Source organism: Aplidium turbinatum, chromosome 7 (genome assembly GCF_918807975.1).
Source record: "Aplidium turbinatum chromosome 7, kaAplTurb1.1, whole genome shotgun sequence".
Lineage (NCBI taxonomy): Eukaryota > Metazoa > Chordata > Ascidiacea > Aplousobranchia > Polyclinidae > Aplidium > Aplidium turbinatum.
In genome coordinates this window covers 33,853,287-33,925,375 of record NC_137478.1, presented here as the reverse complement: position 1 = coordinate 33,925,375, position 72,089 = coordinate 33,853,287, and the positions used below count along the sequence as shown (strand labels likewise).

At 37.6% G+C, this 72,089-nt stretch overlaps 4 protein-coding genes and 3 non-coding genes across 7 annotated transcripts; 5 read left to right on the top strand and 2 right to left on the bottom strand.

Annotated features, from left to right (window-relative positions):
* The first annotated feature begins 32,215 nt into the window (after positions 1 to 32,215).
* LOC145773961 (uncharacterized) lies at positions 32,216 to 34,243 on the top strand. Its single transcript, XM_082585086.1, has 5 exons — positions 32,216 to 32,309; positions 32,787 to 32,903; positions 33,083 to 33,166; positions 33,410 to 33,484; positions 34,017 to 34,243. The coding sequence occupies exons 1-5, from the start codon at positions 32,216 to 32,218 to the stop codon at positions 34,241 to 34,243; spliced, it is 597 nt and encodes a 198-aa protein (XP_082441212.1).
* Positions 34,244 to 37,092: 2,849 nt separating this feature from the next.
* On the top strand, positions 37,093 to 52,200 carry LOC145774051 (uncharacterized). The gene is made up of 4 exons (XM_082585189.1): positions 37,093 to 37,216; positions 37,753 to 37,964; positions 38,087 to 38,246; positions 52,049 to 52,200. Exons 1-4 carry the CDS (start codon positions 37,189 to 37,191, stop codon positions 52,180 to 52,182), a joined length of 534 nt encoding a protein of 177 aa, XP_082441315.1. The 5' UTR covers positions 37,093 to 37,188; the 3' UTR covers positions 52,183 to 52,200.
* Trnai-aau (transfer RNA isoleucine (anticodon AAU)) lies at positions 39,818 to 39,891 on the bottom strand. Its single transcript has one exon. It is a non-coding gene; the product is annotated as a tRNA-Ile (tRNA).
* Trnal-uaa (transfer RNA leucine (anticodon UAA)) lies at positions 46,690 to 46,772 on the bottom strand. The gene has a single exon. It is a non-coding gene; the product is annotated as a tRNA-Leu (tRNA).
* On the top strand, positions 49,672 to 49,745 carry Trnai-aau (transfer RNA isoleucine (anticodon AAU)). The gene has a single exon. It is a non-coding gene; the product is annotated as a tRNA-Ile (tRNA).
* A 9,362-nt stretch (positions 52,201 to 61,562) lies between the features above and the next one.
* Positions 61,563 to 66,074, top strand: LOC145773960 (uncharacterized). The gene has a single exon (XM_082585085.1). It carries the CDS (start codon positions 61,563 to 61,565, stop codon positions 66,072 to 66,074), a length of 4,512 nt encoding a protein of 1,503 aa, XP_082441211.1.
* Positions 66,075 to 70,512: 4,438 nt separating this feature from the next.
* On the top strand, positions 70,513 to 71,820 carry LOC145773959 (uncharacterized). Its single transcript, XM_082585084.1, has one exon. The coding sequence runs from the start codon at positions 70,513 to 70,515 to the stop codon at positions 71,818 to 71,820; it is 1,308 nt and encodes a 435-aa protein (XP_082441210.1).
* The last annotated feature ends 269 nt before the right edge of the window (positions 71,821 to 72,089 follow it).

Sequence of the window (72,089 nt, the reverse complement as noted above, 5' to 3'; positions counted from 1 at the left end):
GACAGACATAAAATGAAACCGCACGCTAATAGTAAACTGTCAATCAAGCTATTGAATATCAGCAAATTTCTTGCATTTTATAACTGGCTGTGACAAAAGGTTTATTGTGAACTTCACAATTATCCGATACCAACATAATCGGAATTAAAAGTTGGGGCAAGAAAATAAAGTAAAAGTCAAGAAATCTCAGGTTTCTAGCGTCACTGCTTCTATGTGAAATTGCTGAATTAGCAGAGGGCGAGACCATAAGGTCTACGCCAGTAACAGATACGGTTAAACTGTTACACAAACCGCCCAGAACCAGGTTGATTATTTATCTTACAGCTGTTGAGAGCCCGTTATTGTATGTGTGGAATTATTAGATATCTGACTAAATTCATGCCAAAGTCGAGCAAATTTTGCTTTCGGGGTCCCTGCCGTTATTTACGGTACTTTTTGTTGATAAGTTTAGGCAGCATTTTTCCAAGATAAATGAAGACATCGGTATTGTTCGTCACTTAGATTTAGTTTTCTCAGCATTGTTTATTCATTCTTTGATCCACTAGTTTGTCCCACTTGTGGTATAATCGGATCGTTTATAAATGGCGGGTCTTCACAATAGCCGGCCTCTTATACATTGGCGCAACGTATTCAGATGTTAAATCAATGATCAAGAAATCTGATTTGTTGTTTGTCTTATGTGACGCCTAGCTTTATGCCTCTTCTACATTACAAAATATTTTGTAATTTAGATGAGGCATTATCATCTTTATTTTGCGCTTTTTGGAACAACACACAGTGCACTGTGAAACAAAAATGCAGGACATATCAACAAGTAGGCGACATAAAGCAGGGAAGGGATATGTAGCCATCGAGTTAGCTGCTACGTGCAAATGGAGCCTATCTCATAATTTTGAGTGCATCTCGCAATTACTGTTTGCAAAAACGCTACTTCTCCGGCTTCTCCCAAAAGCATTTGCAGTGATACATTTCCTCAATTGCAAGTTTTGTCAATGAGAGCATTTCCATAGAACGTTTATTTCGAAACCAGGTTTTTCGTGTCTTTACCCAAGGGAAGATTCCTTATTGTAACGTTTTTTATTCGTCAATGAATATTATCTGCTTGAAACAACTGTTTTGAATAGTTTGTGGCCTACATAGCCTACTATTTTGATCGTGGATTGCTATTCTTCGTAAAGCTGATAACGCAAAAAACGTTTGCTATTATTGTTTCTAGTTAACAACTTTGTGATAACTGGCTTTTCTTTTGTAGCATAAGAAATAACGCGCTTTGTATTATTGAGGTCAAACCAAACAAAGGAAAACAAGAGGATATTTCTCTTTGCTCGCGCATATCGATGCACGAAGCAATTATGAGCTTATGGCTTGTTATCGCAATGTAATCCATTTCACGCTTTGCTGAAAGTTAGCTAGAAATAGCAAAAATTCACCAAAATCTTGAATTTACAAGAAAACTACACAACTTTTAGCATCAAATTTAATATCATCAGATCCGCCTGGCAATTTTAGGAAAAGTCAAGAAAAACCAAGTGCATGGCGTTACTGTGCTTCAAGTAATCAATGGAAATATGAAAGGGGGGCAAATCTGGCCTCTCTTTGAGGAGCAAAGTTAAGGATTCACATAGGCGTCGTGCAGTAGATAATAGTGCTTAAATCGAAAATGTTCACCACAGCGCCTACAATTACATGATTGGGTGCAGTTTTTTGCTTCACAATAGATACAGAGTATGTTCTCCTTCGTATCCTCAACGGAATGGCTACCAAACGTTTCCTCTCGGCTCCCAGAACTAGAGCCAGACCCGCGACTGTCATCTTGGGAAACATCTCTGACTGGCTGTGCTAAGGTTTGACGAATACGCATAATGTGGTTATCACTTGCAGACTGTTTGGTATCCTTTCTAGCAACGACTTCCTCCATTAAGCGTATGGCGAAGTCCGTAGAGCGACACGTCTCTTCGGAATTTACAAAATTCATTAGACTTTTGAAAGCTTGGTTCTTCGGTGCTACCACATTGCTCTTTCAGATAGTACAAAAAGTCTTTATTCGCATATCAAGGTAATCGACCGGCCAGGTCTAGTACGACCCAGCGACATATCAATCTTTTTCTTTTCGTTCTAACCAGAAGTGTCCGATGTTATGTTTGAAATGGTTTGAGCGGCGCTACGCACGCAGGCTGTCTACAGAAAAGCCAGCTGATTTCACTCAAATGGGAAACTCGCCATGTACGATTCAATACGGCTTTTTGAAAAATAAATGGCATGTTGTTGCAGTCATAGTTGATCAATGCGGCCCTGTCATAGAACGTGCGACAATCATGATATTTATAGAACCAGCTTTGTTGATCTTCATCACCTCTGTTCGCATCAAGCCCTGGCGAGGGTGTCATAAGATGTCTACTGTAGTTTATCGGCCATCATCTTCAACTAGTGGTGAATCACATCTCTTATTTTTATGGTTTTTCCTTACAGTTAAGGTACACGTTACTGACGGCTTCGCAACCCTCTCTCTATAAAAATCACGTTGATCAAAATGAGGTTCTCTTTCAGCGGCCCCATAGGTCTCCCCGGGTGGTTTTGTCAAAACATTATGTCTGGTCCACGTTCAATTCTTATTTGTGAGGGCGTTCCCTGAAAAGAGCTTTCTTAGAGGGATTTCTCTGTGCGGCGGTTCCATTAAATTCTCCTGTTTAGCCTTGCTCTGTTTAGGTTACGCATCTATGCCAAAGGCCCCACAAGTGTTTCGAGCTCCCCCAGGCGGGTTGACAATGAAAGCGTCTCACTTATGAACCTTTTGTATTGTGGTAGGATGAGATCGGCGACTCCGAGAGTACTGGCCGTTGTGGCCTGCGCTCAGGCCCTTGGTCCAATCCACATTGTGAAAACAGCTCACGTTTACTTAGCCTTGCATTTCAACTTCGGCTTCCTCAGCTTTGGTTCTGGCTTCGGCTTACCTGCTTCTGTCTTTCACACTGCAATTTCGCCATTTCGATCCTGATATTAATTACTTCTTCTTTTGAACGGCGGAGCGACTATACTCGAGACGCTGGATGTTGTTTTGCTATTGACATGACCATAGCTTCCAAATGGTTCCCCTTTTCATAGTACCTACAATCCTACATTGAAATCTACGCTGAAAATTTACTTTTGTTTTAAAGCCTATTTTAATTCTATAACTTCTGACCTGGCCTGTTTTTTATCTTCAGATATCATTGTAATATCTTTCAGTTTATTCGCGAGCTTACGTTGTCCTCTAAATTTAACATATTAGCCAGGGCCTGCGCCAACGACGCTCTATCTCTATAAAGGTGGGATCCTACCTTCATTTTTCAGCCCCCTTTTGTACCTCTCTTTTTTATGTCTAACGTCCCTTAAGATCACAACCACTGTACTGGACTCAACATGGGAAAGGGGTGCAAAAAACATCCTGAGAATACACCTGCCCAACGCATGAGTGTGGTTGGCCGTACCACCCTCCGACGCAGTGCCCCTGTCCTGCTTACACCGGGAAACATAAGAGACACCGGATGGTCACTGTTACCTTCTATTTATCAATTTAAGAAACAACCCTACACACTATAGCCTACAGTTATAGCGACACAAGTAATGAACAGCGTAACCAAACACTAATTAGAAACATACCGGTCGCTGAGTTACGGCGAAGCAAGCTTTAACCCTTTGCTTTTCAACGTTTTTTTGGAAGTTAACTGCTCAAGGGGGGGCCGTTTTTGGATCAAATTCAATCAGCTGTTACGTGTTATCCGCTGATGCTATTTGAACAGAAGTTGCACTGGTGTGAAAGCAAATCATTTGTATATAAGTTTGAAAAGTCATTATTTTAAAATTTTATATGTTAAACTTGATATTTCAATTTTTGCAAAGGTACCCAAAAACGACAATTTTGATTTAACTTGCCGCTATTTAATTACCGTGCTAATCCGATTTCATGCAAACTTCTGAATAACAAAGAGCTCGATCGAACGCACGAAGTGTGTGTGCGGTGTGCCGAATCATTGCATTGATTAGAATTTACGACTTGCGAGCAAATCTTATTGTAAGCTACTCACTGATTCTAAAATAGTTACAATCAAAGTAACATTGTTACACGAATTTGAAAAAAAAACAAAACTGCGTTTGTTGTCTTACATTTTTATCCTAAACTAATGCATTCCCAAACTCATGGCTAGCTTCTAGTTTTATGGAACCAAATTTCTCATAAGTAACACCTTAGCCTGCTTGAATAGCTGTTTACATCTTCGTTTGTGTATTTAGGTCTACAATTGAGTTTGTAGTATGAATATTTTTAGTAGAGAGAAGACAGTTGAACAAGTTGTTGAAATTATCTGAAATTTCTAAGTTCAAATTAGGTGCTTTTGAAATTGTGGATTTGTGTCAAGTCGCATCACAAATATCATGCAGGCCACATCATAAGTCATTTCGCTTACGGGTGTTTATAAACATGACTCATAAATTACATCCACAAAAAATACAGCATTTATATCAACAAAGCTAAGTTCGAAGCTCACTTTTTATTGAAGATTGTGTCAATCAATTCGAAATAATGCAACAGCGAATTGCCGCCAGCGTCGAAATAATGCAACAGCGAATTGAGGAACGTGCGTAAACAAAGGAAATGTGAAATAACCCACAGTCAGCAAATCTACATAAATTTAACGTTTACAAATGTTGAATCAATGTAAAAGGACTGGATTGCTGACTGGGTCCTTATTGTTTGAAGCACTAAAAATACGCGTAATATCGACAACATCAGCAAGGCAGTGATTATGTTTCTGGCCAAAAAAAAAAAAATAACTTTTGACTTCAAAGATAAAAATGATTATAACGAAGCTTCAAAGTTTGTCGTAAAACATTTTACAGAGATACAATAAACATAATCATTTTGTGCCAGATTGTGAGAAGACTTCCTAGATTCTTTCCAACCATTTGCATGATTGCAAATTATTTTCTATAACTCTATATTGCTAAAAAATGGCTTCTTTGTTGAAACAACGTGGCTACAATTCTATAAGAAATTCTTAGGCCTACTACATTGAAGTAATGAAATTTTTTTTGTGATTTTGCTGATGACGTTTTACAATATCCGAGAAGTAAAAAATAATAATGATGAATTATTTTATAAAACCGTGGTTTGCAAGTGCTTCACAAAAAATTGTTGAGGGAAAATTTACTATTAGACGTAAAACGTTTGTAAAAGAAAATTGTCGGTTTACGTATTTATAATGTTTATTGCGCTGTTATCGAATTATAAACTGCCTGTATTGTCTACCTTTGTGGTTGCCGGCCAGCTTAGAGCAGCATGCAAACCATGCGTTTTTGGTATTTGCATCGTGTTATGATTCTCGAAAATCTCCCACAAGGTCTTTATTTTTATCGTGATATTTTTGTGCCTTGTCTGTCCTGAACTTGAAGTCATTGTGCAGCACAATCCACATCGGTTTTTAGACTCAGTCTTCATTGAAAATCTTTTGTGTGGTGCATCATTTCAAGTAGTGTCTTCCCCTAAACTGTTACACAAATCGCCCAGAACCAGAACCATCGTGTTATCTTACAGCAGTTGAGAGCCCGTTATTGTATGTGTGGAATTATTACTGTAGATGTCTGACTAAATTCATGCCAAAGTTGAGCAAATTCTGCTTTCGGGATCCTTGCCGTTATTTACGGTATTTTTTGTTGATAAGTTTGGGCAGCATTTTTCCAAGATAAATGAAGACATCGGTATTGTTCGTCACTTAGATTTAGTTTTCTCAGCATTGTTTATTCATTCTTTGATCCACTAGTTTGTCCCACTTTTGGTATAATCGGATCGTTTATAGCCTAAATGGCGGGTCTTCACAATAGCCGGCCTCTTATACATTGGCGCAACGTATTCAGATGTTGAATCAATGATGAAGAAAGCTGATTTGTTGTTTGTCTTATGTGACGCCTAACTTTATGCCTCGTCTACAGTACAAAATATTTTGTAATGTACATTGTGTACATTGTACATTTTGTTTGTAGGCCTACATTACAAAATATTTTGTAATGTAGATGAAGCATTATCATCTTTATTTTGCGCTCTTTGGAACAAAACACAGTGCACTGTGAAACAAAAATACAGGACATAACAACAAGTAGGCGACATAAATCAGTGAAGGGACGCCATCGAGTTAGCTGCTACGTGTAAATGAAGCCTATCTCATAATTTTGAGTATCTCACAATTACTGTTTGCAAAAACGCTATTTCTCCGGCTTCTCCCAAAAGCATTTGCAGTGATACATTTCCTCAATTGCAAGTTTTGTCAATGAGAGCATTTCCATAGAACGTTTATTTCGAAACCAAGTTTTCGTGTCTTTATCCAAGAGAAGATTTCTTATTGTAACGTTTTTTATTCGTCAATGAATATTATCTGCTTGAAACAACTGTTTTGAATAGTTTGTGGCCTCCATAGTCTACTATTTTGATCGTGGATTGCTATTCTTCTTTGTAGAGCTGATAACGCAAAAAACGTTTGCTATTATTGTTTCTAATTAACAGCTTTGCGATCACTGGCTTTTCTTTGTAGCATAAGAAATAACGCGCTTTGTATTATTGAGGTCAAACCAAACAAAAGAAAGCAAGAGAATGCTTCTCTCTGCTCGCGCATATCGATGCACGAAGCAATTATGAGCTTATGGCTTGTCATCGCAATGTAATCCATTTCACGCTTTGCTGGAAGTTAGCTAGAAATAGCAAAAATTCACCAAAATCTTGAATTTACAAGAAAACTACACAACTTTTAGCATCAAATTTAATATCATCAGATCCGCCTGGCAATTTTAGGAAAAGTCAAGAAAAACCAAGTGCATGGCGTTACTGTGCTTCAAATAATTAAAGGAAATATGAGGGGGGGGCCAAATCCGGCCTCCCTTTGAGGAGCAAAGTGTTAATCTCGAGAAACAATGCAGTATTTTTAAACAAGTTATAATGCACAATTAGGCTTCAGAAAGTTCCACTTTACAACACAATGTTCTATTAAAGTCTTTTCGTTGCAGGAATGTGCTGACCACCCCTACTGATGTCTTCCTCGATTCGTTATTTCGATACTTTATAAGTTCTTTACCTTAGGTGTCCATAGTTTCAGGTTTTTAGGTTTGCTTACAAGAGTAGGAGCTTAATACTTGCCTTCCCTAATTCCTCTTGTCCCAACCATAACTTGCAATCGTTTATTTGTTTTGATTTATTGAGTCTAAAGTGGGGATAAAAACCTGATTTTTTGTACACACTTATGAACGTCCTAACCTACACATATCGTAAAGGCGTCCTGGCATCATCTCTCGCTTGTTTTACCAATACTGAATTTTAGCACAAAGTATAGTATCTTCACGCACAACGACTCCCGCCACGCGGTAGAAGCGATGACGTAAGAGTGAAACATCTGGGTCTGCAGGCAGGCCATGGCACGGTGAGCAAAGAAACAACGCAAATTCAACGTCATCACAATTAAAAATCACCACCGAAACATTGCACAAGGAAAACAGATTGTTGCGTCAATGGCAGCACTTCGAACTATTCTATTCCAAATAAAGTTTGCAACATAATTTTATATTGTTTCTTAGCAGGCGCTTATTCTGCTACAGCTCAACACTAAACCGGGTTAGATCTTATCTTGTTAACATCGGCTTGTAAGTTTATAGCTGCAAGGAAACATATGGAAAAATTAACTGCTTTTAATTGTTTCCTAAATGTTTTTCCAGTTTCGAAGTCATAAGTAGGCTATACTTATCGAAATATCTTTGCTTGACCTTAATAATCTAGATAAAAAATTGCAATTTGTTGGTTTAACAAGCTTATCCATCTCGAATGAACAGCTTTAGAAAAGAAATAATCGCCATACCAAGTTTGCAATATTGGAATAACAACCACACCAACCTTCCACCTAAAGCGTGTTTAAGCGTATGCTTTTGCTTGCACGTGATTTCCCGTGGAAATATCTACAGAATATTAGCAGAAACGGTTAACGCAGTATGTGGAACAGAACTGATACTTTGGCTGGCGACGCTGCATGCTGTCAATATGTTTGCAGCAATAATTTGAAGAGTTACCAAACCTCTTTTATTGCTGTTTGAACAGCATCAAGGTTCAAGCTTAGGGAGGCTTTCTTGAACCTTTTTTTTTTATAAAGCTCCGTAAGTTTTCTATCTGATGCAAATCCGGACTGCTACCTGACCACTCCAACATTTGGATAAATTTTGCTCCAAGATTTTCTTTACTGCCTTGCTTTGGTGGCATCAAGCATCACCATTCATGAAAATATTACAGCATGTGGACTCATATGAAGTTCAAGATTGCTCTACAAATTGACCTATTTTTTCCCATTCTTGGTGGTTCTTTGGCGGAAAAAATAAAGTCCAACTGTTCCCATGGAGAACATTGTTCCCCAAATCATTTAGCAAAGGGGTGTTTTGCAGTTGAGTAGCGTACTTTTTTGTAGTGTGCTCCAACAGGCCTTTAACCTTTGGATGACCATCAACTTTTGAGACATGTTTTATTGAAATAATGATAATTTTTATTACATGTTTGTCACTTCAAAGAGGCATTTGACAAAAAATATTTCAAATAGAGAAATAGTACCAGCACCCGTGGCTCAGTGGTTATCGCCTTCGGCTCTGGTGCTGGTAGCCCTGGGTTCGATTCCAGGTCGGGTCATACCAAAGACTTTAAAAAGGGAACATTGTGTTCTTTCTTGCATAACGCAGTGAGGATAAATCGGGTAATAATCTGGTGACATATCACCCTCTTCCAATCTGCCTTGATCCAGTATGGAAGCAGTACGGCTCATAAAATCACATGGAACCCTGTCAAGTAATCCATGTTGATGCGCAATCTGCTGCAAGCGGAGATAGCGAATGATTATTATTTCAAATAGAAGCTACGCTGTGGTACATATGTGTACCATTGGTCCGGGTAATGTTTTAGTATCATTGCTGGAATGGTTTTTGAGACTCTACTGTCTCTACAAACAAAGTAGCTCTTGCCCTAATAAACATGTCAGAAATCTAACAAACAAACAAACACCTCATTTTAAATGCCCTGTCATGATCTAGATCACTTTGTTTCCACAGTAATATTCTTGCAATGAAGGATACTGTAGACCAATAATCTCGCAAGCTTGGAACTTGGTGATAACCCATTACCAAATGCATGCCAAAAAGAGCTTACATTCCGTCAACATCTGTTGTAAGAATGTGTGCTTTTTGTTCTGAATATAGATGGGTTTGTGGAACCACAATGCCTTCAGAAAGCCCTCAAAACAAGCAACTTTTTTGAAGACATCGTATGGCGTTGGGGTATCATTAAAATCTATTAGCACCAAAACTATGATTGTTGCTAGAAAAGGAACTTGCATGTGGCTAAAGTTTATAACAATTCATCCAATTTCTTCCAGTGAAAAAGTAATGGCGAAAGTTGTTTTGGGGCCTTGAAGATTCAGATTACTTGAAGACCCATGTTTTATTCGATTTTTTCACATTTGGAACACATCTTGGGAAAGCCATAAGTTGACTAAAAATTGACCGAAAAAGCTAAAACTCTGGACAATGGTCTTCCATCAACTGAATAATGTGTGGTTGTAATTTAAAATAAATAGCTTTTCAATCAAAGTCACAATTAAAATTTTCATGGGTTATTTTAGACGTTTTTCAAAATGGCCGCCACCGCCATCTTAGAAAACTGATAAAGTTCAATTTCTTGACGTGGATGGCCAAAAATGACAATTTAGGTGTCAATTCCCACTAATTTTGGTTTATCTTCAAAAAGTCTATACTGTATAAAACAAAAACTTTAACCCAAGTAACTGAGAAATGAAGTTTGCATAAAACAGAGAGAATGGCTACTATGCTGTTAGAAGCTTGCTACATCACCAATCGAACCATCCACATTCAGCGACTGGACTATGCTGTTAGAAGCTTGCTACATCACCAATCAAACCATCCACATTCAGCGACTGGACTATGCTGCTACATCACCAATCGAAACATCCACATTCAGCGACTGGACTATGCTGCTACATCACCAATCAAACCATCCACATTCAGCGACTGGACTATGCTGCTACATCACCAATCAAACCATCCACATTCAGCGACTGGACTATGCAGCTACATCACCAATCGAACCATCCACATTCAGCGACTGGACTATGCTGCTACATCACCAATCAAACCATCCACATTCAGCGACTGGACTATGCTGTTAGAAGCTTGCTACATCACCAATCGAACCATCCACATTCAGCGACTGGACTATGCTGCTATATCACCAATCAAACCATCCACATTCAGCGACTGGACTATGCTGCTACATCACCAATCGAACCATCCACATTCAGCGACTGGACTATGCTGTTAGAAGCTTGCTACATCACCAATCGAACCATCCACATTCAGCGACTGGACTATGCTGCTATATCACCAATCAAACCATCCACATTCAGCGACTGGACTATGCTGCTACATCATCAATCGAACCATCCACATTCAGCGACTGGACTATGCTGTTAGAAGCTTGCTACATCACCAATCGAACCATCCACATTCAGCGACTGGACTATGCTGCTACATCACCAATCAAACCATCCACATTCAGCGACTGGACTATGCTGCTACATCACCAATCGAACCATCCACATTCAGCGACTGGACTATGCTGTTAGAAGCTTGCTACATCACCAATCGAACCATCCACATTCAGCGACTGGACTATGCTGCTATATCACCAATCAAACCATCCACATTCAACGACTGGACTATGCTGCTACATCACCAATCGAACCATCCACATTCAGCGACTGGACAATGCTGCTACATCACCAATCGAACCATCCACATTCAGCGACTGGACTATGCTGCTACATCACCAATCAAACCATCCACATTCAGCGACTGGACTATGCTGCTACATCACCAATCAAACCATCCACATTCAGCGACTGGACTATGCTGTTAGAAGCTTGCTACATCACCAATCGAACCATCCACATTCAGCGACTGGACTATGCTGCTACATCACCAATCGAACCATCCACATTCAGCGACTGGACTATGCTGTTAGAAGCTTGCTACATCACCAATCGAACCATCCACATTCAACGACTGGACTATGCTGCTATATCACCAATCAAACCATCCACATTCAGCGACTGGACTATGCTGCTACATCACCAATCGAACCATCCACATTCAGCGACTGGACTATGCTGTTAGAAGCTTGCTACATCACCAATCAAACCATCCACATTCAGCGACTGGACTATGCTGCTACATCACCAATCGAACCATCCACATTCAGCGACTGGACTATGCTGCTACATCACCAATCAAACCATCCACATTCAGCGACTGGACTATGCTGTTAGAAGCTTGCTACATCACCAATCGAACCATCCACATTCAGCGACTGGACTATGCTGCTACATCACCAATCGAACCATCCACATTCAGCGACTGGACTATGCTGTTAGAAGCTTGCTACATCACCAATCAAACCATCCACATTCAGCGACTGGACTATGCTGCTACATCACCAATCGAACCATCCACATTCAGCGACTGGACTATGCTGCTACATCACCAATCAAACCATCCACATTCAGCGACTGGACTATGCTGTTAGAAGCTTGCTACATCACCAATCGAACCATCCACATTCAGCGACTGGACTATGCTGCTATATCACCAATCAAACCATCCACATTCAGCGACTGGACTATGCTGCTACATCACCAATCGAACCATCCACATTCAGCGACTGGACTATGCTGCTATATCACCAATCAAACCATCCACATTCAGCGACTGGACTATGCTGCTACATCACCAATCGAACCATCCACATTCAGCGACTGGACTATGCTGTTAGAAGCTTGCTACATCACCAATCGAACCATCCACATTCAGCGACTGGACTATGCTGCTACATCACCAATCAAACCATCCACATTCAGCGACTGGACTATGCTGTTAGAAGCTTGCTACAAAATTAACCCACTTTGCTACTTGACGTAAGGAAGGTTCAGTTATCCAAGTAGTTCTGTACAATTTAAGGACTTTAGACTTCAACAATAGGAAAATTCACTACGTCAATTTCGTTAACCGGCCCTGCGTCAAAAGGCTCTACAAGTATGCAAAACAACCAGGCATAACCTATCAAGGCTTTGTCAGTCCGAGGATGAAGATTTAAAACCAAAACCAATCATCTTCATTCTACTCCATGAATAAATTATATATCATACTATTTATAGTGTCCATAAAATTGTATAGGCAATAAAGGCTTTGCTAAAAAAGAATCTTCCTCAGCAGATTGACCATGTTTTGCCTACACTTAACACACAAAAGGCCCCCACTAAGGGGAAAGCAGCATTTGGTGACTGTTCATGTTACACTGGAAACAGACAACCATAGCACCAGCAATGCGAAGTAGCCTAATATTGATTTTCAATTTTCTTTTGTAATTTTTTACTTTGTTGGGGAACCCCAAGATATTAAAAAATTTGTAATTGTTGTTTTGTGTAGTGCTTACAATGTCAGTGCACAACTTTTCCGCACTATTAATGAGCGATTTAGAAACAAAGTTGAAATAAGATCCACCATAATATACAACCTTCTACTCGCTAATCATAGCGCTTTTAATTGTTTTTTTTTTAAAGATATCAACGGATATTCCTACACTCAATATATTCATCTCCTGCTTCGCCCGAATAAATCCAGTACATGAGATAGAAAACGAACATTTCGTCAGTATGCTTTGAACCAATACGGACCAGATGATCGCTATTATTTTCCATGACGCAACGGGTTACCTGAAATGTGTATGGTTTATGAACAGTACAATAATGAAGAATTAACTTTCATTAATTATATCCACCAATATTTTAGGCAAATATTGGTCAACAAAATGGCTACAGAAATGCTACAACATAATATGAAAGTTGAAATGAAAGACAAACCAAGCACAGTGCTTTCATCAATTCAGTTTGATTTTATTTTTGATTATCATGAGAAAAACAATGTGTGCCAAAAGTAGCAGAGATCTGGAAATAGGCAGAATCAACAAAATTCGAATGTCACGAACTGGATAACAATCAGAGACTGCATCAGTAAGTTAGATGAGAAACCATGTAGTAGAGTGTTTCATGTAGGTCTGAAGGTTGGCGGCTTCATGCTTAAATTTTGACTGTACATTGATAGACTCTTACGTGAAATTTCTTTATGTTGAGTTATTTTTTGGTGTCCGGTAATTTTATCGCAGTAATTTCATCGTGGTAATATCATCGTGGTAATATCATCGTGGTAATATCATCGTGGTAATTTCATCGTGGTAATATCATCGTGGTAATTTCGTCGCATGGTAATTACATCGCATACATTGTCATCGCATTGTAATTACATCGCAAGACACCACATCACAGGGTTAGGGTTAAATAGGTTAAATAGGGATAAATAGGGTTAAATAGGGTTAAATTGGATAGGGTTAAATAAGTTAGGGTTAAGGTTAGGTGGTGTCTTGCGATGTAATTACAATGCGATGACAATGTATGCGATGTAAATACCATGTGATGAAATTACTGCGATGAAATTACCACGATGAAAATTTCATCGTGGTAATAATTTAATTAATTAATTTAATTAAATTACCGTAATTTAAGTAATGAGTAATATAAATGAGTAATTTAATTATGAGTAATTTAATTACCGCGATGAGATTACAGTGAACCTTATTTTTTCAATGGGAAATTGCGGTCAATGGCATTAGAACACATGACGAATTGAAATTTTATATATTTATGGACATATTAGCGAAAAATCGCTTTTATTTTACCCGAAATGCTGACAAATAATTTTTTAATTCTTGATGTTTTTAAAACTGTGATGATTTTTATAAACAAGTTTCATTTCGGAACCCTTTATAACAGAGGTGATGAACCTGCGGCCCGCGGTCCACATGCGACCCGTCAAAGAATTTTGTGCGGCCCGCAAAACAATTTGACAATCGCTCATGCATTAAAGACAAAAGACATCTCAAAGCTGTTTTATGCCATCTCTGGTACACCTTTCCTTTGCTATTTTCTTGCCCAAAACACTAACTTTCAGGGTTAAAAGTTAGAAAATGGGAATCTATAAGGTAAAGTTGTGAAAACCCTATTCACCAAGATCACCTTGTATTTTTGGTCGATTACAATCTATGAATCTCCTTCAATGTTACACCTGCTTCTGCACCCTATGAGCTCCTACTTGAACTCATAAAAAACTACAGAGTGACACGCTAAAAGCGATGTATGTGAACAAGCCGTTGCTTGAATTTTATAGTGTTAGATGAGTCCCATACTTGATCCAAGCATTGGGGGATGAGAAGATAAGGTTCTCATTAGGGTCGGCTGCTTTTTGTTCAGCAACTACGTCCACCCAACTTATTACACCTTGGGTAGAGGTGAACGTTGTTTTTGAAAAACCAGCTTAAGCCGGAAGTCGAACCAGGGTTGCATGATTGGAAAGCGAGTGCCTTATCTGCAGCGCCATCTCACCACCGCTTTATCGTGTATGTTTATCAAAGGAAGAGTTTCCAAACTGTTTTCGGCAGCACGTACTTATGCGAACAGTTCTTTTCTAAAATGCACTTTACAAAAAGTCGTTACTGGTCGAGGCTGACAGATGAAAACCTTAGTATGCAGTGAAGAGTTGCCACATCGTCTGTTCGACCTAATATTGAACGCTCAGTCAAGCAAAAAACATTTCAAAAATCCCACTAAGCAAAAAAATTCAATGATTCAATGTTATTTTTTAATATTTTATGCTTCAATGCTGTATCAGATAGCTTCAGCTGTATGATTCGCATTGGCTCTTGTTTGTTGTTTGAAATAGAAATTTCATTAACTGATTTGTTGTTTCGGAGCATATTGGTCAAAACATTTAGTCAAATTGAGTAAAAAAGATAGAGCCATAAAAAGAAAAAAATCATACTCATATGAAAGCAAACGCTTCGAAAATTAAACTATCGTCATTATCAATGCAAGTACTGTTGCTCTATTCTTTTTGCTCAAGTTGATTTGTTTTTATTTTTACTGCTGTATGTTTCGATTCTGCGTAAGATAATTTCAACTGTGTGGGTTTTATTACTTTCATCTGCCGTTTGTTACTTTTCATGAATAATATCTTGAGTCGCTTCTAAAAGATTTCATAGTAGGTTACGATTAAAAAGTTGTGTGGCCCGATAACTCATGTGTAATTGACAAAGTGGCCCGCGACTGCAAAAACGTTCGTAAAAAGCAAAAAGATGCGAACAGCGTTCCTCTACAATGTTATGATTTGAAAATTCCTCGCACTTGTCATCGCTGCAATCAACAAGCATTTGATTCTAATGAGAGGTCAGAAGCCCACAACAAGAAACTTCAAAGGAATACCACAAGAAAAGTGAAATTATCAGAGTACACGATAGTTATCCACAAAAATTATGCTTCGTCTATGAAAATAATATTGGATAATGCATTATAGCGTAATAATAAGACTACAAAGAGTCACAAAGTGTTTTCTTCCGGTTTTCTGGTTTTTGGATGATATCTACTGTAATATGATCTCAGGCCCGTGACAAAAGTATCTCCCTGCCAACATTACTGTCAATATACAATAAAAGTTTTGAAACCAGCTTTCATATGTTACCATTTTGTCTCCGTGCTTTAACGTCAGATTTTCATTTTCGATGCGGTAAAATGTCTGAGGCAGTTGAGGGTTCTTTTTACCAATCAGAACCCATTCCTGATTGCGAATTCTGTAACTTAACTGTTTGAAGGTTGGGGGGGGGCTGTCAATTCAACTTTTTTGCATCAACAGTTGTATCTCTAAAACCACTGAGGCTGCGACTATGAGATTTCTTGACTTTTCCTAACTTTCATTCACCTCTATTGAGCTGAAATTTTGAGCGAATAAAGGTTATAAATTGAGAGATATAAGGCATTTCTCAGCACATCCTCTGAAATATTTCATATTCTATTGTTCAAAATTTTCCCACCAGCTGGATGAAAGTAATTAATTTGGCCCATGTCTCGTTAATCCTAACTGCTTCACAGCGTGAAGGAAATTGACAGTATGCGTGGACCTTTTGTTCTCACCACGGCTTATAAGCGACGTCGATACAAGAAAAGCTTCAACTTTGATACGATGAGTTACCGTCGCTTGCGGTTGAAATTGCGTAAAATTAAACATAAGACTTGGTGCCAATGCATCTAGAGCGAGAATAGTTTTTCGCAGACAATTATGTCCTTTCAATCAAACAAAGCATAGGCTACAACGTTATTGCCTACTATTGAAGCTGCGCTGTAACATATTATGATTTTGGTTTCAAATCTTTCCTTTTGTCCGACACACTATCAAAAGCAGAAAAGGCGTCGATGTTCCCAAAGCTTCTCACATATACTTGTAAACATTTATTTCCAAGTCGACATGTAAAGATTTGAAATGCAATACGCTTCTCATTTGTGTAGGATAAACCAGAACATCACGCTTTTGTGAAAAGGACGATCGTTCCACCACGTTTATACGTGATGCAGCTTAGTTGAATCAATATATTCGAGGCTTCTTGTACCAGGTTCACTGTCACTGATAAACTAAACCGCGATGCAGTACCTCGCAAAGCAATTGTAGCGTAACATTTCCATGTGCTATAACTCGTCATAAATTGTGAAAACTTGTGTATTTACTTGTCAAGTTGTCTCATGTGAAGTGATAATTACAACTTGCCTGAGTAGGCCTACAGCAAGGGACAATCAAAATAGATGAAACCGCATTCATGGTAATATAGACGTTTTGCAAACTGCTCTTTTCGTTTTCAATATAATAACAAGAATGACAGCTTATTTTCACTAAACATATAAACAAATATCAAAAATTATGAATGAACAGCGCATCTATATTTTTCGGTTTAGGTTCAACAATGCATTCTAGCCGTCAAAATGATGGAATATTTGGTAATTTTGTTGAGACATACCATTGCCCAATCGTTGAATTTACATCAGAGATAATTTTATTAGATAGATTATCAGTTTCATGCACATGGTTTCATTCAGCGTTATAATGTTGTTTTTCAAGCCACGTGGCGTTCATGGTCATAACGCAACATTGCAGAAACAGCCAATATTGATACCAGGTAGGCCTACTAATTATTACGCCGCTTTCGTCGAATCTACGTCGCTAAACGACGATATTGTGCAAACGCCTGTTGGATTTCCCTTCTACGTGTAGTTTATCATAAACGTGAAGCATTGCTCAAAAAGCTAATCTGAATCACCATAGATAACCATAGCATTCATATAGTTTCATCATCAGTAAATATGTAAAGTGCACTTCACAATTTTTAACAACGGTCTGACAATTTATTATATTGCAAAGTTTTGATTTATTCTCGATTTTTATAATTCTGTGTAACAGTTTTTTTCTAACTAGTTTCTATGGGACTAACAATTTGTTTCATTATACATTTTCTTTAGTATTTCAACGCCATTATTAAAAAAATTACGTCCTTTTCACTTTTAAATAAAACATGGCAAGGCAAGGATTCAGTGCTGAAGAAATATTGCAACATGTTTTACTGGATTCTGACGACGAAAGCCAGGTGGATGATTTGGAGGATTTATGGCACTCCGATTCAGATGAAGAAGCGGATTCTTCTCCGTCAACTTCCGCAACAGCGATTCCGATCGAGATTGACGACCAGTTACCTTCCATGGGCGATGTTCAACCGGAGTTTGCGCCATCAGGACGGATTATAACATCGAAAAGACTGGTGAACAGCATAGATTCCTATCTCGACATGAACAACTACGATGCTGTTGAGTTTTCCTGACACACTGAAGTCTTATACAACTTTTGTAGAAAAGCCAAAGAACAGACAAGAGGGCGGCGTCAGCATTACTTGGTCTAATGCGAGACCGGTGCACAATGGGAGAAGGGGCCGGGCTAACATTATATCTGGCCCGATTGGTGTTAGAGGAGAAGCCAAAGAAGCCAAGACCCCTCGGCAAGCATGGGAACTATTTTTTTCTTTAAACATTTTGAACATTATTGTTCAAGAAACAAATAGAAAAATTGCCACACTCATTTCTCAATTGCCAGAGAGAATTTTAGATGACAGCAGGTACTGCTATTTTGGCCCAACCAACAACGAGGAGATGCTGGCCTTTGTTGAATTGGAGTATTTTCGGGGGCTTTTAGGACAGGCTGGTCATTCCACGGATGTATTGTTCAATCAACTGCAAGGACATCCCGTGTTTAGTGCAACAATGAGCAAGAACCGCTTTAAATTTTTATTTTCGAACATTTCGTTCGACGACCAAAATACTAGGCCGCATCGTTGGAAGAATGACCGGTTGGCCGCATTTCGAGTCGTTTTCGAAATGTTTAACGAAAACTGCGGCAAACATGTCATTCCAGGTGACTACTTGTCGTTGGACAAAACGCTATACCCCATGAGGACACAAATTGCCTTCAAGCAATATAATCCAAACAAGCCTGCAAAATATGGCCTTCTGTTCAAGTCGGTAAACGCCAGCAGATTCCCATACACATTTGCGGCATCGGTCTATTCAGGTAAACCGAAGGAAGAGCCATTTAATTTTTACGTTTGTGGAACAGAAGAACTGGTAAAAGGAATGGTGATGAGCCTGGAACAACACGGTGACTTTCAAGGTCGGAATATTTTGTATGACCGCTTTTACACCTCCATACCACTCGCGCAGTGGTTGCTTGACAGGGGTATAACGTCAGCTGGAACCCTCAACGCTATACGTAGAGGAATACCCCTGGAAGTGAAGCAAGTGAGTGGTAGGGAGAAATCTTCGTACGAAATTTATTGGCAGACGAGTGAGGCTGATCTCAGCCTACATTCTTATGTAGTAAAAACGAAGAACTCTGGCATGCGGAATGTGTTGATGTTGACGACCATGCAACCTCTATTGGGGATTACCAAGGATGACGGCAAAAAGAAGCCAGGCTTGTATAAGCTTTACGACTTCACAAAGGGTGGCACCGATATCATCGACCAAAGGATGGGTTGGTTCATTCACGTGCAAAGCGAAGTCCCCACGGTGGACAACTACTGCGTTTGCTTATTGAGAAGGTGCCAAAGCCACAAAAAATAAACTACCAAAAAACCGTGGCCAATGTCAATGCTGTGAAAAGCCTTTATGCCCTGCACATTCCATACGAGTATGTCAAGTTTGCTTTTGCGCAGAATAAACTATTTGAATGATTGCGGTTTTATAAACTTTGGCTTCAACCACAGCCTAAATAAAACGCGGAGCTCAATGAGAGATTTTCCTTTTTTCCTTTTATTAGACAGATAGCTATTTTTACGTTGATTCAACATATCAAGACGTTGAATACTTGTAAACATGTGCGGTTTTGCAATTAGATTGCTTATCAAAATCATCTATCCTTTTTTGTATAAAAAGTGGGTCATAAAACTAATCGTAATACTCGATGTAAAATTCAGCATTTTTATATGCTGAAACAGTATTGTATTCATATTTTATAAATCCATTTTCTATTTAGAAAATATCAATATAATGCGGTTTGAGCATAGCTGAATTTTAGCACGGATACAACGACTGATTTTATGACTTTTATACAAACAAGGACAGAAGAGAAGTAATCTAATTGCAAACCCGCGCATGTTTACATCGTCTTGCAATGTTGAATCCACGTCGAAATGATTGTATTAGCGTTGTATTCAATTTCTCGTATTATCGAACTGTAAATGTGCAGCCACTTGTAATTTCAATGTATTTGATAAACGCCACCCTGCTTCTTCAGCTGGTCTACATTTGTTAATAAAGCGTAGGAGTTGCTGTTCTTGGAACCGAGGTCACAAGATCATAATCCAAATTGGTGTGACACGCGTTCAGAAATCTCATTACTGCATGTAATTGATGAAGCATTGTTCTTTTAGTCAAGAAGCGAGCTTTATTTTGAGCGTGGGAAAAGTTATTATTTTGCATGAAAAATATAGATTCAAATTGAGATTATGTAAAAAAAATTTAATCACAACATGGCAATGCATGTTCTTCATTACTCTACCAAAAATGATGTGTAAACTCACGCTACAATTGCTTTAATCGCAAAATAATCCAAAAGTCATAAGTCACCTCAACATTTCAACGTCTATGAGCAGTTCTAAAATTCACATAGGTTTAATTTTCGGATATGCTCAGCGTGAATAATTTTACAAAGTGAATCCCAAAGTTTGAAGCCGTACCTTAAAAAATAACAGAGATATCACTCCTAAAGCATAAGAAGAATCGACAGCCCCCCCCCAAACTGAGCAAGACTCCAGAGAGCCCAACCTCGTAAGGGTTAAAACTTGTCTTCCCAGCTCGTGTGTGTGAACACCTAAAGCAAACGGATGTAGAATCGTCCACCTTTTGTATCTGCAATACAACAAATCAACAAAGTTTTACCAAAAAAAAACAGAGGTGTGTAAATTTTGACTAATTTTCATTCACTTTCCCTGGAAAATAAAAAAAAATTGAACGCTATTGACTATTGAGCGCTTATACGACAATCAATGAAGAAAAATTGAACGCTATTGACTATTGAGCGCTTATACGACAATCAATGAAGAAAAATTGAACGCTATTGACTATTGAGCGCTTATACGACATTCAATGAAGGGCTGGTTTTAAGTTCGGCGCAGCTTCCGTCAATATTTGCAAAATAATAACATCGGTAGAGAATTCATAATATCATCATCATCATCAGCCAGCCATACCACTGTTGGCAGATGGCTTCCACATATGTTTCCACACCATTCTCTTCTATGTTAAGCCAATCTTTTTTTATTGTCATCTGTCCATCTTTTGTTCGGTCTGTTTCTAATTATTTCGCATATCTTGGTGTCCATTTTGTGGTTACTTTGGCTGATCTATTCCCTTTCGTTCTTTCTGCATGTCCCACCCTAAATTTGGATGCGAAACTCACGTTTTGGAAACATTTCCAAAACTAGAATGGCTTCATCTTCAGTGCTATAATTTACTGAACACGAGTCTACTTTCTAAATTTTGGCTATTTTGCTTGAACTCTCGATTCCGACCTTTTCTATATTCTGGACCTCAACGTGTTCAATTGCTTTGCGGTATGAATGGAACCTGTACACATGTAATACAATATAGGTACATGCAAACATAACAGACTGTAATGGTTATTTTGATAATAGTGATTCAATTTACTTAAATTAATTATGTTAGCATTGCGCGTGGCATTGACCGCTCTTTTGTGGCATTGATGCTATTTATCGTAATACAATATGATGATGTTTGCTCTTCGTTTCCGAAGATAGCCATCGAGTCTGAATCAAGCTTTGGTATGTGATTGGTGTGCATGGTTGCGTATATGACTGATCAAGCTTTGGTATGTGATTGGTGTGCATGGGTGCGTATATAACTGATCAAGCTTGGTATGTGACTGGTGTGCATGGTTGCGTATATGACTGATCAAGCTTGGTATGTGACTGGTGTGCATGGGTGCGTATATGACTGATCAAGCTTGGTATGTGACTGGTGTGCATGGGTGCGTATATAACTGATCAAGCTTGGTATGTGACTGGTGTGCATGGTTGCGTATATGACTGATCAAGCTTGGTATGTGACTGGTGTGCATGGGTGCGTATATGACTGATCAAGCTTTGGTATGTGATTGGTGTGCATGGTTGCGTATATGACTGATCAAGCTTTGGTATGTGATTGGTGTGCATGGGTGCGTATATAACTGATCAAGCTTTGGTATGTGATTGGTGTGCATGGGTGCGTATATAACTGATCAAGCTTGGTATGTGACTGGTGTGCATGGGTGCGTATATGACTGATCAAGCTTTGGTATGTGACTGGTGTGCATGGGTGCGTATATGACTGATCAAGCTTTGGTATGTGATTGGTGTGCATGGGTGCGTATATAACTGATCAAGCTTTGGTATGTGATTGGTGTGCATGGTTGCGTATATGACTGATCAAGCTTTGGTATGTGATTGGTGTGCATGGTTGCGTATATGACTGATCAAGCTTTGGTATGTGATTGGTATGCATGGGTGCGTATATAACTGATCAAGCTTTGGTATGTGATTGGTGTGCATGGGTGCGTATATGACTGATCAAGCTTTGGTAGGTCCCCTATGTGATTGGTGTGCATGGTTGCGTATATGACTGATGAGGCCTATCTGTGCTGTGAAGCTGCAAGATGGACACAGGAAAGATAGTTGGTCAGAGCTCTTGTTAAACCCTCCGGCCTTGCGCTCTTCCAGTTGTTTTACAGCTGATAGCGTACGTTGTTTCTCGGATGATTCTGCACCTTCAGAATTTAGACTGCGCCATGTTGGTTGTTTTGCGACTAAGTCTTCCCAAGAATCAAGATCGATAGAATTTTTTTTATAAAGGCTTTCAAAGTGTCGTTGAAACTTTTTTTTAACACACACTGAGCGTTTGCCTTTGTTAGTTCTCTATAGAACAGTTGTTTGGGAACGCGATGGTTCGGCATCCGGTGGGCGTGACCTGCCCATCAGATTTGTGCCTTTTTATGATATTGAAAGGGATGGGCATGTTTTCTCTACTGGTAACTTTTGTGTCTGGAACTTTGTCCTGCCATCGAATTTTGAGGAGTTTTCGGAGGCAGGAAAGGTGGAAGTGGTTCATATGCTTTTCGTGTCTCCTATTAATGAGAACATTTCAAATGAAACACGTTCAGTCTTTTAACTCCAGATGTTTAATTTTTCGAGTTCAATGGAAAAACATTTTTGTTTTTTCCTTGGGGAGGATAAATTAAGTTCTTTCAGTTTTTAAGCAATTCTGACAAATTGCATTATTTCAAAAACCAGATGTCTGTGAAAATGATGGACCAAGTCTGAATTTATTTTTGTTAGAAAAATTACAACTTATTTTTTCAACGTTAATAGCTTTTTTAAAGCTTTGGCTTTTGAAAACCACCTTACGTCACAATACATTAAAAGTTTTTTAAACTCCGATTCCATTTCACCACAATAAATTTGCAAAAATACAGAAATCGAGTGCGCGATTTTAATAGTTAATAATTTCACAGCATCTTGCACAACAGCAAGCTACTTTTTCAGCTATTAAGGTCACTCTATAAATCATAGCCAACAATGCGTAAAAGTAATATGTATCACTTACATATCTCTACATATCGCACTCTTGCACAAAACTCGGCTGTCATTGAAGCAGCTCTCTTAGTACACAGACCAACACAGTCCTTCTAAAATAGAGCCGCACTTCTATGAAAAACTGGTCGAAATTATCGTAACCGTTCGATTTATTTGAACCAGCTATCTATTGACTCGATTAGTTTTTTAATATGTAGCTGCTAACATGCAGTCCTCAAACTTAAATTCTGGCATCTCCTCGCAGAAGCAAAATTATATGACGTCATAAACCAGAGTGCCAAGCAAAATTTCTATAGAGAACTATGTGGCAGGAACTAGTGGTGCGATACTGATGAGCCCAGCCTCATGGGCGAAACACGTGTCTATCGCTGAGTTCCTGCTACACTCGACTGCCGAGAAACACGACCCATGTTTTATTCGATTTTTTCACATTTGGAACACATCTTGGGAAAGCCATTAGTTGACTAAAAATTGACCGAAAAAGCTAAAACTCTGGACAATGGTCTTCCATCAACTGAATAATGTGTGGTTGTAATTTAAAATAAATAACTTTTCAATCAAAGTCACAATTAAAATTTTCATGGGTTATTTTAGACGTTTTTCAAAATGGCCGCCACCGCCATCTTAGAAAACTGATAAAGTTCTATTTCTTGACGTGGATGGCCAAAAATGACAATTTAGGTGTCAATTCCCACTAATTTTGGTTTATCTTCAAAAAGTCTATACTGTATAAAACAAAAACTTTAACCCAAGTAACTGAGAAATGAAGTTTGCATAAAACAGAGAGAATGGCTACTATGCTGTTAGAAGCTTGCTACATCATCAATCAAGCCATCCACATTCAGTGACTGGACTATGCTGTTGGAAGCTTGCTACAAAATTAACCCACTTTGCTACCCGACGTGAGGAAGGTTCAGTTATCCAAGTAGTTCTGTACAATTTAAGGACTTTAGACTTCAACAATAGGAAAATTCACTACGTCAATTTCGTTAACCGGCCCTGCGTCAAAAGGCTCTACAAGTATGCAAAACAACCAGGCATAACCTATCAAGGCTTTGTCAATCCGAGGATGAAGATTTAAAACCAAAACCAATCATCTTCATTCTACTCCATGAATAAATTATATATCATACTATTTATAGTGTCCATAAAATTGTATAGGCAATAAATGCTTTGCTAAAAAAGAATCTTCCTCAGCAGATTGATCATGTTTTTCTTACACTTAACACACAAAAGGCCCCCACTAAGGGGAAAGCAGCATTTGGTGACTGTTCATGTTACACTGGAAACAGACAACCATAGCACCAGCAATGCGAAGTAGCCTAATATTGATTTACAATTTTCTTTTGTAATTTTTTACTTTGTTGGGGAACCCCAAGATGTTAAAAATTTTGTAATTGTTGTTTTGTGTAGTGCTTACAATGTCAGTGCACAACTTTTCCGCACTATTAATGAGCGATTTAGAAACAAAGTTGAAATAAGATCCACCATAATATACAACCTTCAACTCGCTAATCATAGCGCTTTTGTCAAATATTCTGTGCCATGCCTGTGAATTGTTTTTTTTTTAAAGATATCAACGGATATTCCCACACTCAGTATATTCATCTCCTGCTTCGCCCGAATAAATCCAGTACATGAGATAGAAATTGCACATTTCGTCGGTATGCTTTGAACCAATACGGACCAGATGATCGCTATTATTTTCCATGACGCAACGGGTTACCTGAAATGTGCATGGTTTATGAACAGTACAATAATAAAGAATTAACTTTCATTAATATTATCCACCAATATTTTAAGCAAATATTGGTCAACAAAATGGCTACAGAAATGCTACAACATAATATGAAAGTTGAAATGAAGGACAAACCAAGCACAGTGCTTTCATCAATTCAGTTTGTTTTTATTTTTGACTATCACGAGAAAAACAATGTATGCCAAAAGTAGCAGAGATCTGGAAATAGGCAGAATCAACAAAATTCGAATGTCACGAACTGGATAACAATCAGAGACTGCATCAGTAAGTTAGATGAGAAACCATGTAGTAGAGTGTTTCATGTAGGTCTGAAGGTTGGCGGCTTCATGCCTAAATTTTGACTGTACATTGATAGACTCTTACGTGAACTTTCTTTATGTTGAGTTATTTTTTGGTGTCCGGTAATTTTATCGCAGTAATTTCATCGTGGTAATATCATCGTGGTAATTTCGTCGCATGGTAATTACATCGCATACATTGTCATCGCATTGTAATTACATCGCAAGACACCACATCACAGGGTTAGGGTTAAATAGGTTAAATAGGGATAAATAGGGTTAAATAGGGTTAAATAGGGTTAAATAGGGATAAATAGGGTTAAATAGGGTTAAATAGGGTTAAATTGGTTAGGGTTAAATAAGTTAGGGTTAAGGTTAGGTGGTGTCTTGCGATGTAAATACCATGTGATGAAATTACTGCGATGAAATTACCACGATGAAAATTTCATCGTGGTAATAATTTATTTAATTAATTTAATTAAATTACCGTAATTTAAGTAATGAGTAATATAAATGAGTAATTTAATTATGAGTAATTTAATTACCGCAATGAGATTACAGTGAACCTTATTTTTTCAATGGGAAATTGCAGTCAATGGCATTAGAACACATGACGAATTGAAATTTTATATATTTATGGACATATTAGCGAAAAATCGCTTTTATTTTACCCGAAATGCTGACAAATAATTTTTTAATTCTTGATGTTTTTAAAACTGTGATGATTTTTATAAACAAGTTTCATTTCGGGACCCTTTATAACAGAGGTGATGAACCTGCGGCCCGCGGTCCACATGCGACCCGTCAAAGAATTTTGTGCGGCCCGCAAAACAATTTGACAATCGCTCATGCATTAAAGACAAAAGACATCTCAAAGCTGTTTTATGCCATCTCTGGTACACCTTTCCTTTGCTATTTTCTTGCCCAAAACACTAACTTTCAGGGTTAAAAGTTAGAAAATGGGAATCTATAAGTTAAAGTTGTGAAAACACTATTCACCAAGATCACCTTGTATTTTTGGTCGATTACAATCTATGAATCTCCTTCAATGTTACACCTGCTTCTGCACCCTATGAGCTCCAACTTGAACTCATAAAACTACAAAGTGACACGCTAAAAGCGATGTATGTGAACAAGCCGTTGCTTGAGTTTTATCGTGTTAGATGAGTCCCATACTTGATCCAAGCATTGGGGGATGAGAAGATAAGGTTCTCATTAGGGTCGGCTGCTTTTTGTTCAGCAACTACGTCCACTCAACTTATTACACCCTGGGTAGAGGTGAACGTTGTTTTTGAAAAACCAGCTTAAGCCGGAAGTCGAACCAGGGTTGCATGATTGGAAAGCGAGTGCCTTATCTGCAGCGCCATCTCACCACCGCTTTATCGTGTATGTTTATCAAAGGAAGAGTTTCCAAACTGTTTTCGGCAGCACGTACTTATGCGAACAGTTCTTTTCTAAAATGCACTTTACAAAAAATCGTTACTGGTCGAGGCTGACAGATGAAAACCTTAGTATGCAGTGAAGAGTTGCCACATCGTCTGTTCGACCCAATATTGAACGCTCAGTCAAGCAAAAAACATTTCAAAAATCCCACTAAGCAAAAAAATTCAATGATTCAATGTTATTTTTTAATATTTTATGCTTCAATGCTGCATTAGATAGCTTCAGCTGTATGATTTGCATGGGCTTTTGTTTGTTGTTTGAAAAAGAAATTTCATTAACTGATTTGTTGTTTCGGAGCATAATGGTCAAAACATTTAGTCAAATTGAGTAAAAAAGATAGAGCCATAAAAAGAAAAAAATCATACTCATATGAAAGCAAACGCTTCGAAAATTAAACTATCGTCATTATCAATGCAAGTACTGTTGCTCTATTCTTTTTGCTCAAGTTGATTTGTTTTTATTTTTTGCTGTTGTATGTTTCGATTATGCGTAAGATAATTTCAACTGTGTGGGTTTTATTACTTTCATCTGCCGTTTGTTACTTTTCATGAATAATATCTTGAGTCGCTTCTAAAAGATTTCATAGTAGGTTACAATTAAAAAGTGGTGTTGCCCGATAACTCATGTGTAATTGACAAAGTGGCCCGCGACCGCAAAAACGTTCGTAAAAAGCAAAAAGATTCGAACAGCGTTCCTCTGCAATGTTATGATTTAAAAATTCCTCGCACTTGTCATCACTGCAATCAACAAGCATTTGATTCTAATGAGAGGTCAGAAGCCCACAACAAGAAACTTCAAAGGAATACCACAAGAAAAGTGAAATTATCAGAGTACACGATAGTTATCCACAAAAATTATGCTTCGTCTATGAAAATAATATTGGATAATGCATTATAGCGTAATAATAAGACTACAAAGAGTCACAAAGTGTTTTCTTCCGGTTTTCCGGTTTTCCGGTTTTTGGATGGTATCTACTGACAAAAGTATCTCCCTGCCAACATTACTGTCAATATACAATAAAAGTTTTGAAACCAGCTTTCATATGTTACCATTTTGTCTCCGTGCTTTAACGTCAGATTTTCATTTTCGATGCGGTAAAATGTCTGAGGCAGTTGAGGGTTCTTTTTACCAATCAGAACCCATTCCTGATTGCGAATTCTGTAACTTAAAACTTGTCTTCCCAGCTCGTGTGTGTGAACACCTAAATCAAACGGATGTAGAATCGTCCACCTTTTGTATCTGCAATACAACAAATCAACAAAGTTTTACCAAAAAAAAACAGAGGTGTGTAAATTTTGACTAATTTTCATTCACTTTCCCTGGAAAATAAAGAAAAATTGAACGCTATTGACTATTGAGCGCTTATACGACAATCAATGAAGAAAAATTGAACGCTATTGACTATTGAGCGCTTATACGACATTCAATGAAGAAAAATTGAACGCTATTGACTATTGAGCGCTTATACGACATTCAATGAAGGGCCGGTTTTAAGTTCGGCGCAGCTTCCGTCAATATTTGCAAAATAATAACATCGGTAGAGAATTCATAATATCATCATCATCATCAGCCAGCCATACCACTGTTGGCAGATGGCTTCCACATATGTTTCCACACCATTCTCCTCTATGTTAAGCCAATCTTTTTTTATTGTCATCTGTCCATCTTTTGTTCGGTCTGTTTCTAATTTTTTCGCATATCTTGGTGTCCATTTTGTGGTTACTTTGGCTGATCTATTCCCTTTCGTTCTTTCTGCATGTCCCACCCTAAATTTGGATGCGAAACTCACGTTTTGGAAACGTTTCCAAAACTAGAATGGCTTCATCTTAGGTGCTATAATTTACTGAACACGAGTCTACTTTCTACATTTTGGCTGTTTTGCTTGAACTCTCGATTCCGACCTTTTCTATATTCTGGACCTCAATGTGTTCAATTGCTTTGCGGTATGAATGGAACCTGTACACATGTAATACAATATAGGTACATGCAAACATAACAGACAGTAATGGTTATTTTGATAATAGTGATTCAATTTACTTAAATTAATTCTGTTAGCATTGCGCGTGGCATTGAACGCTCTTTTGTGGCATGGATGCCATTTATCCTAATACAATACGATGATGTTCGCTCTTCGTTTCCGAAGATTGCCAACGAGTCTAAATCAAGCTTTGGTATGTGACAGGTGTGCATTGGTGCGTATATGACTGATCAAGCTTTGGTATGTGATTGGTGTGCATGGGTGCGTATATGACTGATCAAGCTTTGGTATGTGATTGGTGTGCATGGGTGCGTATATGACTGATCAAGCTTTGGTATGTGATTGGTGTGCATGGGTGCGTATATAACTGATCAAGCTTTGGTATGTGATTGGTGTGCATGGTTGCGTATATGACTGATGAGGCCTATCTGTGCTGTGAAGCTGCAAGATGGATACAGGAAAGATAGTTGGTCAGAGTTCTTGTTAAACCCTCCGGCCTTGCGCTCTTCCAGTTGTTTTACAGCTGATAGCGTACGTTGTTTCTTGGCTGATTCTGCACCTTCAGAAGTTAGACTGCGCCATGTTGGTTGTTTTGCAACTAAGTCTTCCCAAGAATCAAGATCGATAGAATTTTTTTTATAAAGGCTTTCAAAGTGTCGTTGAAACTTTTTTTTAACACACACTGAGCGTTTGCCGTTTGTTAGTTCTCTATAGAACAGTTGTTTGGGAACGCGATGGTTCGGCATCCGGTGGGCGTGACCTGCCCATCAGATTTGTGCCTTTTTATGATATTGAAAGTGATGGGCATGTTTTCTCTACTGGTAACTTTTGTGTCTGGAACTTTGTCCTGCCATCGAATTTTGAGGAGTTTTCGGAGACAGAAAAGGTGGAAGTGGTTCATATGCTTTTCGTGTCTCCTATTAATGAGAACATTTCAAATGAAACACGTTCAGCCTTTTAACTCCAGATGTTTAATTTTTCGAGTTCAATGGAAAAACATTTTTGTTTTTTCCTTGGGGAGGATAAATTAAGTTCTTTCAGTTTTTAAGCGATTCTGACAAATTGCATTATTTCAAAAACCAGATGTCTGTGAAAATGATGGACCAAGTCTGAATTTATTTTTGTTAGAAAAATTATAACTTATTTTTTCAACGTTAATAGCTTTTTTAAAGCTTTGGTTTTTGAAAACCACCTTACGTCACAATACATTAAAAGTTTTTTAAACTCCGATTCCATTTCACCACAATAAATTTGCAAAATACGGAAATCGAGTGCGCGATTTTAATAGTTAATAATTTCACAGCATCTTGCACAACAGCAAGCTACTTTTTCAGCTATTAAGGTCACTCTATAAATCATAGCCAACAATGCGTAAAAGTAATATGTATCACTTACATATCTCTACATATCGCACTCTTGCACAAAACTCGGCTGTCATTGAAGCAGCTCTCTTAGTACACAGACCAACACAGTCCTTCTAAAATAGAGCCGCACTACAGAGAAAAACTTGTCGAAATTATCGTGACCGTTCGATTTATTTGAACCAGCTACCTATTGATTCGATTAGTTTTTTAATATTTAGCTGCTAGCATGCAGTCCTCAAACTTAAATTCTGGCCTCTCCTCGCAGAATTATATGACGTCATAAACCAGAGTGCCAAGCAAAGAGTTACGCATCCAGCTGTGTTAGGAATAAGGAGACATTCATCCGCATTCAATTAACAAAACCACTATTCGACTACTCCTATTTACGTAGAATCTGCAGCTCAGTTGAAAATTAATGTTTTGAACAGTTACATCAGTTTTAACAACTGCGTTTTTAATTAAACGTCTGAAAAGTATTGTAGGGTAATATTCAGTATACTTTGTATAAAGTTGGTATTCTCTCTGGGACCCCTGAAGTTCGTTACACGACCCCTTGCGGATAGCGACCCTCAGTTTGGGAGCCCGCGTTTATTAGACTTTGTGAAGACACAATGTTGCTTTGTGATTGTTATCATTCTTAAACAATCACTTTCACTGCTTGAAAAGCTTCCTAGTTTTGAATACCTGGCGGCATCACGGCAGTATGTCTATCTTTAGTTGCAATTTCATTGAAGCATTGCAATATACTTATAAGTGCTTATAAGTGCAATATACTTATAAGTGCTAAGTGCATATTTTATCAAAAAAGTATTAACAGCTTTTTTGGATACGAAACCGAAAGATAAACCCGGAGAAGACGATTTTAGCAACTTTTTTGATCTACCATTCTTGGGAAAAGATTCGGTAAGATTTTCAAAAAATCTAGCTAAAATTGTCAAAAAGAAATTTGATTGTGACATTTACCCTGTATATAGAACGTTCAAAGTAGGCAGATATTTCCAGCTGAAGTCGCCTACGCCCTTTGCTCTATGTTTTAATGTCGTTTATAAATTCAGTTGTTTGCGTGATGCAAGCCTGACATACATCGGTATGTCAACAAGACATTTATCGACTAAAGTTGGGGAACACAGGTCGGCAGCCGTGGCCGAATGGTTAGCGCGTTGGGCTCGCAGTCGAAAGCCTGCATGTTCGACTCCAGCCACCCGCACTTGCTGTTGTTTCTCTGGGCAAGAAACTTTACGATAATTGCCTCTACCTAGTGATCGATTTCGAGTAATGGGTAGTACGGTACCAAATTTAAGTCATAAGTAAAAGTAGACAACCGGAAACAGACATTGCCGTCGGCTGCAGCGTGGGTCAGGTGTATGTCGGAAGGCGTACACCGATGCATAGCGCTCAAGTCCGCTTTCCCGCAATGCAGGATAAAGATAAACAAAAAAACAAACACCTCAATTTGAATTCTGTACAGAAAAGCGCAATTAAAGATCACATTTTCTCATGTACAGAATGTCAAAACAACGTTTCTATCAAGCAATTTGAGATCATGTCCAGAGGCAGGTCTGAGTATCAAACTAAGATCTTGGGAAGCCTTGTACATAAAACGTCACAATCCACTTATGCTTGCGGCTCGTCTTTCTTGCTCTCTGTATTTTAAAATTAGTTTTTTCGCACCTTGCCTTTCTACCATATCATGTAATTTGTTTAACACCTTTTGATGCAGTTAACTTTGATTCTCGTGGAGCCTATCGTTGAGTTTGAGCTAGTCAGAAGTAGGCCTACTGTGCAGTTTTTGTTTTTTCCTGTTTAGAGATTTAGTTAACCATTGTATTTTATTCAGATGTAGTTAAGTTGTATGTATATTATTCCTGAAAGAGGACATCTAGTGATGTCGAAAACGTTCGATATTTAATTGTTGCGTAGTTTTGTGTTTTTTTGTAAATATAATAATCTTTAAATATGATATACTTGATAACGTTGCTCGGCTTCGTATGCCTATGGTTTAACAAGACAAACTCTCTACCGAAGCTGTTAGAAGAAAACAAAAACGAAAAATTGCGAGCGTTTGTCAAAGTCCACACAAATAGTCTACTAGCGGCACCTGTCTTTGTCACATTGAACTGAATATGGGAGGTTATGTAACCAATCAACCATACAAAAACCACTGCCTGTGTAAACAAGAAATAAACATAGCCTGCGTGTGTTTCATTCATGCCGTACTGCGCTGAACCTATTGCTTCAACTCCAACAAAAAAGGACTTGCCGCAATCCGTTTCGTCTTATTCCAGCAGTGAGTCTGAAAAAGGTTTGTTATGTTAGAAGTTTTAAATTTTCAATAAATCATCTTGAATAAAAAATTCATTTCCTGCTATGTTTCTATGGAAATGTCTTTTTATGGATTGAAGCATTGTAATTTGCAGTCTGATAGTTGACAATGTAAGATGGCCAACGTTGTCAAGGAAACCATCCTCTTCTTTTATAAAACAAAACTTTAATAAAACTCAAGTAGGCCTACTGCTCGAACAATTAGATTACAGTAGATTAATTAATAACCGGCTAATCTTCTTTCGTATAAACGGTTGGTTTTGGGACTACATTTCATTGGGGTTAAATGTCCGGGCATTCTTCGAGCATCCATTTGATTGTAGAGTCCTCCAGGGTTGACAGACCAACTGCCTTGGTGGAGTAAAAGTCGGCAGTGGTAGAGTATGTGATCTGCAATCTTTTCCTTTGCACCACTGTTGCATGCTGCGGAGGTTGATTGTCCCATGTGTGCATCAAGGCTTCGAAGCGCCCCAACAACCGTGCGGAGGCGATTCAGCCGTACCCAGGCAGGTCGGCAGAGTTCCCTTCCTGGTGGCATGGGTGCAGCGTCAGGAGAAAGGTGCTGAGTCTGGAGGTGTTGTGTGTGAGTGTGTCCACTCCTCTTGCCATGCGTTGGTTATCCAAGATAAAGCGCCGGTGTCATACCCCAGCAAGGATTGTACTTAAGCAACAAAGGGGATTCTCGATCCGAGGCGTCTCCCTATCGCCGGTCCAGCGATGACCAATGTGTTTATTTTTCGTTTTTTGTCACAGAAGAAAATGACCTCAGTTTATCGGAGAGAGCTGTATCTGGCCCCAGTCATTCAAAACGAAGCGATGGAAAAACTCATTTTTTCGGTAAGTTTGGAGAGATTTCTAGCTGTAATAAATAAAAGCCAAGAGAGTCAGACTTCGATTATTTTTTCCCAACAGACAGTAATAAAGTTTGTAAGTTATGTTTCAATCCCTATTCAATCCATTGCAACACAGTCTTTCTATTATTCTTGTTTATAAGCTGTTTTCAAGAAGTATAATTTATTTTATTGATGCATCCTACTATATTAAACGTTGAAGCTTTAAAAATTTTCAATTGTTTTTCAGGTCTCCAAACAGATGTTTTGCAAGATGTAAGTGTCATTGATGAGGATATGTCTCTGTCAAGATTTGAAATTAAAGGTAAATCTGTAAATCTATGGCATTACTTTTTTTAGTGAGTTAAGCTGTCATAAATTGCTGGTTCCCAAAACTTGTTTTGTAAAAAACCTTCATACCCAATGGCGGTCGGGTGGCGCAACGGATAAGGTGTGCGCTCTCCAATGATGCAAACCTGGTTCCATCTGGTTGTTGAAAAACACCGCTCACTTCTACCTGGGGTGCAATAAATTGGGTGGGCGTAGTTTCTGAATGGAAGGCGGCCGAAGTCTCGTCAGTGCCAAATACAAAGGTTTAATAGCGTAATGTGAACCTTTTCTTCTCATTATCTCCCAAATCTTAGAATCGAGGACGGAACCACCTTTACTTTTATCCCTTTGCCTAATGTTTTTTTTTTCAACAAACATCCAGTTTTTAATAAATAATAACTACAGACAAAGCCTCTGTTTCGGCCTTTTGGGTCTCACTAGTGCCGTTATGACTCTTTATTGAATGTTTTCAGTTTTATTTTAAAATTTAGCAAAAAACTTTTAAATTACAGTAAAGCGTATTTCAGGTTTGCTACAAAAAGCATTGGCTGGCATCGAGGTACTAAAAATGCAGAAAGCCAATACGCACATGTTATTTGATTCTCTGGTGAAAGCACAAGATGATCGTCAGCAGTGTCTAAACGAGCCTCCTAGTGATCTTGTGCTTCCACTCAACAGCCAGGATGATGTGCAGAAAATAGAAACATTTCTAGAAGATAAAGATAAAAGAAAACAGTTGGTGAGTTACTTCTAAAATATCAAGTTCCAGCTGCAGAAGGCCATTTTGTCTATTATTGTAGTTGTTAAACATAGGTCGTCTAGTTTAATATAGGCTACATCTAAAATTATAATATTTTACAGGCAGTGGTGGATTTCCAGAAGATTAGCTTCCAGAGCGCTAGTTTTTTACTTTCCAAATGCACTAGGTGCAGTGGCGTAGCTAGAGAGGAGCGGACCTCCCCGGACGGCACGTCTGGGGGCGGCACTTTCTGACTACGATTTTTGATTATAATCTGATAAAAAAACGCATTTTATTTTCACACAGGGCCGGATTTAGCTGATGGAGGGCCCGGGACACTTTTAGATCGGGGGGCCCCCGTGCAAAAAAACACCTCGACGTCTACAGTAGCATTAATCCAGCACTGCACAGCATTTTGTAAAAACTACAAAGGCTAAAGAAAAAATATAACACAAAATCACATTTTTTCCACGTAGGGGGCTCTTTAAAAGTCGAGGGTCCGGGGCACTTGCACCCTCTGCCCCCCTAAATCCGGGCCTGTTTTCACATGCTTTTTCTTGAAGGGGCGGTAAAATCTGAATCCGCCCCGGGCGGCACATTCCCTAGCTACGCCACTGACTAGGTGCGTAGAACAAATTCAGAAATATGTCTTTGTAAGACTTTGAAACAACACACTTGATGTACTTAAAACGTTGCAAAAGTAAGTATCATGGTCTATAGATGGTATAGCGTTGTTCAATGCAAATATTCATATTTTAGTGAAACAATAATACAAAAAAATACAAGTTATAGCCTAGAAAAAAAAAGAAAAAGAATTGTTTTTAGTTTTTTCCACTTTTAATTTTTCAAGTTATAGCCTACAATTTTTAAGACACTTATCGTATTCAAAATCATAAAACCTCTGGCGACTTCGGGTCTCAATTGCCGGGTTAGGGTTAGGCTGGCGATGCTCCCGTAGATCGTTTTGCTGTGTTATATTTTGTTTGTTACTTGTTTGGTTTCCATTGCGACATTTTATCGCCTTGAGAGTTTGTATGGCATTTAAATAATTTAAGGTAACACGTTGCAAATTTTTGTTAAATTAGGCAGAACAGTTTGTACTTTGTCAAGTCGATAAAATACGTTGGCCAATTCACCCCCAAAAGTATTTTGGTGGCTGATTTGTTTGTAGAACTTTATCCAACGAGTTTAATTCCAAATCATCTTGCTGTTGGTCATAGTACCATATAGTTTGAAAAACAAATGTATTTTTTATTTTTTTTGAAAATTTCAGCTAAATAATTTGCAGGTGTGCATTTTTAGCCACGATATATTGAAAATATGGCCAATTCACCCCCTTCTACCCTACGCCCATGGCGTAATCAGGATCGAACATACTTCGCTGGTTAAAAATTTCTCAGTGGAAGACGGATCATTCGTATAAAGAGTAAACTTGAAACAGTTACAGTGTGTAGAGAAGCACGGTCAGATGTCAGTATGAGGTTCATTTGTGAAAATCCGCGCTCACACTCGCTCGATGAAATTGGAAGGGATTATAGTGACGTTATCAAATTTTGAAGACTCTGGGATCTTCTTTTCGTAGTTATATATTCACGAAGTCCTCTCACCGCAGCTTTGCATTCATCTAAGCGCAATCTCTTTGCCACTTCAATGATTTCGTTTTCTCCGTGTGTCATTAGGCTACTGCTGTGTCCTCTGGCCAAATAGTTGAATCAAGTATTTTTCAGCTGTTAATAAATGACAAGTCTGTTGAATTCAACAAACGATCTTGGATGGAATTTCCTAAGTGATTATACGCCCTTCTCTGTTGGGTGGAAAATATCACCCTTTGGTGGGGTGGAACTGACCATCTTTCCCAATAGGCTATGGGGTGGGAACGAAAAAGTAGAAGTGGAATTTTTAGACCACCCTAGAAGTGGTTAAAACTACACTTTTTGATTTACAGTGTAGAAGATGTGGGGATTGATTAGCGGGCTATTTCTGCAATTGTTTACATGTAATTCTACACCTTTGAGCTCTAAGTTTTCTTCAGCATCCTTAGCAATGCCATAATGTCGTCCGGGTTCGTTCCTTCGTGTTTCAAATAATTTTGCAAGATTATTAATTTTGTTATCTGCATCCCAAATAGTAGCTTACATGCTCTGTTTTACAATTCAAGGTTTAGGCTATTTCGGATAATTCTTGCGAGCATTTGTACATCAAAGCCAAGTCCAACAAGAAATCCGTGGATGTTATCTTCGACAAGAGTCCTTGATATTTCGCACGTTCCCGAGAATCTCTTGTGTCGCTAATAGCCCCCTTTTTGAAAAAATTGACAAGTGCTGGGAAATCATTCCAGACGGCACAAACTGTGCGGAAACTCGAGGCTACCCAACGTGTGTCCAGTAGGTCTACCCTTCCGATTTTCAACAACTGCACTTCAACAGCCGCTGCACATTCACCCAATTCCCTGCTATTGTTAGGAGAAGCGTGGTAAAGGCTATAGCGTTTGTTCATAAAAGATCGAAATCGATTCGAATTACTGACTGATTTTACAGCATGACGAACCGATAGTTCCAATCTATGGTTGCACAATACCACACCACAATGTCTGGAAATTCATCACGAAGCAATTTTGTTTTTGCGACCTATCATCACAGCCGCGCCATCACATACAACACCAATCAAACAAGAAGATAAAAATGTTGTAGACATGCCATATGATTTTAGGCAGCTCTTCAGGGAATCATAGATGCCATTCGCAGTAAGACAAGCGAGCTCAACAAGATCTACAAATACATTCACAGGTTCGCTTCCGTCAAGACTGGTACGAAGATATATTATCAGAGTGAATACCCGATTTAACGTGTTCGACTCATCAAGAATTATGGATATACTTTTACTGAACAGGGCAAAGCATAATAAGATTATAAAATATTTGAGCTTCCGGAACGTCATATGTAAGTGTGATTGATGAGGATATGTCTCTGTCAAGATTTGAAATTAAAGGTAAATCTGTAAATCTATGGCATTACTTTTTTTAGTGAGTTAAGCTGTCATAAATTGCTAGTTCCCAAAACTTGTTTTTGTAAAAAACCTTCATACCCAATGGCGGTCGGGTGGCGCAACGGATAAGGTGTGCGCTCTCCAATGATGCAAACCTGGTTCCATCTGGTTGTTGAAAAACACCGCTCACTTCTACCTGGGGTGCAATAAATTGGGTGGGCGTAGTTTCTGAATGGAAGGCGGCCGAAGTCTCGTCAGTGCCAAATACAAAGGTTTAATAGCGTAATGTGAACCTTTTCTTCTCATTATCTCCCAAATCTTAGAATCGAGGACGGAACCACCTTTACTTTTATCCCTTTGCCTAATGTTTTTTTTTTTTCAACAAACATCCAGTTTTTAATAAATAATAACTACAGACAAAGCCTCTGTTTCGGCCTTTTGGGTCTCACTAGTGCCGTTATGACTCTTTATTGAATGTTTTCAGTTTTATTTTAAAATTTAGCAAAAAAACATTTAAATTACAGTAAAGCGTATTTCAGGTTTGCTACAAAAAGCATTGGCTGGCATCGAGGTACTAAAAATGCAGCAAGCCAATACGCACATGTTAGTTGATTCTCTGGTGAAAGCACAAGATGATCGTCAGCAGTGTCTAAGCGAGCCTCCTAGTGATCTTGTGCTTCCACTCAACAGCCAGGATGATGTGCAGAAAATAGAAACATTTCTAGAAGATAAAGATAAAAGAAAACAGTTGGTGAGTTACTTCTAAAATATCAAGTTCCAGCTGCAGAAGGCCATTTTGTCTATTATTGTAGTTGTTAAACATAGGTCGTCTAGTTTAATATAGGCTACATCTAAAATTATAATATTTTACAGGTTATGTTCTTTGGAAGCATTGGAGGAAAATATGTCTCCAGCACTGTTCAGAGGCTCATGAGCCATGTCATGACGAATACATTGGCAAGAGAATTCAACATAACTGGAAGAAATTTGAAGCGTTCGTTTCGAAAATTACGCCTTCTCCAAATGATCCAGGGTAGTAGTGTTATATTTAACTTTGCGTTATTATTCTGTTGCTGCCCCATGATTTTGTTGCTGGAGGGTTTTGAGCAGATTTTTGTTGCTGGTAGCTAAATTGCATAGACAACGGCGTGACGTCACACCAACGCGCAAAGCTGTCAAGGAAATAATTTATTTCAGGTGTGCTTACTTAACCTTTGCCCAGATTTGAGTTTAGCTTGCAGAGATTTTTGTTGCTTGCAGAGATTTGTGTTGCTAGTAGCTAAATTGCATAGACAAAAGTATGAACGGAGTGACGTCACACTAACAGCGTAAAGCTGCCGAGGAAATAATCTATTATTTAGTTGCGGGAAATGGAGGTAGGCCTATTAATAATCCTTATATTTGATTTTAACACGCAAAATTAACATCAACACTCGAAAGCGAATTGCGAAATGCTATATATGGACTACGCTACTCTACAACGCAGAAGCATGGACACTGTCATCACAGATGGTTAAACGACTTGAGGCATTTGAAATGTGGATTTATAGAAAAATGCTTTAAATTTCACGGAAGGATAAAATCACAAACAAAGATGTACTATCCAGAATACAAACCAACATGGAAATTTTATAAACAATTAAATCAAGAAAATTGAAATATTTTTGGCCACATGATTCGCAATAATTCTATTCAAAGACAACTACTCGAAGGAAAAATGAATGGAAAACGAAATAGGGGCAGACCACCAAGAATTGAGACTAATGATATTGAAGACTGGTCAGGACTTAACTACAAGACGGCAAGGATTTAATCCTCACTTAAGACGAGCTTCATCTGTTCGCGTCGGAAGAAAAGCATTTCATCTTGAACAACTTTGCAAAGCCGCGAAAAAGCTGATTGTGAAACAACCATTTTTTTGCTTTTCCCTCCACGAAAAATATCTTACAAATTTTATACTGGAGCAAAGAAGAAGATTCAAATTCTTGTCCTCATAGCCAGTATATCCAGCGTGAGAAAGAGGAGCTCCTAACTCAACAAATTTATTTGAATTTTACCATTTCTAAATGTTACTGAATGTTAAAATTTTCTAAAAAATACCGACGTTACTATGAATCTCACAAGCCGCAGTTTGGTCTTGAACGGTAGGCTACTTCACCATCACTAATCTTCACTTCATTTGTTGACTTTTCATGAATTGTGCACCTTGTTTTCTATTAGATCGGGAAATTATTGCATTATCATTACGTAACAATTATGCAACAATCTAACAAAAACGTAACAATTAGATGTGTTGTGTCTCATTAACTATATCAGTAGGTACGCCAGTAGCAAAGATGCCATAATAAAGATGTCATATCTCACAGAATTCAACAAAAATTATTTGTAATTTGTATGCCTAATTGCCTAAGCCATTTTTTAAGGAGGCTGCTCCACCGCCACTGATTGCAATAGCAAACAGCTCATTTTAAATTGGATACAAAATATAGCCCAATTCGAGGAAATTCTGAAGTACATTCAAACGCCAATGAAACTATGTTTTTTCTTTTAGCTACTTCTACTGAAAGAAATATATAAAGACTTTTTAAATCAAAATAAAATACATGGCCAGTACGGGAATCGAACTCGCGACATTCGCGTTATTAGCACGACGCTCTAACCAACTGAGCTAACCGGCCAGACAACGTCGAGGATGTTGTTGTTGTTTCAAACTAAAAAAGGATTGGCGTATTTTTATGCGAAACGTATCGTCTATTCTGATGATGTCACTACTTTGCCGTTATCAATACAATTTGTGTATGTTTCTTTGTGTATGTGCTTTACGACTTATTTTTTTGCTGTGTTTTAATTTTTACTGGAAATCTTGTTGTTTAATAAAACTTATGTGCTGACTGACAAAAGAAACGTTTTATGATTCTTATTACAACTAAACCATTCTATGATAATAACATGACAATACAACTCAGCACACAACCACTGGTTCAGTTCAGTTGTTTTTATTTCTGACCATCATATCAAAACAATACACGTCAGCATAGCAAAGGTCGAGAAAAGGGTAGAAGCGACAAAACGCGAACGTTAAAACGTGCTTGCGACCGAAGTAAGTTATTGAGTTGAATGAAATTTGGCACGGTTGCAACACCTTCAGAAAAATTTAAGATATAATTAAATTAAGACAAGACTAAATTAAGACTAAATTAAGACAAAGAACTTCCTGCTTTGGTATTCAGTTTAGATCTGCGTAGCTTGTCAGGTTCATAATTTAGCTAAGCATTTGATTGATAAAGATCATTGAAACAGTGGCTTTAGGTAATCATTGATAGTAATTTTGATAAATATAACTTACCTGGAAATTAAATCTGTTGGTATGATGTCATTTAAAGCTTATAAGAATAATAGCTTTTTTCAAAACAACGTTACTCTAAGTTTGTCATTGTTTGTTTGTATGAATAAATTTTCCATTTTTATTTTAGATGATGCTAATACCAGCTAAACAATCAACATTCCCTTTATGCAATGAAAACACCCAAATTAACAGCTATAGAACAAATTGTTGCAACATATAGGCCTACTTCAACATTCTGACAACTAGAAAAAATCAACAAACCTTACGCAAACTACATCACAAATTGTTATCTTAGCTTAAGACAAGCATGAAAAAATACAAACACTAACAGAATGCGAGCGCAAATTTTGCAACACGCAATGACATCTGATGATAAAAACACACAAACAAATCTCCGAACGCCGATTTCAACGTTAAAAATTATACAACAGAAACTTGTGATAATTTGTTGTAGTTTCTTAAACTTGTAAAAATAAAATTGTAATTTGCTGAAAATATTTTTAAGTTTGTAAAAGAAAATTTAACTTTGTGACTTAAAATAATTTTTCATGTGCATGTTTTTCAGAGGTAAACTTTCAGATTACAATTTGTTGAATTATTCTTTTTTTTTATTTTCAGTTTGTAAGTTATGGAACTTATAAGTTTGTTGTTTGTTAAAACTATTTTTTCAGTTGTAAATTATAGAACTTAAAAGTTTGCACCTAGTCAGTTAATTTTTGTTTTGATTTGTCAATGATACAACTGAAAAAGTTTGTAGTTTGTTAAAAATATTTTTAGTTGATTTTTATAATGAAAGCTTTGTGATTTATTAAAATTATTTTTTCATTTTTGCAAGTAACAGAACTAACATTTTCAATTTCTTAAAATAATTTTTTTTCGTGTCAATAATTTTAGAGCAAAAAGTTTCAGTTTACAGTTTGTTGAAATAATTATTTTATTTCTCTCAAAGATAATACATCAGCTTATTTATTTATTTGTTTATTTTTTATATGTTACATGAGTCAGTTTGTAACGTTTTTGCATAGAAAATCAAGATGAGGTAGCCTATTTCCAGCAACGTAAACTCCTAAATTGTTTTTATAATTTTCATTTAAAAATAATAATAAAACACTTTGGATGTGTCACATGAGACTTTTAAACGGCAACACCGTTTACTTAAGGTTTCACCTCCATTCTGTTCTAAATGTTTTATTGTTGAGCTGTTGGATCCGTGATCGATCCCACGCTTACATTTGTAAAAAGGATTAGTGTCAACTATTTTTTGTCACATTTTCAATCCCTGTTATTTTTGTAAAACTCACGCATGTTTACTTTGTAGATGCTAAAATTTTTATACTGGAAGTTTTATCAAGCATATTAGAATATATTACAATTCATCTGTAAAAATAACGATTAGGCTACCTAAAACTTACTGTTTTAAAATAACAACGTAATATTTTTTTTTTAAATCTTGGTAAGTTGTATTCTGCATAAATCACTTTTAAAGCTTTTGGGTTTTGCAATCTCCGGAACCACTGTAGCTACAAGATTTTTTAAGAAACAAAGGAAGTTATGTTTTTCAGCTTTATAAAGCTCGATGCTTAAATGTTTGTAATTATATCTAACCTAATAGGTAATTTCTAACAGATATACTAAACTATTTTATCACATTCAAAAATGTTTTCTAGCAACTCATTGTTTTACACGTTCTATATGCCTCTAACTTTTTTACCACATCTACTTACAGCTTAATTCCAATGAGATAAATTTAAAACAACAACTTTCTATGAGTATAAACACACAACTATTTTTTTTTTTCATTTTAATTCATTGTTGGGTGAAAGCACACACACAGGTCTTGGAAACGAAAATTAATTTATGCCTGTCCTAATAAGGTGTGTCAATTTAAAGAGAAAAAATGATTTTTTCGAATTTCAGATGGAAACTTATTTAAAAATATGTGTATGGCCGTGAATAAACCAAATCCAAATTTTTTTTTTGATTGAACAAACTTTTGCTTGGTAAATCTTTGTTTGTTTTAAATACTGATAAAAAAAACACAAATATAAAAACATTTTATTTTTTTCCCCGATTATTGTTTCTAATGAGACATGTCTTCTTTAATTCCATAATAATACGGTGTTTATTAATTGCTAGGAATATACTCGTTAGTATTATAGTATGAAGATAAGCATGCTATTGCAATTTGTTAATGTAATTTTTTCCATGAAGTAATGTAAAAACATGTAGACCAAAATTAAGTTGCCTACCAAAAACAAATCAACTAACATTCAGGATTACCAACAGCAATAACCAACGATAAAACGACAATACAAAACACAAAATAATGGTAATTTCTTGACCAACAAGATTCATCAAGTCTTGTTTTGATTCATTCCTTGACATCATGCGCCGACTCGCTACTTGGCCCCTGATGCAACCCTCGCGTCTTTCATACATATACACTTTTCCAGCTGCCTCAGTGACTTGCTTAAAGCACCTTTCTATTGACTGACCATGATAAGGCCACTGTGAAACTTTCATAGGTTCGTTAATCAAGCACTTTACTTGCGCTATTGTAAGTTTGCCAGTCAAAGGTGGATCGTACACCTTGTCGGATCAGTCGATTAGCTCAATTAGAGATGAAGCATCTGAGTTAATGAAAGGCGTCTTTCTGGGTCGTACTGAAACATCTCCTAGTGTGTCATCATCTCCTCCTCTCAGATCTATAATCTTTTGTACTCCAGCTTTTCTCTCCTCAATGTCTTCTGAGCACAAAATAGTCTGGATGATGTTTTCGCTGAATGCATACCATGCTGAAGGTTTGATGGTTGGCATGACAGCATCCACTACTGTCTTATTTTGCATCCGGCCTAGCCGGAGTTGGCGCAGAATGTGACATGGCCCTTCGACCCAAGAGCACTTAATTTTAATATTGAACCAACAGGGATAATATACCCGGACAATAAATTCTACCAACATTCTTAAATTATGAAGAGTATTGCCTTCAAGGCCATGGATTGAGATCCATATTTTGCAAACCCTATTTGCTGTTGTCAGCCACCTGGAATGGCTCACAGGACCAATCTGAAGGAGAGCCAAATCAGCAGGAAGCTTTCCTGTTTTAATGGCCTCGGTAATTCTATATCCGTAAGTTTGATCAGTAGACAGATCAGATATAAAATTTTGAGATAAACCAATAAGGGGTTCTCCAATGGGAAGTTTAACAAATGAAGTATCCACTTCACGCGTTGTGGCAATGTCTAACATCTTCCCAATGTCACCTGTCCCTTTGTTGTTAGACAAGGTCTTTCCATCGATTGTTTTCATTAAATGCCTTAAGGGTAACTCGTTGGTGTGGAGGGCACAAATCAATCATATCAGCTTGCGTCTCAGCTTCACTTCTACCCAATGGACAACACCACCAGCCCAGCCAGTATTAGCGTTCGTGGAATCGCTTCTAATTGCCTGCAGACTTTTTTCAATCTCTTTATTACCGAAAAAATCCATGAGATTATCTGCAATCACTTGAGCAGGTTTTTTGTTGGAAGATTCTTTCACAGGAGTGAAATGACAAAGATATCTTCCTCCTGGTTCACTGCATACTGAATAATGCTCTTCTTTGATGATGCTCGGGAATTGTCTGTCTGAATTGTCTGCTTTTATTAGAACCTTTGTCATGTCTTGGCGGCCGTCAAAGAAGATGCATTTAATGTTACCATGACTTTTAATTGGGCTCTTTTGACTTTACTATGGTCAACTACAAGTCTCTTGTCTTCTTGTGTGATTAAGCCGCTATCCATAAAGGCAGCAGTGGTCATAGCAGCCGCTGCATGTAGCCCAAGATCATATCTAATGCTCGTCATAGCCACAATATGTATTTCTAATGTATTCTATTGTAATTTATTACAAGATTTGCTTGGCATTTCTGTGCTTGATGTCACATATTTAACATCATCAATATTTTCATCATCGGAGGACATGGTTTTGTTAGATGATATTGAAACCTCTTCCCTAATTGTTTCAAAATCCTCCACAATCAGTTTTCTTTCATCTTCTTGTCGTTTCTGTCTTTTGACCTGCCTGTTGTGCTTAGGTAGGCTATATCTGGCAAGGCAATCTGATGTGGCCCAATTGATCCGATCTTATTTCTCTGGCCGTTGATAAAAGCAAGCTCTTTCCCTGGAATCTTCTTTTCCTTTGGGCACGTCCACGTACATATTATGTGAATTTGTATTTTGCCAATATCTGCTGAGCAACCAAACTCGGAACACGGAATAATGTTGCATTTACAATTCAGGTTATCAAGAAGCCTGTCAAGCTTTGCAATAAATGCTTCTTTGACTTGAATCTTTCCTCTTCCAAGAGATATATCTTTTGCCTGTTCCCAGCTCAAATGAATCTTTTTTAAGATTGCGGGTCGGCACGTAATAATTAGGTATATAAAACGACAATTTGCTCGGCTCCATCTTTTCAATAATTCAGGGGATATGTCCATCGCCAGATTGGATAGAGGGTAGTTTCTCACATCCTCACAGCTTCGTTCTCTCAACAGTAGCCCAATGTCCTAATACATTGTCTTGTATCCAAACTACAAAATTTATCTGTTACACTGATTGATTTATATAAAAACGAACCCATATTTCCTTAAGTCCTATCAAATGCGTATAACGAAGTGTATCACACAACTTAATCGCTTCCTTTAATCGGTTTCACAACATCAGAAAACTTTGTGTCCGTAGATTTTTATAATTGTTTGTTCTGTAATCGACTTAACAGGTTTGTTTACCATCAACTTACGTTTAAACATAAGAAAATTACTTGAACACTCTACTTGGTGACATAGCACCATAGCATTTACGCGTGATGATTTCTTGTAATAACTACAAACCAATGACACCAATTTATTCTACAGAACCATTACGTGAAGATTTGTTTATCATTAATGCAACTATTTCTATTGTCTTTTCACCATTCACCATTGAATCCATTCCTCAGAATTTCTTTTGTCGTGTGTTATGTGACGTGTAATTCTTAAAAATGTGTTATTTAAACAATTTTCCGCATTTATGCTTATCCTCATCTCAAATAGATTCCCTGTGAAGACTGTATATTTTAATAGTTTCCATATTTTAGTAAAGATCCATGTTTCATTGAACTCTTTTATCTTACTCCTACATCTAAACTTATTGTTTGGTTCCTCTTGAACTGTCTTTTGGTCGCATGTTCCTGGTGCTTCATCTTTATAACCCTATCTCACTTAGAATACACTGGTTTGTGGTTGGTCTATGTAATACTGACATATGCACATTGTACTAGTTTTTACTTCCAGACAGTAGATTCATCCTCTTTATCTTCACTTAATCTTACAGTATAACCGCTTTAATTTCTTCCAAACACCTTTATTTGTTTTATTTGTTTTGAAAGTTATGCTAACTGCAAGTTATCATACAAAATCTAAGACAGTGTAAAACATTTACCAAAGCGTATTTGTCAAAAAAAATTAGAATATACCATATAGAAAAATACTTTAATATATTCTATATAATTTTTAATAGGTATAATATCATATTCATATATATATATATATAATAAGAATATAAAAGTAAGGTATAATTTTATAAGGTAATCTAGTTATAATATGTTCTTCTACAAATGCGCTTTGGTGAATGTTTTACACTGTCTTAGATTTTGTATGATAGCTTGCACAACTTTGGTTCAGTTTCAAAATTCACATTTTGTATGCACAAACTTATCGCAAATTACGAAAGTTATACCATTCTAAGTTGAGTTTTTTTTTTATGTTTATCCGCCATTTTTATTATGAGTGAACTCGTGATAAGTAGATTGTAGCTAGAACACACGTAGAAACTTAATAAGTTGTTGCAAAAGTATTGCCAAAACCTGAATGCTTGCCAGAAAATAGTAAAATAGATCAAAGGTAATGAGATTTTTTTATTCATTTATGTTGGAATCTGAGCAAACAAAAGGTGACTTATTATAATTTTATTTAGATGTCTATGTTTTTATGTGAAAAAGTGAATCTTATTATGACTGAGAAAAGAAATACAACCGTGTAGACAAGCAACTGAAGTGAGGTTAAGAAACAAAATAAATCGAGTTATGCGTTAAAAATAATCCAAAATCAAAATACTAGATGTGGGATTCGAACCCACGCGGATGCTAGTCAATTGGTACTTAAGACCAACACCTTAACCACTTGGTCAATCTAGTTTGGTATAGCCTAAACAAGTGCTCAGTACGCACGACCCACCTAAGGTCTGTTTTAAACAACATAAAACAGTTTATTGCAATTTTATTTAAAAAAATGTTTTGACTATGATAAAACAAAGACGTTTAAGCCATACTTCGACTGTGAAAACTTGTGATCATGAAATTATGTGCTATAGCATGTGCCTAAGCTATTCAAACAGAAGGTGCTAGCAGTTTATTAAAGGGTGTTATCCAATTAAGGGAAGCGATTAAGTTGTGTGATACACTTTGTTATACGCATTTGATAGGACTTAAGGAAATATGGGTTCGTTTTTATATAAATCAATCAGTGTAACAGATAAATTTTGTAGTTTGGATACAAGACAATGTATTAGGACAGGCATAAATTAATTTTCGTTTCCAAGACCTGTGTGTGTGCTTTCACCCAACAATGAATTAAAATGAAAAAAAAAATAGTTGTGTGTTTATACTCATAGAAAGTTGTTGTTTTAAATTTATCTCATTGGAATTAAGCTGTAAGTAGATGTGGTAAAAAAGTTAGAGGCATATAGAACGTGTAAAACAATGAGTTGCTAGAAAACATCTTTCAATGTGATAAAATAGTTTAGTATATCTGTTAGAAATTACCTATTAGGTTAGATATAATTACAAACAATGCATCAAGCTTTATAAAGCTGAAAAACATAATTACCTTTGTTTCTTAAAAAATCTTGTAGCTACAGTGGTTCCGGAGATTGCAAAACCCAAAAGCTTTAAAAGTGATTTATGCAGGATACAACTTACCAAGATTTAAAAAAAAAATATTACGTTGTTATTTTAAAACAGTAAGTTTTGGGTAGCCTAATCGTTATCTTTACAGATGAATTGTAATATATTCTAATATGCTTGATAAAACTTCCAGTATAAAAATTTTAGCATCTAAAAAGTAAACATGCGTGAGTTTTACAAAAATAACAGGGGTTGAAAATGTGACAAAAAATAGTTGACACTAATCCTTTTTACAAATGTAAGCGTAGGATCGATCACGGATCCAACAGCTCAACAATAAAACATTTAGAACAGAATGGAGGTGAAACCGTAAACGGTGTTGTCGTTTAAAAGTCTCATGTGACACATTCAAAGTGTTTTATTATTATTTTTAGATGAAAATTATAAAAACAATTTAGGAGTTTACAAATCATAAGTGTGCTAAGTTGCTGGAAATACTTCATCTTGATTTTCTATGCAAAAACGTTACAAACTGACTCATGTAACATATAAAAAATAAACAAATAAATAAGCTGATGTATTATCTTTGAGAGAAATAAAATAATTATTTCTACAAACTGTAAACTGAAACTTTTTGCTCTAAAATTATTGACACGAAAAAAAATTATTTTAAGAAATTGAAAATGTTAGTTCTGTTACTTGCAAAAATGAAAAAATAATTTTAATAAATCACAAAGCTTTCATTATAAAAATCAACTAAAAATATTTTTAACAAACTACAAACTTTTTCAGTTGTATCATTGACAAATCAAAACAAAAATTAACTGACTAGGTGCAAACTTTTAAGTTCTATAATTTACAACTGAAAAAATAGTTTTAACAAACAACAAACTTATAAGTTCCATAACTTACAAACTGAAAATAAAAAAAAAGAATAATTCAACAAATTGTAATCTGAAAGTTTACCTCTGAAAAACATGCACATGAAAAATTATTTTAAGTCACAAAGTTAAATTTTCTTTTACAAACTTAAAAATATTTTCAGCAAATTACAATTTTATTTTTACAAGTTTAAGAAACTACAACAAATTATCACAAGTTTCTGTTGTATAATTTTTAACGTTGAAATCGGCGTTCGGAGATTTGTTTGTGTGTTTTTATCATCAGATGTCATTGCGTGTTGCAAAATTTGCGCTCGCATTCTGTTAGTGTTTGTATTTTTTCATGCTTGTCTTAAGCTAAGATAACAATTTGTGATGTAGTTTGCGTAAGGTTTGTTGATTTTTTCTAGTTGTCAGAATGTAGAAGTATAGGCCTATATGTTGCAACAATTTGTTCTATAGCTGTTAATTTGGGTGTTTTCATTGCATAAAGGGAATGTTGATTGTTTAGCTGGTATTAGCATCATCTAAAATAAAAATGGAAAATTTATTCGTACAAACAAACAATGACAAACTTAGAGTAACGTTGTTTTGAAAAAAGCTATTATTCTTATAAGCTTTAAATGACATCATACCAACAAATTTAATTTCCAGGTAAGTTATATTTATCAAAACTCCTATCAATGATTTCCTAAAGCCACTGTTTCAATGATCTTTATCAATCAAATGCTTAGCTAAATTACGAACCTGACAAGCTACGCAGATCTAAACTGAATACCAAAGCAGGAAGTTCTTTGTCTTAATTTAGTCTTGTCTTAATTTAATTATATCTTAATTTTTCTGAAGGTGTTGCAACCGTGCCAAATTTCATTCAACTCAATAACTTACTTCGGTCGCAAGCACTATTTAACGTTCGCGTTTTGTCGCTTCTACCCTTTTCTCGACCTTTGCTATGCTGACGTGTATTGTTTTGATATGATGGTCAGAAATAAAAACAACTGAACTGAACCAGTGGTTGTGTGCTGAGTTGTATTGTCATGTTATTATCATAGAATGGTTTAGTTGTAATAAGAATCATAAAACGTTTCTTTTGTCAGTCAGCACATAAGTTTTATTGAACAACAAGATTTCCAGTAAAAATTAAAACACAGCAAAAAAATAAGTCGTGAAGCACATACACAAAGAAACATACATAAATTGTATTGATAACGGCAAAGTAGTGACATCATCAGAATAGACGATACGTTTCGCATAAAAATACGCCAATCCTTTTTTAGTTTGAAACAACAACAACAACCTCGACGTTGTCTGGCCGGTTAGCTCAGTTGGTTAGAGCGTCGTGCTAATAACGCGAATGTCGCGGGTTCGATCCCCGTACTGGCCATGTATTTTATTTTGATTAAAAAGTCTTTATATATTTCTTTCAGTAGAAGTAGCTAAAAGAAAAAACATAGTTTCATTGGCGTTTGAACGTACTTCAGAATTTCCTCGAATTGGGCTATATTTTGTATCCAATTTAAAATGAGCTGTTTGCTATTGCAATCAGTGGCGGTGGAGCAGCCTCCTTAAAAAATGGCTTAGGCAATTAGGCATACAAATTACAAATAATTTTTGTTGAATTCTGTGAGATATGACATCTTTATTATGGCATCTTTGCTACTGGCGTACCTACTGAAATAGTTAATGAGACACAACACATCTAATTGTTACGTTTTTGTTAGATTGTTGCATAATTGTTACGTAATGATAATGCAATAATTTCCCGATCTAATAGAAAACAAGGTGCACAATTCATGAAAAGTCAACAAATGAAGTGAAGATTAGTGATGGTAAAGTAGCCTACCGTTCAAGACCAAACTGCGGCTTGTGAGATTCATAGTAACGTCGGTATTTTTTAGAAAATTTTAACATTCAGTAACATTTAGAAATGGTAAAATTCAAATAAATTTGTTGAGTTAGGAGCTCCTCTTTCTCACGCTGGATATACTGGCTGTGAGGACAAGAATTTGAATCTTCTTCTTTGCTCCAGTATAAAATTTGTAAGATATTTTTCGTGGAAGGAAGAGCAAAAAACGGTTGTTTCACAGTTAGCTTTTTCGCGGCTTTGCAAAGTTGTTCAAGATGAAACGTTTTTCTTCCGACGCGAACAGATGAAGCTCGTCTTAAGTGAGGATTAAATCCTTGCAGTCTTGTAGTTAAGTCCTGACCAGTCTTCAATATCATTAGTCTCAATTCTTGGTGGTCTGCCTCCAGTGGCGTAGCCAAGGAGGGGGGGGTTTTGGGGGTTACAATCCCCCTTTGGCACGCGTGTGACGTCACGATATTGAGAATGATGCTTTCAGTCTAATAAAAAATTGCCTAGTTTTAAACAAAATTGCATTAAAAGAGCGAGTTTTGCCAATACCAAACATTCAAACATCTCAGCCAGGAATTAGCAACAAGAAAACACAGAGACTTAGCTTTATTTCCGAAAAATGCCGAAGAAAACATGATTTTATGCTTTTGCTATGCTACTAGACAGCACCATTTTACAGGAATATTCGTACCCACATTTTTGTTGAAAATGCTCTCAGAATGCACCAAATTTAAAGTAATTTTTCAAAATTTTAAGGGGGAGGCCCCCCAGACCCCCCGCCGCTGGGTGGTCAAAACCCCCCCTTTCAAAATTCCTGGCTACGCTACTGTCTGCCTCTATTTCGTTTGCCGTTCATTTTTCCTTCTAGTAGTTGTCTTTGAATAGAATTATTGCGAATCATGTGGCCAAAATATTTCAATTTTCTTGTATTTATGGTTTGTAGAATTTCCATGTTGGTTTGTATTCTGGATAGTACATCTTTGTTTGTGATTTTATCCTTCCATGAAATTTTAAGCATTCTTTAATAAATCCACATTTCAAATGCCTCAAGTCGTTTAACCATCTGTGATGACAGTGTCCATGCTTCTGCGTTGTAGAGTAGCGTAGTCCATATATAGCATTTCGCTTTCGAGTGTTGATGTTAATTTTGCGTGTTAAAATCAAATATAAGGATTATTAATAGGCCTACCTCCATTTCCCGCAACTTAATAATAGATTATTTCCTCGACAGCTTTACGCTGTTAGTGTGACGTCACCCCGTTCATACTTTTGTCTATGCAATTTAGCTACCAGCAATACAAATCTCTGCAAGCAACAAAATTCTCTGCAAGCTAAACTCAAATCTGGGCAAAGGTTAAGTAGGCTAAGCACACCTGAAATAAATTATTTCCTTGACAGCTTTGCGCGTTGGTGTGACGTCACGCCGTTGTCTATGCAATTTAGCTACCAGCAACAAAAATCTGCTCAAAACCCTCCAGCAACAAAATCATGGGGCAGCAACACAATAATAACGCAAAGTTACATTCGTAAAAACTCTGAAGAAATGATTTCTAAGTTTATTTGTAGCAGGATAATTCCCATTTTCTTTTCCAGACTGTTGTAATCAATGTAACTCTGAGTTTATCCATGGGAAATGCTTTTAGAGCTTTTTTCAATGTGATTAGTTCATTGCATTACGGGAAAAAGTTGCTTGTTAGAGTGAGTTACGTGGTTTCAGCAACCAACCTAGGGATATTAGACTGTCTAGGTATCCCTGAACCAACCTTTTCCACAAGACATATCGGTTTGGACCAGCTATTGGCAAATTATCCCAATAACATTATTATTTTTAGATGGAGTACGAAGAACCCACAACTTGTCCACAGCAACAAATTCAAATATCGATGCAGCTATTTCAGACTGGTGCAAGAGATTGGGATGGTGGGCGTTTGAGAAGAGGAAGACAGGAAATTTAATTTTAATTTAGCTCTGATGCCCTTTTCTGGACCGCTGTTATATGTAGAATGTTTTTTGTTTTTGTTATGATGGTTAGAAATAAAAACAAACTTAATTGCCATCTGTCCTACTTTTTTCTTGTATGAGTGCCTTTTCTAGCAATGTTGTACCGAGTGGAATGCTAGTATGGTAAGTGATAAGGTTTACTGCGAATTGAGGCCTCGATCCCACGTCTTCGTGGTCATCATTATCAGCACAGATTAACTCGAAAAAAGTAAGTTAACTACACGCCACCATGTGGTCAAAGTTAAGAAACGTTTTCGGTTTGCTGAGGTCGTAATGTCTAACCCTTGTCAGAGCAAAACGTGAGCGTTTGTTCGTAGATTAGCAAATGATGGCCAACGCTAGGCCCAAGAGTAACCAAATCGTTTTCGAAGAGGGGATGATTGTAAATTGCGTCTTCCACGTCGACCCAACGAAAGCGTTTGGTCGTAGGTTGGCCAACAGTGCACTAACGTTGGTTCTACGATTAAACAACTCTTTTTTGCCACAGTGAGGATAGTTGTAAATTGCGTCGTGGATTCCACGTCGAACCGAGTCGCAGGTGACACATGGTTGGGAAAGGGTTGGCCAACAGTGTGCCACCGGGGGATCGACGTTTAACCAACCGATTTTTGTGACTGACGATTCTCCCAAGTTGGCCCGCTGGCCAAATTTGTTACGCGCCAACGTCGGAAACCAACGGAGGGCCCACGGGAGGTTTCCGATGGTCTAACTTTGGGCCAACGACACGTTGTTGTGCGGGGTCAGCTCCAAGTGTTGGGACTGCTGAAGTCCATCTGTAAAAAAAGAAGACACAGCAACAGCAGGGGGTGCAGCAGTGGTTTGGACATTATCATACTTTTGCTCATACCTTTGGCTCAGTTCAATACCTTTTGGCTCAGTTCAATACCTTTTGCTCAGTTCAATATTTTTTTTTTTTTGATTATTTAGTATGATATTATCAGTAAAAATACAGGAACCTATACAATGTCTGCTACTCCAGCATTTCCTGAAACTTATTCAAATAGAATGCCTAGAGCACTTTATTATTATTAAGTTAGAATGCCCTTTATTATAAACGCCCAGAGCACATAAAAACAAAAAAGTCGCAAAGTACAATTTGGACTTACATGGCCCTTTAAAGGAGTACAATGCCATCTATATTGTATAAGAGCATGCATTTCATCAATAGGCTATGACGTGACAGAATATTTTTTTCAACTTCTGGAAAAAAAGTAAATGGCATTTTTCCCGAAAAATTAGGATTTTTGGGAAATTTCAAATGCATTTTCGCAAGCTATTCCTAGACCAAATAAGCTCAGATTTGGCATGGAGTGTTTTTTGGGGCCTATTTTCCAGGGATATCTAAAGAAGGGGATACGAAGGCTTTTATTACGTCTGACAATAGAAGGGCTTTTGTTTATCGTAAATAATCTGTGTTTATCGTAAAATGGCAATTGGCAGCGATAGTAATTTAATAAATCTTGTAATAATAACTTGCATTGCGCTATTAGCATCAGGCCTGGATATTCAAAGCATGCTCATGGTTGCTTGTTAATTCAACTACCCATATACTTGCTTTACATCTAGCCTACTGCAAAGGTTTTGTTAAAAAAAAACAGTTTACTGGTAACTTTTCAACTGTCTTAGTCAGGGGTGTGCAACGTGCGGCCCGCGGGCCAAATGCGGTCCGCAAAGAAAAACTGTGCGGCCAGCGCAGATGTGCCAACAGCAATCATCCTATTGAACATGACTTTCGGACCAATACCACTTTTTGTTTTGTTTACTTCCATTAAGGATTCAAATGGCTTGATCAATCTTTGCGTTTGAATGATGCGTTAGTAGGCTAACTGCTACCCCATATAAACCTTTCTGGATATTTTGACCGATTTGCTCCGCTTGTTCACAATTGACGTCATCTTTTCCAGCAATGGACACCAGACCATTTGAAAGAGAAGATAGGTTTACATCTGGTACCAAGAATGGTTGTTTCGTTGGTTAAAACGATTTGAGGAGTGAATGCAATGCATCAAATCAACAAATAACTTATTTAAAAAATGAACATATTATTACCATGAAAATGTAGGGCTAGCACTAGCAGTAAAAATTGCCTTTGAACATTGATTTCGTTGTGATTTGCAGTAAGCAACTACCCTGACAGCAAATTCCGCCATTTTTACATTGATTCAACATCTGCAGATGTTGAATCAATGTAAAAGTGATAGACTTTGCTGTCTGGGTGGTCATAAAACATTGAGAGCTACAAGACTTATTGTTACTCAACGCAAAAAACAGTTTACTAGCTGAACGCATATTGGATATATTATACCAATGAAAACTATCAATACTACAAAAAAGTGCTCAATGCTAAGCAAAAAAGAAAAGCAGAGCAAATTAAATCAAATATAGTTATTACTATCTGAAGCCTTTACAAATTGTTTCACCTAACGGATCATCAGAAGGTCTTATTCAAATAAAATAGATTCTATTTGAATAAGACCTTCTGATGATCCGTTAGGTGAAACAATTGTATATATATTTGATTGGATATATTATATGTGTCTAAATGCGTCCACTTGTACTATGTGTCCACTTGTACTATGACTATGAGACATCTTTTCTTCCTCCTGATCAAGACATAACAGTTTTTCCTCTGACTATTTATGTCAAGTACGTGATATCTTCTTCAGCTCTCTTCTTTTATTTCCGCATCTACCTGAGTTTAAAATATACTATTGTCTTATTTCATTTTTAGGTAAAATTGTGCACAAAAGTTGCGGTACTTCTATGCATAATACGAGCAGTTTCCTTTACAGTACAGTATGCTATTATCAGGTAGGGGAAAGTGGTGCTTTAACGATCATGCTCTCGTGTTTTCTTCAGTATCAAGAAATGTATAGGTCTCAGGCTAAAAAAAATTTTTGTGTGAGATCAGGACAACCTTTTTTAAAATGTTTTCAATGATCATTATAGCCCCAGTAGTTAAACAGGCTTGTTACAATGGTTTTTAAAAATCTTTTTGGTGATTGGTATAGCCCCTATGAACTGGGGCTTTAACGATCACTATTATGTTTTTAAAAAAATGTGCGATAATCGAACTAAAGTTGCAACAGTATTGTGTAGAACATGTGACTTTATCAACACAATGTGCCCACCTAAATAATATCCACACCATTGAACAGTTGACACACAAAAGGTTTTCATACTTGGGTTGAAGTGGTCCTAGGTTCGCCAGAGTTTGTTCCAGCAGGTTGAACCAGTCTTGAAAAACAGCAGTCGACAGGTTGCGCACTCGTGCCTTTGATAACTGCTCTCCTTTCCTTTTGCTTATAGCTGGATGTCTCCTCATGAAACCTCGAAACCATTGCTGCCCTGGCACTCCTCCCTTGAAAGGCGTAATTCTGTCTGTTTTGTTGGATAATTCTGCAACATAGGAGCCAACTACTTGACATGTCTCAAGTTGTGTGAGTCCATACCCCCAATCTGATAACACTAAAATGCATTCTTCAATCTCAGCTTCTTCTTCTGCTGTTAATGCTGTAGGGTGTCCTGGATTTTCCTGTTTCAACTTATTCTTTACTCTGCTTTGTAGCACTGAGTATGGAACATCATACATTTTTGCTGCATTTCTTATGCTACCACTATGGCATGCTTCCATTGCCATTTCAAGTCTTTTTCCATGTAATGTTCCTTTACTGTAATTTCTTCTCATATTTACATTAAGTCCACTTTTTCTCCCCTTACATTTCCCTTTTTGGTAAAACCGAACCATAATTCAAAGTGATCGCTAAAGCCCCTGTAGTACAATATTGAAACAATAAACTTTAATACACTATAATTCATAACAGAGATAATCTCAGTCAATAATTTTGCTTTGATATGTATTTGGTACAGTTACTCTACCATACATATATACAAACAATTATAATATTCAAACAAAATTGTATAAAAAATTGTAAATAAAAATAGCACATGAAAAGTTTTGCGAGCCGTTTTTTCTTAAAAATATTGTATATGTAGAATCAAGGAAGCACAGAGTGGTTGGTGGTGAGTAATTGGTAGCTCAACATGCTTTATAATGATGTTTAATACAATAGGAAAAAATGTGTAAGATGTTTTTAGGTGTCACATAATTTTAATGGGGCGGAAATATAAAATAAAATAAATGAACGTTATAGCCCTGTGATCGTTAAAGCCCCACTTTCCCCTACCATATAAAAACACCGTAATCTTAATGTTAAGCAACAGAAAGCAAGGTTGTTAAAACTAACTTTTAAATTGGGTGATCATTCATTTTTTTTCTCACCTCATATTCCACTTGACTTTCACATCCAATATTACTTGTCTCTGCCAAAATACTTAGGCTATATATGGTTTGACAAATCCATATTGGACAACACATTTTATAGATTGGAAAGTTTCAAATTAACTTATTTACAACCTAATTCAATAAAAAAAAAACAATGTCATCATAGCATGGTCATGGCCTATATGCATAAGAAAAGGTTTGCTTGGATTTTGTTTAGTGACTAAATTTAGGTACAGGTCTACTAGTTAGTACCGGTAAGTACGGTACAACCCTAAATGAATAGCCTAGGTAAATTAGTCTAAACCTCAAAAATTAATAGAATATTTCAGTTATTTTGTTACATAAAAAGTAAGCTCTTTTACAAGACCTATGTGCATTGATCAATAGGCTACACTTTGTTTGACTCAATTATACTAAGTAGTAGCCTGGTATCATCATGGACCGCCCAGTCTAAGCACCTGGACTTCAGGGTTGCCAGAAGTTTTCAAAATTTCCAGCCCAAAAGCAATTTCAAACTAGCCCAAAATAGCCCAATATTGTTGCTTGTATAAACTATCCCAAAATTAGAAGAATTCGATCACAAAATCAGTCCAAATTGACGAAACACAATCAATCATCAAAGATATTATATCTCACACTTAAAAAAACACCTAAACAGCAAGGCACAGTCCTAAATGTGCAATAATGCAAGATACAATAAGGATTTAAAATTAATTGTATCAAGAAACAACAAAAACGTTGCCCAAAAAAAACAATGATGAAGGGAACATTGAAACTATTTTTTCATTCTGTTTACTTCTGCCTAATTGCTTGTACCACTAAATGATTGTTCAACAGATTAGTTGCTGGAATATTATGTTGTTTGATGCTACCTTCGAGTCTTCGACCTTTGTATTAAATACTGTAAAAGTACACATAAATGCAACGATTTACACTCAAACTAACACATTAAATTGTTACACTTTGGAAATCACATCAGCAGTTCAAAAACAGTGTCTGCATTAGTTTCTAAATCACTAGTGTTAGCTTGGGAGTCGCTTTCAATGGTGTACATATCCGAGGTAAACAAACAATACATGGCTCGTGTCGGTTGAAATTTGTTGCAACAAACACCACAACGAGCCATGTAACCCCAAATACCCCAATGCGTTCCACTGCTGCATTGCTGAAGGGCAATGGAAGCAGGGAGAGAACAAATTGTGCCACTCTGGTAGTAGACAGTAAGACAGAGCATTGGGAGCAGGTAATAATTAATAGATCAAACAAGCAGCCATACCATTCCTCCTTCACAGTGCTGGATTAACTATAGTAGCAGATGTAGCAGGTGCTACGGGCCCCGCGCTTCACAAGGCCCGCGCTTGGTGAGCAAAACATTTTTTTTGCAAAAAAGCTGTCGAACATAGTTGGTAAGTAATTTTTGGCTTGCAAACTGGAATGGCATGGGAGAATATTATAGTTGTAGGATTAAATTACTTAGTCCCAACGTCTTATCCCTTCCTAATTATTGTAAACTTTAAAAACTGGTAATTTCCGCTGGAGGCAACTGCCTGTTCTGATCAACCTTCTATACAACATCTAACTACAGTATTTCACTTCGATTAAAGAAAACAACATTGACACCACGTTTCCTAACTGACAATTTGTTATGCATTTATCTATGTATGATGGTATACTAATTGTAGGCTACAGGAAAGAGATCATTTTCAAAATTGAAGTTGATTAAAAACGGTACCCGGTCAGTTGGTCGACAGGACAATTGGTCGACAGACAATTGGTCGACAAGACAGTTGGTCGACAGGACGTTAGGTCGACAGAACGATTCATTTTAGGGTTAGGGTTAGTTAACTAACCTTAACCCTAACCTAACTCTAGCCCTAACCCTAACATGAATCGTCGTCGACCTAACTAACGTCCTGTCGACCAAATGTCTGTCGACCAATCGACCGTGCACCATTAAAAACTAGCCTATCTGCGAAACACGATGGGGCAAGAGCGGCTACACTATAATCAAAAAGTATCAAATCTATAAAATATTCAATTACTTCCCAGTCATTATCTGTACATCAAATCAATCTGCTACAGGCCCGGCACTTGTTTAATCCGGCACTGCTCCTTTACGTGACGTTTTCGTCACTTTTCCACTAAGGCGCTACGTAATCCAGTTTAACAGAAAAAAGTTCACCTAAAATTCACTCTGATTCATTCACTGTAAAGCGAAATTTATAGAATTTCATTGAAAACTGTTGTGATTTTTTGCTATTTTATGCTTAATATTGCTCCAAAAACAAGCCAAAAACCCGCAGTAAAAAACAAAAACAAGCCCAAAAACCCGCAACCCGCGACTACTCAATTTTTCCCGCAACTCTTCAACCAAACTAGCCCAATTCCGCGGGAAAACCGCGGACCTGGCAACCTTGCTGGACTTTGAATTTATTTCTGAACTTGAAGTTTTTTTCACACTGGTTGGTATTTTGATTTCTATTTAATTTTAAGAATTTGACGGGGAAATGAGTTAAAAATCGTTTTTTTAGGGTTTACAATTGAAGCAACCTGTCAGGCCCCTAGATTGGCAACACATCAGGATTTTTGGGGCATTATGATGTCATGGGGTGAGAAATTACATCACAATTGACTAGATATCTAGTCATTTGGCAGTGAAAGTGTTAACCAGGCGAGAAACTTTTACAATCTTCGTAATCCCTCTTTTTTTCTTGAAGCACCCAACCCTTCATGCTGGTTGCTTCATAGAAACTGAGCCTTGCTTAGTTGCGTCATTGCTTCATGAATACTTGCCGAGTGACTCACATTCAAAACCCAAAGATGTCGAACACTTTTCTGTCATACTTTTTCCTTCCGTCAATCCTCCACGCGACTTATTTGAGCGCATAAGAGTTTGCTCGATCGCAAGATCTGTCCAAATTCCAGTGAAGCTTTTCGTTGTCCTCTTTACTGTGTGCTGCTCGGTTTGGAATTGATCGTACAACCATAGATGAAAAGAGAATTCTGCAGTTATCAGCAATATCTGGAGTCATGGTGTTGAATGTAATACTTTAGTAAGTATGCTTGAAATACAAAGATAGTTTTACATCTTTTTCGTATCTAAGTAGGCTAATAATTAGTATGAACGACATACTCCAGAGACTAGACGAAAAACTTATGAAGACTTTTTTTCACTTCTGCAAAACGTCGATGTTGGTACCGAAGAAGAGGAATACTCGTGCAATGAAGATGAAACGGGACAAGACGAGGAGGAAAGCAACATCTCTGACGTTTTCGATTTCTTGTCAAAGAATATTTTTCTTGTCAAAGAATATAGAAGAATAAGTCCAACAGTGACGAATAATTTCAAATTTGCCTGAACTTCATAGATTTATCCTGTTGCTTAAAAAACTTGAAAATTTCATATGTTGGACCCAAAAGGGTTTGTGACGTCATTTGGAAAAAGGGCCCAAAAAGTGGTTTCCCATCATCCGATTGATGGGGATTTTTTTCTGAGCCATTTGCATAATATGGGGAAGGTCTGAGCAAAGTATCAGCTTGATAAAAAAAATTTCCCACAAAAAAGCTCCCACGCCTGCACTAAGAGTGAAGTTTCCGATTGTTCGAAGGTGTTGTTGCTGGGGAATTATTCCATTCACTAGGTGTAACATCACTTTTGTGAATATAAAAGTTGTGTGAGCGAAAGCAAAATTTTCCTATCTGGAAATTTGGTTGTCTGTTGGATTATAGAAACAACATTTAAATTCTCCCTTTGTCTGTAGCGTCCGGAAAAAACAAGTCTATTAACTATCTTAGATTCTGACAGTTTTCAGACTAAAAAGGAGTCTATGCCTCCTTTAGTCATATAGTGGCGCCCATATTTTGAAATAGTGTTATTTTTAACTTTCAACGCATCGAAAATAGCCTGTGTTGTCGGATTCCTTCCAGTTGATTAATTATTGTGAGATTACATCTGTGTATACGTTGGCATAGCACAGTTTGACGTTGATTCTATGCTAAATGGGTTCGCTTGTTTGTAAACGTATTCCTTTGTGTCAATTTCTTAAAAATTCGTTGTATTGTGAAATACTCAGCATTAACGTCAACGAACGGCCTTTTTATGCAACTGTAACGTTTTTACATTCAGCATCAGGAATAGCCTTTTTCCTAATTCATGGCTTTAAATAGAAGAACTTTGCGTTATTTCTCTAATTCAGCAATAATAGCTCAGCTACACGAACATTCCTTTGTGTCAATTTCACACGTATTAATGGATAGAATTGTTTAGCAGTTTAGAAATAGATTACTGTATTTGTTAACTGAGCTATTGAAATGAACTCCTGATCGTAATTTAAGAAAGGTTATATTAGACTTTCTGGAGTATTTGTTAACTATAATTCTATTCTATTTAGTCGTGATATAATGCTTAGGCGTATCACCTTGTAAATGCATTCTGGAAAAGGGGTTGTCAACAACCGGTAAATATGATTTTCATTTTATTCATAGTTTGTCTCATTTGTTAACCAGCCGTACATCTCTTATGAAGTTTAACATACCAAACGTATGATGTCTACTTGTATATTGTGGTAACTGTTTATTATTATTATACGTTTTCGTATTCGTAAAGTCACGGTTATTTTCCCCAGAGAAAAACCGCGACCTGACGAGGACAAATTGAGTGCTTCGAAGACAATTGCGCGTTTTTCCAACATAGAACAATCATCCCAGCTTGTTGGTGGTATGCGAGCAGACAAGTTCAAGTGGAATCACCTCAGTGTAGATCAGGTGTTTTAACATCAGACAACCCGCACCGCTATACGATCTTACATTGAAAGTTTTTCTCGGTTGACGGAGGTATCAACCGATTGATCCGGTCGTAAGTATAAACCGGTAGTGTACAGAATTATTTCTTTTAGTAAGAAATTTTCTGGTCGCAGAGTTGCGACTCGTTTGTCATCGTTCGAATAACGATTGGCAGTTCTCGTTGATCTCTTGAAGAAGTTTACTTAGTATCGTTATATCGCTTTTTCCTCTTTCTTAAAACTCTTTGAATGTTAAGAAGTGGGAAATTTTATAGCAAAATGGCCTGTGAAACTATTGAAACTGCTGTTAAAAATTTAAATGATTTCTATCTTGAAATCAATAACCTTATGAAGACTCCCCATTGCGCAAAAACGGTACGCGCTCGTCTTCCTGATTTAGATAATTTGTTCAGTTCTCTTATGGCACTTTGTGTTGACATTTCTGCTGATAAACCACTTCTGGAATCTTGTACTTTTAGTAAAGATGACTATTCTCGTGGTAAAGACGAATTCTTGACTTTTGTTGAAGGCTGGTTGCGAGAGCAGGATGATGAACACGAGAGTGGTCATACTCCTTCTATTGATATAATTCGTGTTTTGCAACGTTCCAAAAATGGCTCTAAAACCGGTAGCCATATGACGACGACTTCGAGATCTTGCAGGAGTTCTAAACAAAAGACGCTGCAAGCCAAGTTGGAACTTGCGCAACTGGCGGTAAAACACAATCAACAACGTCGTCTGGAAGAAGAAAGGGAAGCTAAGTTGAAGGCCGAACGAGCTGCCGCTGAAGCTAAGTTGAAGGCCGAACTCGCCGCCGCTGAAGACCGTCGCGTTCTGGAAGCAGCCCGGTTAGAAGCCGAGGTCTGGGAGGTCAACTCCCAAGAAGGTTCTCTGCGAAACATTCGATCTCAACCCTTCGACCATCTCAACCCAAACAAGGTACAGTCAACAATGTTTCGTTCCAGTTCTTGTCATATAAATCCTGGGTGTTCTAGCTTTAATGCCGATGTGCCTAATCCCGGTGTTCCAGCACTGAACCTTCCCTTGCCAAATGTTAAAATTAACGAACAATTTTCTATGAAGAATGACTCTGCTATTCTAGCAGGAATAGTTACTGCCGTTAGCGCTGGCATGAACATGCCAAAATATGAATGCCCCAAATTTTCAGGGGATCCTAAAGACTATTTTTCTTTCTTCCGTCATTTCGAAGAAACTATAAATTGCGCAGATATAAGCCCCAGCAAAAAACTGAGTTACTTACTTCTATACACAACTGGCAAAGCGCATAACTCGATTAGTCACTGTCCTTCACTTAAAACGCCTGAAGAAGGCTACAGTAAAGCGTTAACAATTTTGCATGACTTGTTTGGGCAGCCGCGCGTCATAGCAGAATCTTTTAAACGACAGTTGCTTAAAATCTCTGCAATCAAACATCTCGACAAAGAAGCAATGCATAGCTTCTCCACAGCTTTGAGAAAGTGTTACGAAACCTTAGATAGCCATGGACATTCTTACGAATTAAACTCTTACTTAGATGATCTTGCTGACAAGTTACCGCCGTGTATAAACAATTCTTGGAAGAGAAAGTACGCAAAAATTCAATGCAGACAACAAAGGGCATCTACCTTTCGGGACTTCGTCGAATTCGTAGAAGATGAAGCAAAACTTTTAAATGCTTATCCTACTAAAATTGAAAGCGAAAGTTCTAAGCGCCACGTAAATTCTTTTGGTCGTAGTGGACAAAAAATCAGCAGTCAGCGAACTTGTGCTACGGTTTCAGCCACCCGTGGTAATCGTGCGTCACAATCCTTTGAAGGCAAAACACGACAAAGACAGCGATTTGCCGGTCGCCAGTGTTTCTTTTGCTCTGGAAATCATATACTTTATAAGTGTAATGAGTTTTCCAAAATTTCTTTACAGGATCGCCGAGATTTTCTAAACAAAGAGAGGCGTTGTTTTAATTGTTTCAATAAACATGCCACTTCAGATTGTAGGTTTGAGAGTACATGTACCGAAAAGGGTTGCAAAGGTCATCACCATTCTTTGATGCACTACGTCTCTAGTAAAGCGTCTCCTGATGTCACTCGAGTCAACACAGGTAAGTTGCTTTCAACTTCTGTTTCTTCCGATTCAGTGTTAGGTCATAAAAGTTTCTTTAACGTCGTTCCTATTAAAGCAAGGGCTAATGGGAAAGAAGTTAAAACTTACGCCTTTCTCGACACTGGATCGGATGCAACTTTCTGCGATCACAGTTTGATCGCGTCGCTTGACTTAGAGGGCGAGCCCAGCCAAATAAAGCTGAGCACTGTAAATAAAAGCTTAGATACTATTAAAAGTAAAAGAGTCAGTGTCTCAATTTCTTCTTTAGATGAAAAGGTCAACTTTGAAACAGTGCAAGCCTACGCCATAGACAAAATACCAGTGTCTCCAAATCCTAATCTTTCTTGCGACGATGTTTCCAAATTTCCTTATTTGAAAGATTTAAATTTTGAAACTTTAGAAAACGCCCATGTCTCAATCTTAATTGGCATCGATGTTTTAAAGGCTCATAAAGTTTTAGAGCAGAGAGAAGGAAACAATGGTGAACCCAGTGCAATAAAAACACCCTTAGGTTGGTCACTTTTGGGATCATCAAAAAATCAAAACAACATTCTATCTAATTTTATTCATTCAGATGAAAAATTGGACAATGCCATCCAACAGTCTTGGTTTGAAGATTTCAAACCGGAAGAGCTTTCTTTTCCATCGTCTGTGCAAGACAGACATGTTCTTAAAGTGCTACGTGAAGAGGTGTCACGCACTGATGGTCACTATGACGCACCGCTACCCTGGCGGAAGGACGTAAGTTTGCCTGAAAATAGTCGCTTGATGGCAACAAAGCGCTTAAATTCTTTGAAGAAACGCTTTGAACGTGACGATCAATTAAAGCAAAAATATGCGTCAAAAATGCAGGAGTATCTAGAAAACAACCATGCAGAGGTTGTAAACGAATCAAGTAGTGATGATGAACAAGGGCAAAAACGTGTTTGGTACTTGCCACATCATCCAGTGATTCATCCCCGCAAACCAGACAAAGTCAGAATAGTGTTTGACTGCGCTGCTCAGCACAGAGGGGTAGCTTTAAATGATGCCTTGCTGCAAGGTCCTGATCTTGTAAATAGCCTTGTTAGTGTATTGACACGCTTTCGCAGAGAGCCAATTGCCTTGGTAGCAGATGTAGAAGCGATGTTTCATCAAGTTAAAATAAAAGAACATGACAAAGATGCATTTCGTTTTCTTTGGTGGCCTGGAGGAGATCTTTCTAAACCTCCCGTCAGCCATCGTATGCTGGTACACATCTTTGGTGCTACATCTTCGCCTTGTTGTGCGACCTTCTGTCTGAGGCAAACTGAACAAGAGTTCGGTTCAAACTTCAACTCTGCTACATGTGATGTTGTTAAAAATGATTTTTATGTAGACGATTGTCTAACGTCTGCTACTTCTGTAGATGACGCTGTTCTTTTAGTCAAACAGCTTAGAGAGTTGCTTCAAATTGGTGGCTTTAACCTTACAAAATGGATTTCAACGAGTCAGGAAGTTCTTAAAACTATTCCTGAAAATGATAGAGCGAAATCTGTTATGAATGTTGATCTCAACAGTCCGTTGAAGGAACGTGTGCTAGGTGTTTCTTGGAACGTTTCCAATGACCAGTTTGCGTTTCAGGTTTCAGACAATTTTGAGTTGAAAACGTTTACGAGACGTTCCATTCTATCTGCTGTTAATTCTCTGTATGACCCATTGGGTTTCATTGCTCCAGTCGTGCTGACTGCTAGAATTCTGCAGCAAAACATCATTCAGCAAAAACTTGGCTGGGATGATCAACTGCGGAATTCAGATGTGCTTGAGTGGCAAACATGGTTTAAGCAACTGCATGATCTTGGTAAGTTGAATTTATTTCGTTGTTTTAAACCTCTTAACTTTGGTAAAGTTGTTAGTCATCAACTTCATCACTTTTCGGATGCTTCTGTTCAAGGTTACGGGTTTGTATCTTACTTGCGCCTGGTCGACGATACGGGATCTATTCATTGTTCTTTTGTGTGTGGCAAAGCTAAAGTTACACCACCCAAATCAGAAAGTATTCCAAGACTGGAACTTGTAGCAGCGGTGTTGGCAGTTAAAGCCGACAAGTGGCTTCGTTCTCAACTTGATTATTCAAACTGTCAGTCAATCTTTTGGACTGACTCTAGTGCGGTAAGAAGGAGTATTAATAATGAAAACAAACGATTTAGGACCTTTGTGTCAAACCGTTTGGCAAAAATTCATCGACAAACTACGCCTTCCCAATGGAGGCACGTCAATTCTCATATCAATCCAGCCGACGATGCATCTCGCGGCCTATCTGTAATTCAGTTGTTGAAGTCTCGATGGCTAAAAGCTCCGAAGTTCTTGTGGAAAACAGAAGACTTCTGGCCTTCTATTCCCGCTTCAGAAGTAAATTTTGAGTCTCTTCCTTTAGATTTTCAGCCTCTTGAGCCTAATATTGTCTCTGCAGTTCAGGTAAGTCAGACAGTAGCCGTAGACAATCTAATTAGTTATTTTTCGACCTTGCACCGTTTAAAAAAGGCCACAGCATGGCTAAAACGGTTTTGCAAGTTTGTCCAAGACAGGTCTTCTGTAACTCCAGGACGTCTTACTGCTGATGAACTGTACATCGCTGAGTTACGTCTCATATCTTATGTAAAGAAGCAAGTCTTTTCGCCTGTGTTTGTAATTCTTAAGAATTCTTCTTCTTCTTCTTCTAGCAAAGTGTAGGGTTTTTTACGTTTCTAAGCCCCTAGTGTAGGGTTCTGCCTTTCTAATTGTTATATTTTTTGTTTATAAAGGTAAAATTTAAAAAAGAATATATTAAAAGGATATTGAGGCTCTCTGTCTCCAATTAAAAAAGGATAATTAAAAGGATAATTTAGGCTTCTGGCTGTCTAGTCTAGGGGTATGACTTCCTACAAAAAGTAAACCAATCGAATAGAATCATACATTTTATTATTTATCAATGTTACAAGTTTTAGTATTTGGGGAGTTGAGAAAATATATAACTAATTTAATTTATTGAGACGGGTGTCGGATGAGTGACATTCTCCCGGCGTGCATTTAACCTTCTCCTAAAAAATTCAGTCCGTTCGTTTTGCCAGTCAAATTTCGAATTCCAAGTCTGAGTGTTTTCATTTTTCAATTCCCCGCTTATATCATAATATCCCGGTAGAGCCTTTTCATCAATAATAGCTATCGTAAGAATCAAGGGAAATGCTATACCGGTTTCATAGTTATGTCGCTTTAGAAATACAGATGTGTTGAGCTAGCTTCTGTGTGAGTGGCGTTTGTTAACAGGAAGCTTGACTTATGTTCTATGAGAACGTTAGGTTTTGAATTTGCAGCATTGAAATGCATTTTGCAATACTGATAATTTTCGGTTAAATGTTAAAATATAAATTTGTTAGTTAAAAACATGGTACATGTTACACACTTCCCTCCTTACGGCAAAATAACAGATAAATAATATTACAATAACTCGGTTATACATGTTGCAACAATATATAGGTGTGTGGTTATAAGATATGTTTTTTTACAAAGAAAATTGACAATTGTAGGCTAACAATTGCTAGGGGAAGACACATGACCCCCCTCCTTTCGTGGGATGAGGAGATTAGACGCACATATAAGTAAGTAGATAACGTGATTGCAGGGGCAACAGTCGTTTATCATAAAAGATAAGGCGATGTCTTAAGTTCCCTGGAAGCCCTTTGGCTTGGTAGGCTACGATATAGGCTACAATAATTGCGGGACTGTAATAGGCTACAGTAGTTGCGGTTACAGGGGTAACAGTCGGTTATCATAAGAGATAAGGCGATGTCTTAGTTCCCTGGAAGCCCTTTGGCTTGGTAGGCTACGATATAGGCTACAATAATTGCGGGACTGTAATAGGCTACAGTAGTTGCGGTTACAGGGGTAACAGTCGGTTATCATAAGAGATAAGGCGATGTCTTAGTTCCCTGGAAGCCCTTTGGCTTAGTAGGCTACGATATAGGCTACAATAATTGCGGGACTGTAATAGGCTACAGTAGTTGCGGTTACGGGGGTAACAGTCGGTTATCATAAGAGATAAGGCGATGTCTTAAGTTCCCTGGAAGCCCTTTTGGCTTAGTAGGCGAGGCAGCAGTGGCTTAACTAATGGCTTGGGTACAGTTTTACCTCTTGTCCAGGAGGGATGCAGGAGTTACATCGCAGCTTGACGAAATTGCTCAGTCCAGGCCATATAAAACGACGAGATATCAAGTCTTTGGTTGCTTGAAATCCTGGGTGCGACAAGTTGTGATAAATGTCAAAAACAAGCTGTCGGTGAGGCGTTGGTACGAGTGGGCGGAAGTTTCCTAAACTGACGTCACCTTTTAGTACAACATTGGTGCCTGATAACGCCCTGTCTTCTATCACCATGTTGTTATGCGACTTGTTGAGAAATTGACTTATAGAGGGGTCTGTGAGTTGGTCCTTTGCCATTTCTACATAGTTAAGCTCTCCCTCTGGTAATTGAAGTGAGTTAATCTCTATGCGTGATAGTAGGTCAGCGACGTGATTGTCTTCGCCTGGAAGATATTTAATCTCAGAAGCGAATTGGGAAATAAAATCATAATGGCGGACTTGTCTCGGAGTCATTGTGTTTGGCGGTCGGTGGAATCCAAAGGTTAGGGGTTTGTGATCAGTAAAAATTGTAACTGATCTGCCCTCGACATCATTTTGAAAATATTTAACGGCGAGGTAAATGGCCAACAGTTCGCGGTCATACGTACTGTAGCGCTTTTGTGCGGGAGATAGATTTTTGCTAAAATATCCGAGGGGTTCGCATACCCCGGCTTCATTTACTTGCTGTAATACAGCGCCAACTGCGACGTTAGAAGCGTCTGTGTTTAGTTGTAGTTCCGCGCCGTGGATTGGATGGGATAGAGCCGTAGCGTTAGAAAGCTTTATTTTTACGTCTTCAAACGCTCGCTTGCCTTGGTTAGTCCAAGGGACAGCTTTCTTGCACTTTTTTGGGTGATTACCCAGGTAGTTGTTGAGCTCTCTAAGAGTGCTGGAGCAGTTAGGAATAAACTTGCGGTAAAAATTCAAACAACCTAGAAATTTACGCAGCTCGGTGATAGTTTGCGGCAGAGGCGTATTTCGGATTGCGGCTGTCTTATCATTTAAAGGCGAAATGCCTTCTTTGGAAATGTGATGGCCTAGAAAGTCGAGTTCTGTTACGCCAAACACGCTTTTCTCAGAATTTATGTTTAGACCATATTCATTTAGGCTCTCAAACAATTTTTTCAAGTGGCAAAAATGGTCGTCGTGCGATTTGGAAGCGATTAAGATATCGTCTATGTAGGGAAAGCAAAATGGCAGTTTTTCTGTTACCTCGTTTATCAGCCTTTGAAACACGGAAGGGCAATTTTTAAAGCCAAATGGGGCGCGGTTGTAAGCAAAAGAACCTAAAGGCGTGCATATTGTTGTTTTCTCAATAGAGTCGGGGGCCACTGGAATTTGAAAAAATGCGTTTGTTAAGTCAATTTTAGAAAAAACTGTGCAATCACGTAAATTGTTGCGAAAGTCTTGCAAGTTTCTCAAGGGGTATCTGTCTGGTTTTGTAATATTATTTATTCTTCGGACATCTGAACATATACGTATTTTTCCATTTGCTTTTGTGACCACATGTATTGGAGAAGCCCAACTAGATCCAGAGATTGGAAAAATGACTCCTTTCTCTTGGAGGCGAATTAATTCTGCTCGAACCTTTTCGAGCATTTCTGGATGGAGTCTGCGTGGCTTGCTAAAAATTGGTTGCGAGTCATTCGTAATAATATGCAATCTGTGTCGATGCTTTACTGCTTTCGTACAATCGAATTCGGCTGTTAGCGCAGGAAATTCTGCTAATAGGGTGTTGTAAGTATCTGCGTGTGAAGGGTTTGCGTTGCGTGAAACGTGATTTACTGAAAAGGTTTTGATAGAGTTACGTGCTAATTTTTTGTTGGCGATGTCAACGGTTATTTCGTTCGCCTTTAGAAAATCGCAACCTAAAATTCCTTTATTAATGTTGCACAAGTAGAAGGTTTGGTTGAAAGTTTTCTGCAGTCCGATATCTATTTTTGCTTCAATCAATCCATAACATTTGACGCTTGGTCTACCAGTTACGTCGCTGAAGTGCATAATTGGTTTACGTTTAGTTTGACGGCTGTTGGCTGGCAGAATTGACACTTCCGAACCGGTGTCGATTAAAAACGTAGACCCTGTATTTTTGTCGATAACATGGAGTAGGTTTGTGTGGTTTTCACAATTTTCCTTCCCAACAACCCTACTTATTGTTGGGTAAATTGCGCGTTTTTTGGAAAGGAACAGTTGCCTTCGCATTTTCGTGCTCTGTGACCGAAGCGAGCGTGGTAAAAGCACGGTTGTCTCGGATTAAATTGCGCCCTAAAACCGCTTTGATTTGGCGAAAAGTTAGATCGATTCCCGGACGAGCCCCCAGTGTAGGGTTTTTTACGTTTCTAAGCCCCTAGTGTAGGGTTCTGCCTTTCTAATTGTTATATTTTTTGTTTATAAAGGTAAAATTTAAAAAAGAATATATTAAAAGGATATTGAGGCTCTCTGTCTCCAATTAAAAAAGGATAATTAAAAGGATAATTTAGGCTTCTGGCTGTCTAGTCTAGGGGTATGACTTCCTACAAAAAGTAAACCAATCGAATAGAATCATACATTTTATTATTTATCAATGTTACAAGTTTTAGTATTTGGGGAGTTGAGAAAATATATAACTAATTTAATTTATTGAGACGGGTGTCGGATGAGTGACATTCTCCCGGCGTGCATTTAACCTTCTCCTAAAAAATTCAGTCCGTTCGTTTTGCCAGTCAAATTTCGAATTCCAAGTCTGAGTGTTTTCATTTTTCAATTCCCCGCTTATATCATAATATCCCGGTAGAGCCTTTTCATCAATAATAGCTATCGTAAGAATCAAGGGAAATGCTATACCGGTTTCATAGTTATGTCGCTTTAGAAATACAGATGTGTTGAGCTAGCTTCTGTGTGAGTGGCGTTTGTTAACAGGAAGCTTGACTTATGTTCTATGAGAACGTTAGGTTTTGAATTTGCAGCATTGAAATGCATTTTGCAATACTGATAATTTTCGGTTAAATGTTAAAATATAAATTTGTTAGTTAAAAACATGGTACATGTTACAAAAGCACTCAAAAGGGAATTAAAGAGTCTTCCGAATCTTCGATGTGTTTCGAAGTTGAGTCCATGCCTGATGAGTGGTGTTCTTCGAGTTGGTGGACGGTTAGAAAATGCACCGATACTTTTCGAATCCAAACACCCAGCAATATTGCCCTATCAACATCATTTGACAACTTTGTTCATTCGAAACCACCATGTCCTGGTTGGCCATTCTGGTATGTCCCATACATGGACATCGCTTCGCCAACGTTTTTGGATCATAAAGGGTGGAGCTGCTGTCAGAAAAGAAATTAGTAAGTGTGTTCTGTGTCGCAAACGTAGCGCACTTGGTTCTCAGCAACTTATGTCAGCTCTTCCTCCTGCTCGTCTGAAACTGGATGAGCCTCCTTTCTCACATGTAGGAATAGATTATTTTAGTCCATTCTATACTAAACGTGCACGCAGTTTAGAAAAGCGTTACGGGTGTGTCTTTTCATGCCTCACCATGAGAGCTGTCCATGTTGAAGTTGCTCATGATCTTTCTACCGATTCCTTCATCAACGCTTTTCGCCGTTTTGTCAGCCGCAGAGGTAAACCCAAAGAAGTGTTTTCCGACAACGGTAGCAACTTTGTTGGAGCCGAGAGAATTTTGCGAGAATCTCTTCAAGCTCTTAATCAAGAAAATATAGGAACGTTCTTTCAACAAGAACAAATAAAATGGAATTTTAACCCACCAACAGCTAGCCATATGGGGGGAGCTTGGGAAAGGATGATTCGTTCAATCCGCCGAATTTTTAATGCCCTGTTAAAGTCACAAACCCTTACAGATGATGTCTTGCACACCCTATTCCTTGAAGTTGAGAAAATTCTTAATTCTCGTCCTTTAGTTCCCGTCGCTATTGATCCAACCGCCGACGAGATACTTACGCCAAACCACTTGTTATTACTGAGACCTGAAAGCAATTTGCCGCCAGGCTTGTTTAACCAAAAAGATAATTACACAAGGCGTCGTTGGAGACAAGTCCAATACCTGGCAGATCAATTTTGGAAAAGGTGGTCTCGCGAGTACCTTCCAACCATTGCCTTACGCCAAAAGTGGCCAGACGTGAAACGTAACCTTCACCAAGACGATATCGTTCTTGTTGCTGACAACAATGTTCCTCGTGGAAGATGGAGAATGGGTCGCGTTACCAGATCCTTTCCTGACAAAAAAGGAGTCGTTCGAATTGTAGAAGTTCTCACGCAGTCGGGAAGTATTCAACGGCCTATAGCAAAACTGTGCCTCATCCAGGAAGCAGATGGTATCGCCTCGAAATAAGATGACATTACGGAAATAGTAAAAGAACAATGATCGACATTATGTTTGGCAGCATGCTTACAACGAGAGACACTAAATGAGTTGTATGCACATACGTAGGCCTAATTATGTACTGTATATGTAAAGGACACTTGTTTGTAGTAGTGTAACATAGAAGTAGTGATGTTTGTGTGTTTGTAAAATGTATCTCATCCATCGTTAGCATTTTAAAGGGGAGGATGTAACATCACTTTTGTGAATATAAAAGTTGTGTGAGCGAAATCAAAATT

Bases quoted from the DNA above. Each gene is read 5' to 3' on its own strand.
- LOC145773961 (XM_082585086.1), top strand. From the start codon at position 32,216: ATGCCGTACTGCGCTGAACCTATTGCTTCAACTCCAACAAAAAAGGAC. The intron at 32,904-33,082 runs GTGTTGTGTGTG...TTTTTGTCACAG, and splicing joins GAAAGGTGCTGAGTCTGGAG to AAGAAAATGACCTCAGTTTA. The intron at 33,167-33,409 runs GTAAGTTTGGAG...ATTGTTTTTCAG, and splicing joins TGGAAAAACTCATTTTTTCG to GTCTCCAAACAGATGTTTTG.
- LOC145774051 (XM_082585189.1), top strand. From the start codon at position 37,189: ATGTCTCTGTCAAGATTTGAAATTAAAG. The intron at 37,217-37,752 runs GTAAATCTGTAA...AGCGTATTTCAG, and splicing joins GTCAAGATTTGAAATTAAAG to GTTTGCTACAAAAAGCATTG. The intron at 38,247-52,048 runs GTAGTAGTGTTA...TATTATTTTTAG, and splicing joins CCTTCTCCAAATGATCCAGG to ATGGAGTACGAAGAACCCAC.
- LOC145773960 (XM_082585085.1), top strand. From the start codon at position 61,563: ATGGCCTGTGAAACTATTGAAACTGCTGTTAAAAATTTAAATGATTTC.
- LOC145773959 (XM_082585084.1), top strand. From the start codon at position 70,513: ATGGTACATGTTACAAAAGCACTCAAAAGGGAATTAAAGAGTCTTCCG.